The sequence below is a fragment of the Arvicola amphibius genome, chromosome 17, assembly GCF_903992535.2.
Source record: "Arvicola amphibius chromosome 17, mArvAmp1.2, whole genome shotgun sequence".
Taxonomy (NCBI): Eukaryota; Metazoa; Chordata; class Mammalia; order Rodentia; family Cricetidae; genus Arvicola; species Arvicola amphibius.
The window spans coordinates 30,386,287-30,458,375 of record NC_052063.2 but is presented as its reverse complement, the minus strand read 5'-3'; the positions used below and the strand labels follow the sequence as shown (position 1 = coordinate 30,458,375).

Genomic DNA, 72,089 nt, shown 5'->3' with positions numbered 1-72,089 from the left:
TTTTTCTGTTGAGGGACATCTAGGATGTTTCCAATTCCTGGCTATTATGAATAGAGTAGCAAAGAAACATGGTTGTACAAGTATCTCTGTGATAGGATGGAGCATCATCTGGGCATATGTCAAAGTGCTCTAACTGCATCTTAAAGTAGATTGAATCCCATTTCCTGAGATTCAAACTGGTTTCCATAGTCACAATACAAATTTTAAGCATCACCATCAAATGATAAATGTTCCCCTTTCTCCATATCTTCACCAGAATGAACTGTCACTTTTTTAATTGATCTTAGCCATTCTAGTGTATTTAAAATAAACTCTCAAAGAAGTTTAGATTTTTATTTCTCCAATGCTTAAGGAAATTCAACATTTCTTTAAATGTTTGTCAGACATTTGAGCTTCCCCTTTTGAGACTTCTCTCAAAAAGAATGTTTAGATATGCATCCAATATTTTATTGACTCATTTATTTTCTTGATATCTATGTTTTTGAGATTTTTATATATTGTGGATATTAGCCCTCTGTTATGTAGTGGATAAAAATCTTTTCCCATTCTGTAGGCAGTAACTTTGTTTGAATGATGGTGACTTTTGCTGGGCAAAAGCTTCTCAGTTCATGAGGTATCATTTATTAATTGTTTGATTTTAGTGTCTTACTGTCTGTGTTTTGTTCAGGAAATTGTCCCCTGTCCATTGCATTCAAGGCTATTATCCACTTTCTCTTCTATAAGGTTCAGTATATCTGATTTTATGTTGAGATCTTTGATGCATTTAGAATTAAGTTGTGTGCAAGGTGATACACATAGATCTGTTTGGATTCTTCTATATGCAACTGTCCAGTTTGGCAAGAACCATTTGTTGATGATGCTGTATTTTTTCAGTGTTTAATTGGTTACCTTGTGAAATATTGAATGTCCACAGGTATGTAGATTCACTTTTGGCTCATCAGTTTGATTCCATTGACCAATGTGACAGTTTATGTCCCAATACTATGCTGTTTATAGTTCCATAGCTCTGTGGTAGAACTTGATATCAGGTGTTATAAGAAGCCACTTGTTTGTTCCCAGCTTCTCAGCCCCAAAATAATTACACAAAACCATATTATTTGCAATATTATTTGGCCAATAGCTTAAGCATATTTCTGGATAACTCATATCTTAAATTAACCCATCTCCATTAGTCTGCATACCACCATGAGGCTATGGCTTACTGGGTAAAGTTCCTGCAAACTTTATAAGGAGCCTCTTTGATGCCCATCATCCTCTTGAAGTAGATTGGTGCTGCCAGAAGAATATGTGTTTCACTGTTATGAAAAGTCTTAAGCTCTTAAAACATTTTAAATGCCATATTCTGGAGGTCTCTGAAAGATTTAAAGAATGCCTATCTAACTGAAATATCTCTATATATCCAGAAAACCTAACCGACAATACACTTGACTATGATAGATAATTATCTATTAAGCTATATTTGTTAATTATATATTACATTTCTTAAATGAGCTGCATAAACACAGCACCTTAATCAAGAACAGAAAGATAAATAACAAAATTGACCTTAAGTTTGCATCAATAGACCAAGACCCATACCAATGCAAAGTATTTATCTCTATATAAGATCCTCCTTTAAATGTAAAGAAACATTTATAAACAATATTTGGGAATTTGGATGAAGTTCTCTCTAAAGTGCCTGCTGCTTTTTGTTGGGCAAAATATTTTTGTGGGTATTCATGGTGACCTTTCATGGGGTCTTGGTCCATCAAACCACATTAGTCTGGAAGGATTCCACAGGTTCTCATCTTCTGTGGAAACAAAAGAACCTCTTTTCCAAAGCAACATATTGTTAGACTCAAATTTTGAAGTCAAGAAACCTTTAAAACATTTGTGTTGGTTTAGCTTAGTAGCCCATACAATGAAATATCTCTTTATATTTAGTTCCTTCATAGTCAAAAAAGTCAAAGAAAACACAATAATATACATAATCCAGACTCTGTATTTATGTTCCGTCTTTACATGCCTTATTTTTCTTTATTCCTATTGCTTTTTCTACAAGTTTATTCTGACTCTTTAAAGATTTTGTTTTATTTTAGGAATCTGCCCCATCTTACAATTCACCCTCTCACCTTCTCTTTGTTACCTGCTGGCCAGCCTTTCAGAGGGCATCCCTCAGAGGTGTCCCTAGTTTCTGATCTCATCAGGGCCTCTACCTGTGGCACCTGCAACACCAATAACTATGGTCGGACAAGAGTCTAGGGAGTAAAGAACACACAGAGACATGGTTCACTCTTGAAGCAAGAATGCCAATTTTATTATGTTTCCAGGCAGCTTATTTAGTAGTTATTGACTAGTAGCCATGCTCTAGCTCTTGGGATTTTTCACTGCAAGCCCACCAGAAACCACTTCCTTGTTATCAGGAACTCATGACAGCTCTGTGCTCAGAGCAGCTGCAAGCATAGAAAAACAAGTTGTTTACTCCAGCAGTCAAGGGGTCATAGAAGGTTACAGGTCTAAGGGTCTGCAGCTCCCAACAATCAGGGATTTTTTTTTTTTTACCTCCAGAAGGTCTTTTATTGAAGCAGCAAAACAATCCCACACCAGTTAAAAATTAGGGATGATAAAAAGGTTATTTATTGGAGGGGAAAAACTTACAAATCACCATCCCAAACAACAGTCCTCTCATCGCAAACAGGAAACAGAGTCTAGTCACCAGAAAGGGAGCCAGAAATAAGAGAGAAGGCACCCAGATCCTGTTGCTTTTTAAAGTATGAGACCACACCCCAGTGGGCCGGTATCTTAAAGGCCATTGGCTGAAGGGGCAGAAAAAGCTCCCGTAGCACCTCCCCCTTTTTGTTTAAGTAAGAGAGTTCCAAACCCAATACAAAACAATATGCACTAGGAGCAGATGTCAAGTATAAGATTAGACTTACAACCAGCATAAACAATATTAAGCAAGGAGCATATGCTAAATGTTTTAATAAACATTCTATCCTATGGAGTGTAAGTCTTGTACAGGAAATGGCTTAGCTAGATCAAAAGAGGACAGTAACTATGACTATCTAATCTTCAACCCCATTGAAGAAGACCTGAAAAGGGAGATAATATTACTTGAGCAGGCAGGAAGTACAATCAAGTACCTTCCAAAGTGAACAATATTAGCTACCCAAGCATGCACCCAAAGTCTCATTTTGCAACGTTGAAACAACCAACTTTGGCTAAGACCTAGTGTAACTGACAGACCATTTTCATAGGCAGGAAATTCTTCAAAGCCATTTTACCCTATCTTGACAAGATTTGACAGTCCTGATTATCCATTTCCAGATACTATGTAACTTGTCAGTGGTTGAGGCATTGTCAGTTCCTTGCCCAAAGGCCAGTTTTGCCAAGAAGTAAACAAGCTACAAGTGGAATGTCTTTGGTGCTCAACATTCTCTCGGGAATAGATTGGTGCTGTCAGGAGCAATCATGTCTCATGTCAACAGAACCCTAAGTTATTTAAATGCCATGTTCTACAGATCCTTGAAGTGGTTGAAGATTACCTATCTAGACAGAATACAGTCTCTATTTATCTAAAGAACCTAATTGATCTGACTGCATGCACAACAAACATGAACAACTATTGACCTATAATAATTAACACCTGTATAACTTAGAGAGTAAAACTTCATGTCAGAATATTAAATAATCTGTAAACAAATGTGAAACAAATGAGGACATTGACCTCAAAATGTAAACTATAAGTATCTTGATCAGAGGTAGGAGTATATATAATGAAACATGAGAATATATCCTAAAAGTTATATCAATATACAAAATTCCCTAAACAGAGATAAGAACATACATATATACAATCTGAAAGAATAACTTTGCATAGCTGTACAAATAATGTAAACTAGTTCCAGGACAGGCTCCAAAGCTACAGAGAAACCCTGTCTCGAAAAACCAAAAAAAAAAAAAAACAAATAATGTAAACAAATTAAAAATATAACTTGAACTTGTATCAATATACAAAAATCATACCAATGTAAATTATTCAAAATAATAGCTCACAAGTATTCACTCTATTACCCACTATAACTATCCCCTCTTTTTTTAATAAACATAGTTTTCACACCAACCCTCTATCTAATACAAGTAATAACAACCGCTAAACAGTGTTCCCAACCTTATGGGCAAACAATTTTGGGATAGGGATGTCATCTTCGAGAATTGTTTCCCACTGTCGTGGGGGTGATGTTCTCTTAATGGGATCCTGCAAAATTAAAATGATGGTTAAGTTTCAAAATTACTGTCTAGTATAGTTACAAACAATTTCAAAGCAGTTGATAGATAGGGGTTTTGGGTTTTTTTGTTTCAAAGTTCTTATTTGGAGTTCTGGCCAGAATGTCATGGGAAGGTACAACATTTCAGCAGCTGGTACCCAAAAAAAGAAGCAGTCTTATAGTAGCACTGTCTGCATCATGATGCCATCTCAACTAGGTAGAGTTGCTGCTATAGGGCCGCATCTTCTTCCTGGAAACTTCAAAGATTACTGCAGGAAAAGTATCTGTAGGAAAAGCTATTGATCATCATGAAACACTTAAACATCATTCATATAAACATATATTCAATAAGAAATATTATATAGATAAAAAAGTCACAGAGAAAGTAAAGTTTTTCCTAAAGTCTTTCTTCTGTCCCATACCAGATGGCTCCTGATATGAGAGAGAAACTCTGAATGTTCCTTTTAACAACACGCTTGGATTTAGAAAAGTACAGAGCCGTTGTCCAACTCCAAAACCAGCTGAATATATTAATGTGTGTGTGTGCTTACGAATTATTTCCAATGGCTGGCTGACAAAGTATTGGCATTTAACCCATCATTCAGACCAGTATTGCTTTTTACAGCAGGCATTGGATTTTTTAATTTTCTTGGTGACACACGTTCTCCACTGTAACTGGGAATGATTGGATCACATTTATTATGGGGGCCTGTGAGTGGCCCCCACAGTGTTTCCCAATGGTATTAGGTTGTCTTGTCTATCTTTCATTGACCTACATTCATTATCAATGTTGGCTTTTGCCACACCTCCTACATACAACTGAAGGCTGAGTTCTCCTATTTCTGCCATTCCCAGAGGAGGTATTATTCCTAGGAATCTGTTGTCTACAATCCTTTCTCATACGTCCCATTCTACCATAATTAAAACATTTGATATTTTGATGTCTCCTCTTACCATTGGAAATTGCTTCTCCTACCCACGCTTCAGTACCATAGTCAAGTGTCTCGACATTCATTGTATGCAAGACCCATTCATCCATGGGTGCTGATCTAATCATTAAGGGCCCAAGGATCCATTTGCATTTAATATTGACATTCTCATAAGTCAAAGATTCAATTATTATATGTCTAGCTGCTGGGTCAGTTACCCCTATTTGTACAGCCCTAGTTAGTCTTAGCAAAAAGTCACTAAAAGGTTCTCTCTGACCCTGTTTAACCCTAAGATATGATTCAACACCCTTCTTAGTTCCTGAATCCTGTCCCAACCTGCTGTGCATAGGGACAAGGTGTGGTCATAATAAAGAGCTTGATCCTTAGGATCAGTGTAAGGTCCTTCGCCTAGAATTTGATCTAGGGAAATCTCAAGTCCATTTGCTTTTTCTTGTTGCTCTAAAATTCTTGCCTTTTCTGGGGAAAAAAACCTCAAAAGTAATTGCTATCCACTTTCTAGGACCGCTGAGATTAACTGAGCTCAATCTAGAGGCATTTCTTTGTTACTGACAGCCCAGGTTTTGACCATCTCCATAACAAAGGATGAATGTAGTCCTAAGCTACAATTGCTTGTTTAATTTTTTTTAGATCAGTCATATGTATGGGTTCCCATGTATATTCTTTGACAACCTTAGGGTACTTGGAGCCAGATACTTTTTCTGTTGTTATTACTGGAAAGGCAGGCTGAACTATGAGGAAACTATCCCCGAGATTTTTATGTGCTGACAAGGTTAAATTTTGCCTTTGTACCTTTTGTTCCTGGTCATCAAATTTGATAATTTCCTCAATTTTTTCAAATATGTTTACCATTGCCTCTTGTTATGTCTGGATTTCCTGTCCAGTGTCCTGCTCTAATGACTTCATTGAGGATTCCAAGGTATGAAGTCTATTCAGTAGATAATGGCTCATCCTTGGACATAATTTTATAGCATACATATTACCTTCCTGTAGAGACATTCTATTTGTCAATATGTTATACCCTTTTGACAGAGTCTGACTAATACATTCAACAGTGTGAATTCTCTCAAATAATGTTTTAGCACCCATTGTCATTGATTGGGATTTATGTGCCAAATCATCTGTTTCCTTCTCCAAAGTGCTTAATCTTCCATTAAATGAAGACATATCCTTCTTCAGATTTCCAAACTCTTTCTTGAGAAACGTGGTTTCAGTATGTAAAGACTGTTTATTTCTAAAAATGCTTCATTCTTAGTTCTATTGTCAAACCAATTTTTTAAGAAAAAAATATTGAGGTCAAAACCAGTCCCCAAAATTAAGATTAATGATGTAGAAGGGACATCATATAAGTCTTGTAAAACCTCACACATGCTGTAAGTAAAGAGGCTATTGAAACCTTGGATGGTTAGGTTGTCTAACATATTGCCATTTTAAATTAGCAATTTATGATCTATATTTAAGATATTAAATCTTTCCCTTGGTTTAATTAGCTGGATTAGGTGCAATAACTGTAATTGCCAGTAGGTGTTGTAGGCCACCTACAAAACTAACCCAGCTGGGCCCGGTGATGCAGTTTGAGTCATGTGACTGATATGAATCTGATTTTAGTGTGAAATACTAAAAGATATGCTTAGATGAAAAAAAATAGCTATTAATAGAAATCACAAACTGTGTGTACCATGGTCAACAGCCACAGGAGCACAGGGATAACAAGATAACAGCAGGCACCCAGTAAAGCCCATATCCCATCTGAATTTCCATGCAGTGTACAGTGGTGAGAAGACTGGAAGCTGCTCTGCGGTAATGAGATAATATAAAGAACCATGGCCAATCTGCAGCAAGAAAAGCCACCACTTTGTGAGAGTTCTATATCCAAATGAACATGCATAGGTTATGGCCAGCTGAGGTAGGGCCTAGCCAGGCACACTCCAAGCTGGCTGCAGGTCGTAGAGCTGGGAGTTTCTAAAACCAAACATTCGTTGGGCGCCAGATGAAGGCATAAGTCACAAAACAATCCCACACCAGTTTGGAATTGTGATTAATAAAAGAGTTATTTATTTAAGGGGAAAACTTACTGTCCTAATCACTGTCCTAGACAACAGCCCTCTGAGTGAACAGGAACAGAGTCTAGCAGCCAGAAGTGGGAGCCAGAAGCAAGAGAGCGAGAGCAGGACTACTGCTGCTTTTTAAAGTGAAAGAGACCACACCCAAGTGGGCTGGTGTCTTAAAGTCTATTGGCTGAAGGAACGGAAGGAGCTTCCACAGCACACCCTCCATGTTTAATCCATTATCCAGAACAGTATTGTTTTTTACAGCAGGCACTGAAATTTTTAATTTTCCTGGTGAGACAAGTCCTTCATAGTGACTGGGAATTACTGGACCACGTTTGACCTAGGGGCCTACAAGAGCTGGCCTACGGAGGAGTTTCCCAATGGTTTCAGGTTGCCTTGTTTGTTTGTTTTTTTTTTTAATCAATATTCATTGGTCCACTGTCAGCCTTTGCCACTTCTTCATACTATAGAAAGTTGAGATCTTCTATATTTGTAATGCCCAGAAGAGACATTATTCCTAGGATTGCCTTGTCTACAATCTCTTCTCAGATGTCCTCTTCTACCTCATGTAAAATATTTGGTATTTTGATGTTTCCTACCCAAGCCTCAGTATTATCAAATGTTTCAACATTTATTATATGCAGGATCCATTCATTCATGGGTGCTGGTTTAACCACTAAAGGTCCAAATATCATTTGCATTCTAAGTTGATTCAATAAGTACTCATCTAGCTTCTCAGTTAGTTACTCCTATTTGTACAGCCTTAGTTAATCTTTGTAAAAGGGCACTAAAGGGTTTTCTTTGTCCTTGTTTAACACAAGTATATGACTCAATTCTTTTTTCCTAGTTCCTGAATCCTGTCCCAAGCATTTAAGGCTGCTGTGTGGCATAGGAACAAGATGTGTTCATCATAAAGAGCTTGGTCCTGTTTGTCAGCATAAGTGCTCTCACCAGAATTTGGTCTTAGGAAGCCTCAGATCCTTTTGCTCTTCCCTGTTGTCCGAAAATCTTTGCCTATTCTCACTAGGAGCATTTCCACAGTAGTTGGGGCCTATCTTCCAGGACTGCTGAAACTAACTGAAGCATATCATGTGGGGTAGTCTTATTAAGTTCCTTTAAATCATTCATACCTATAGGATGCCATTCACATTCTTTGAATCCTCTCAGGTATTTAGTACTAGATGGCTTTTCAGAGATTTAGTACTGGATGACTTGTCAGAGGAGATCTAGGTAGCTAGAACCCTTTGAAAGTCATCTCTGACTCTGACACATACTGGCAAGGCTAAATCCTGTCTTTGTACCTCCACCCCCTATTCATCAGTTCTGATAATTTCCTCAACCATTTCTAATCTTTTTACCACTATCTTTTGTAAAGCCTGAATCTCTTGACCTGTGAATTTTTCTAATGTTTTCATTTACTCAAATAACCTCTGGTCCTCATTCTGCATATATGATTCTGTGGTATGAAATTTTTCCATTAATAATAACTTCTCATCCTTGGATATTATTTGGATGGCATGCCAAATGCCTTCCTGGAGAGAGACTCTACCTGCTGACTTATCATAACTTTTAAACAGATTTTGATTGTCAAATTCAACAGTATGAATCCTTTCAGATAATTTTTCAGTACCCTTTGACACTGATTGAATTCTGTTAAAGTAATGTTATCCTTTTCTATTGTATTAATGTTTTCAGTTAACTTCTGATTTTCAGTGGTATAAATCCTGTCAGCTAGCTGTTCATTATTAGTCCATAAAGACTGTATCATTTCTAAAAGTGCCTCATTCTTAGTCTGTTATAAAGCCATTATTTTAAAGATATAATATGAAAAACAAAGCTAAGTCCCAATATCAAATAAATGGATGCATAAAAAAATATGAGTCTTGTAGAATATCATCCGTAATATAAACAAAAATGTTATTATATTTCTGGATGGTGATAATGGTCTGCCATTATATAACTTTTAAATTTATTGATTAATTTTTAATCAAGTGAACTTTCCTCCATTATGAGAATTCAGTAAATTGTTATCTGGAAACACAAACTAGAAGCTGCCCAAGTTGCAGTGTGCCAGGGAAGCAGCAGGGGAAAAAGTGAGCATGAGCTGGAGAAATTGCCAAGTCGCTTCATGGTGAGCCTACCAAAGGGCTACCTCTGCTGTGGTGGGGTTTTGACAGAAAATCACATAGGTGAAATCAAGCCAGGTGGGCCAGGGTGGGAAGCTTTTGACCACAAACATTTTGAGCTGGTTCCAGTAGGTGTGGAATCAGTATCCATGTGAATTTTTACCCTAAAACTCTGGGCACCAAATAAAGCACTATTAATAAAAGCCTTTTATGTGTATTTATTTTCACATAAGGCTGGTACCTTTTATAAATTTTGAACAACATATATTCTATGCAGTTGATTTAATTTTATAAATTCTATAGAAAGAGCCGGGCGGTGGTGGTGCATTCCTTTAATCCCAGCACTCGGGAGGCAGAGGCAGGCGGATGTCTGTGAGTTCGAGGCCAGCCTGGTCTACAAGAGCTAGTTCCAGGCCAGGCTCTAAAAAAGCTGCAGAGAAACCCTGTCTCGAAAAACCAAAAAAAAAGAAAAAATTCTATAGAAAGATCATATATATCTTAATAAGCTATTCCTAAATTTCTGTGAACTTTGAATTAAAATAGGAATTTTCCTCTAAATTTAAAAAATTATTTTTATAAAATATTTTCTCTTTGTTAGTTGACCCTTTCAATATCTGCAAATATACATACTTTCTCATTATATTCTGATAATTTTACTATATTTTCTCCCTTAGACATGCAAATGATTTTACTGTTAACTTCATTTTGAGTTTTATTTTGATTTTTTAAGTATCTTATAGTAGTGTGTCATAAAATCATAAAATGTTTTTACTCAGGCTTACTTTAAATCATTTGAGAAAAATTTCATATTACTCTGAAATTTCTAATATTAAATCATCAGTGTTTTCCATATTAAAAAAAAATATTCCCCGAAGCACCACTCCAGCCTAAGGGCACAAGACACATCAATACTGCCCTGGTCTCTCAGACCAGGGTGGACATGTGCCTCTACAATAAAGAAGTGATAGAAAGTGGGGATAGAAAAACGGAGATGATGAGCTCAGGAGAGAGGTGGAACTGCAGAAATGATAGTTTTGATAGATGAGAGAGGTGAGGTCTACATGCTGTTATTGCCAAGTAGGGTCAACAGATGGTGTATACCAGCCTGGAGCTTACACAGATGCACACTCATCCCTGGACCTTCTATCCAGCTTCAGGTTCACCCTGACTCTGGGCAATGATGGAGGGCCAAGTTGAGGAAAGATTCACTTTCAGGATAAGACCTTGTCAAAGGACCACCTTGATCAGTGATGCTACCAGAGGCCATGTTGATGTCAGTGGTCCATGAAGTTGTCCCAGGATGTGATAAAGCCTGAGATCTATGTGGAGAAATGCAGTCTGTGCTGCTGCCTATTACCTTGGTGATGTCATCGGGATTTGCTCCCTCAGGAAGCCATACTGATGTGAGTATGTAGCCACCTCAGTAAATGCTGAAACTTGTGGTCCATGCAGTCACTGAGGGCTATGAATGGGTCAATGGTCCTGATGTGGCCAAGGACCATGTTGATATCTGTGGCCTGGTCATGGCTGTCACCTGAATCCATGTTAATATCGGTGACAGTGGGAGAGCTGGATCTACACCCCATGGAAGAGCTTCCCCCCTCAAAGGATCACGGCACTGCAATGCAGGGGGTAGTGTGTAGGAAGCTAGCCCTGCCCCATTCCTGCCACTATACAAATTAATTAAAAATAGGAATTTTTCCAAGATCATTTTAAGTTTTAGTGTTTTTGAATGCAATAATAAAACTAGAAAAAAATTAATATGGCATGAGTCAAGTAAATTTCTGTCCTAAAGTAAGAAATCCATTTAAATACTTCCATAGTAAAAGAGACACTACACACTACAGAACAAGAACATATGAAAAATAAAAATATACATCTATATTGATGATTGTGCAACTCTTCAACACAATTCATGAAACTAAGGAAACAGCATTCACTATTTAAAACTCACAAAAAGAAAGTTAATAAAAATTAGAAAATGAAACAATTATATGGCATGAATATATATACATATATACATATATATACACACTAATCAGTAAATGCATTAATTTTGGGTACTTTGCAATTTTGAATATACCAGCAAATAAAACAAAGCAAAGATATGTATAACAACTTGGTATAGTACCAGAAAATATTGAAAAAAATCGATATGAATCTCAAAAAAGAATTTCAAAGTAAATCCTGTGGCAAGCCTAATGGAAATGAAAGTACCAGGATATTTGAGAAAGTGTTCGTTTGCAGACACTGAAAGACTCAAATTATTATGAGAAAATATTTTATGTCATTTCATGGAAATAACTTTTCAAAATTAGAGGAAAATGTATAATTTAATTTAGATATAAAATTTTGAAACAAGACACATAAATATGAACTAGACAAGCATAAATGACACTGACCATCAAAATTTGTTAGATAAACTGTATAAAGATAGTTTTTAATCAATGTAATATATATATAATTTGGTAGTAATGAATTTAATTATAGTTTTTAAATTATTTAATAACTAACTATGATACTATTGCTTTATAGAAGAAACAATGAAAATCTATGACATTACCAATAGTAAAAATAAAATTTAGTATCCAAAACTTTGAGATACTTTTGATTGAGCTATGCCATAAATTATTGATAATGTTGCTTTTAGTTGATTCCCCAGTTTTGAGGGAAACTTGAACTCAGTGCCAAGGTATTTTTCTTAGTAATGTCTTCTTCAAAGCATTTTTTACCTCTGTATTTCTTAAGCTATAAATCAGAGGGTTCAGCATGGGTATTATAAGTGTATAGAACACAGCCACGATCTTATTTTTCTCTGGGGAGGAGATGGACCCAGGCTGGGCATACATGAAGAACACAGTTCCATAGAATAAACTCACCACAATGATGTGAGAGCTACAGGTGGAGAAGGTCTTACTCCTGCCGTGGGTGGAGGGGATCTTCAGGACAGTGGAAAGAATGTACCCATAGGAAACCAGAATGATGGTTGTGGTGGAGACGATGATGAGAGCAGAAAGGATAAACAGCACAATCTCATTCACAAAGGGTGTCACACAGGAGATCTTAATCAGAGCTGGGACATCGCAGAAAAAGTGGTCCAGCCGGTTTTCTCCACAGAAACGCAAGCTGAAGGTGAAACCTGTTTGTACCATGGAGTTGATACATCCACAGATATAGGAGCCAGCCACCAAACGAATGCAAGCTGACTGAGACATGCGTACTGTGTACAGGAAAGGTGAGCAGATGGCTGAGAAGCGGTCATATGCCATCACGGCCAGGAGGAAACCTTCTGTCCCAACAAAAAGAGCAAAGAAAAAGAACTGTGTTGCACACTCATTGTATGAAATTTTCTTGTCCTTGGAGAAAAAAGTAGCTAGAGTTTTGGGTGCAATGACTGTGGAATAGCAGAGATCTAAATACGATAAATTTTGGAGAAAGAAATACATAGGTGTATGAAGTCTGGAGTCTATTTTAATGACAATTAACATGCTGATATTGCCCAATACAATGATCAAATAGATAAGCAGAAAGAGTAAGAATAAGGGAACTCGTGCTTTTGGAGATACCGAGAATCCCAGCAGAATAAACTCTGTCAGCTCGGTGTCATTCCTGTTCAGCTCCAGTCTCATAACTGGGACCTATCTGAGAAAAGAGATCACAGAGCACTGTGGTCAACTTGTGGTTCCTTTTGGGGAAAATGCTAATATAAATTCATTCATTTTTAATAACTCATTTGACAAGATAGTTTTCAATTTAGATTAGCCAGTGTCGTGTCAAAGATGACGCCACCCATTAACTCTAACATAATAAGCCCTGATATAAATTGAGAAGTATGGATAGAGGTAGGCACACTTCTGGATTGGATGCTACCCTGCCAAGTCATGACACTTAATAGTTTTCAATCAAAGTAACTCTAAGATGACTTCTAAACTCCCAGTACATCAAAGTCCTCTTCTGTAGGATGGGAACTGCTAATAATACCTACTGTACAAGGTTGTTTCGAGGATTGCATAAAATGGAGAATGAAGCAGTAGTATTTATAACAACCCAAACACATAAAATTAGATAGTAGTCAAATGCTTAAACACATATAAATACAATTCTTTGAAATTTAAAAATGAGAAATTTGTTGATTCTACTTCCCCACCAAAAGACGTAGTGAACCTGGGTTTTTTTAACATAATAATTTATAAAGAAAAGAAACTATAAATGTGAAAGAGAGCAAGGAGGGGTATCTGGGATATGTTGGAGGAAGAAAACATAAGTGGGGAATGATGGTTTTACATTTTAATATAAAAAATTAAATAAAAAATTTCATGTATACGTAAAGACATTAGGACACAGGAGGTTGCAGTTTCACATGGTGAAGTAAAGCACCAGCCTGGAAGAATGTCATCCCAGTGAGAAATCAGCCCCATGTCCCCTGTACCTGCCTGACATAGCTAACGTCTCTTTTCTACATCACTTATCGCTCATCTCTAAATGTCAGTGGCTTCTTTTTCGGAAGCCAAGTCCCAGCACTTCTTTTCTTTGTCCCAGATTTAAACATATAAATTATTTGGTTATGTAAAATGTCATGGTTGCCACTTATTATTAACTTCCTCAATAAGAATTATTTTTCTCTGTGAATATTCAAAAACACAAAATAAATAAATCTGGTTTACTTCGTTAATAAATATAAATGCTTACTATTAAATAACAAAAAATACATGAATAAAAAATAATGACAAAAATATCTGAAAAGCTAAATCTGAGTAGGAGAATAGATTTTATGATCCTGGGGACCTAAACTGTCATATTTAATTTCAGATTAGCAAAAGCAGTTCCTTCTCTTTGAGGAACTTTTAATGAACTTTTGAAGTTGCACATTTTTATTTCAAAATCCTATAAGAAGAAGTGAAAGTGACTTAACTTCTGTCATATTTTATGAAGAATGAAAGTATTTGTTTTTAAAATCATGATATTTGGTTCATATAAATTTGGGTTATGCCAGGTAGTGGTGGCACACGCCTTTAATCCTAGAACTCTGGAGGTAGAGGAAGGTGAAGCTCTGTGAGTTCGAGACCAGCCTGGTCTGCAAGAGCTAGTACCAGCACAGGCTCCAAGCAACAGAGAAACCCCTGTCCTGAAAAAAACAAAAATAACAAAAAAAAGAATAATCCCTGAACTTTCTGCCTCTGGCTGCTTTATCTCAGCAATTCAGTTAAATGTTTAATCCCGTGTCTTTATTTTATTATCAGTAACTTGTGTAATAGAAAATTGATTCAATAGATTGTCATAAGGATTGGCCAAAGTTATATATTAAAAGTAAATAAAATATGTAGCCCTTGGAAAATGCAAAGTCCTGAATAAATAATTTATACCTGAGAGAATGAACAGAAAAACAAGAATTATTTGCTAAAGTAGAATGAGATCTACATAAAAACTAATTTTTCAACTTTTGATCTGGCTACCCGAAAAGCCTCACTAATGAATTTAAGAGCTTATTGTTTTTTAAGTCATATTGAGAAAAGTATAACAATTAACAAAAGTATTGTCTTTCACATACATTCTTCAAGTATCAAACCACACGCACCAAGCAGACCTGTTTGTTTCCATGTATCACATCTCCTCACCTCATCACCCTCAGAAAATCCCGACACTGGGTTTTCAGCTCAAACGTCAGAACACCTTCTTATATGAGCAAATGTGAAAGTGAAAACGTCATAATAAGCAGCTGCATCATACTTTCAAACCAGGAGAGCAAATCAGAAATTTCTTGGCATCTACACATATATTTCTATGAAAAATAAAATAAGTCCCAGAGGTCAATTAGGTCAGCATTTGGTGTATTTTCTGACTCACTGGAATCACCTGGGAAGTTGTTTTGTTTTTCTTTTTAAATCTGATTCTTGGGGAACATCCGATTATTAATAATATGAAATTGTGAAATGTCTACATGGGACAACGGTGAGTTTAGGATAGGAATTCTTCATTGTCTGATTCCTAATGACTCTTATAATTTCAGTTTCGATGAAAAACTTCAAAGATAAGTAGAGTAGGCTACAGTGCTTCCAAGCAGAATAGTTATTTTCTCACTCAAAATTCACCATTGATTATAAGAATCTTGAAAGAATATTATATTATTCCACAAAAAAAAAAACTGCTTCTAGGAGTCCCTGCCTTTATGTAACAAAAATGAAATATTAATGCATTTCTCTTATTTTTGATGTCAGTACATGCTGAGAAGTGCATACCTAGTGCTGTTTATTGATAAATACTAATTTCATAATATTGATGCTTGACATAGAAGATTAGAACTAATCTCTTAAAATTTACTCCTTAAGTGTTTTTATGATTTTTTGGTAATTTCTACTTTATTTATGCAGCTTTTTCTTGGCATTGAAAGGTTACTGAAAATAATAATGAAAATATAGAGTAAAGAAATAAGAGGAGACATACAGATGTCTCTAGCAAAGGGAAATAGAATAAATCATTTTAGGCATATTGGGGGGAGACTGTACAAGAGGATCAAGTGGAGAGGGGGAGGGGAAGACAGAGATTTGGGAGGAAAGAGTGTTAAATATGGGAAAAGACAGTTAAAAGAGTAGTATGGAAACCTAAGACAGTAGAAGATTACTAAAATATATGCATATATGAAGATAATCTAAAAATTGCCCAATAATAGGGCAGACAGAACCCCAACTGGACATCTCGTTGTCACCAAATGAATCTTCTCGCATCAGGATTGGGTTACCTCTAACTGAATTGTTGGCCATAGAAATCCCATGGGAATACTCATATACCTAGACTGTAGACCAGTCTGTAGATTTCTCCTCCACAAAATTAAGACAAACCCACAAATGAAGCAATACCTTCACAACTATTGAACCTTGAAAAGGGGGCTGGGAGAGATGTGTTCAGAGGTTAAAAGCACTAACTGCCCTTCTAGAGGTTCTGAGTTCAATTTCAGCAACCACATGTGGTTCCTAACCATCTGTAATAAGATCTGGTGCCCTCTTCTGGCCTACAGGAACACATGCAGGCAGAAATGCCCCTATGCCCCCTATGCATAATTAATAAATAATCTTAAAAAAAAAAAAAAAAAAAAAAAAAAAAAAACCTTGAGAAGCCAAGCTGGTTCCTAAAGAGAATGCTTTTACTCTGCAGATGTGGAAGCCCACAGTGACTATTTTCAATCTTGACTTAAGGTTAGAGAGTTCAAGCTTGTCAAGGCCAAATAACAGGATGTCTGGCCAAAGATGTGTTCACTTGATATATTTGCTGCTCAAGGCCAAATAACCAATGTTTTGACGTAGGCATGGCCATTAAATGTTTTACCTTCCTCAAAGCCAAATAACAGGATGTTTGATCAAAGGAGTGGTTACTAGATGTTTTGAGAATTAAGGATGTTTATGCTTGTTTGTTCCTTGACCATGGTAAGGAACAAAGACTTTTTCTCTTGATTCTTCCTTTTTCCTTTGGGTATAAAAGGGCTATAAATATTAACTCAAGTCTGCTACATTATTTGGTCAGGGTCCTCCTAATTCTTCTGTCTTTGTCTCTTTCTTCTGAAACCACTCCTCATGCCCCATTTTAAGTATTGTTCAATAGTCAGCTGGTCCCAACCACAACAGATACCGAAAGAGAAACATAAACATCAACCAGCCAAAAGCCTTTGCTCTAGAAGACTGTCCTTCTGCAAGATATGATAGGACAGCGATTGCACAAAGCTTGGGGAGTTACCAGCCAATATCTGACTTGATGTAAGGCCCACTCCACAAGATGGAACACATATCCAACACTGCTTGTGTTATCAAGACTAGATAGTCCAGGTACCTAGGGTAAAACCAAATACTACCATCTAAAAAAATAGCAATAAAATTACTCTTTATGACATTCTACTATACTCATAGGTCAGTGCCTTGCTTAGCCATCATAAGAGAAGCTTCAAAACCCAGCAGTAGAGGAGGCAGAGTATAAGAGCCAGAAGTAATGGAGGACTTCCCAAGAAAAAGAAGGCCCTTTGGATACACAAGATTGATGCACATATAAACTAAAAGCAGCTGAAACAGGCATGCACAAGGCCTCCATGGGTCTAACTAGTTGGGTCCTACGGCTGAAAGAAGTGGACACAAGGCAGTATCCCTAACCACTACGAACAAACTCCTCTTAGGAGTAGGCTGCATGCTCAGCACTAAATGGACAACACAAAACAAACTCAATGACATCTTTGGAGGTTTCTTTTCTCCTAGTGCTCTGTTAGAACTTTAACTTTTTTTAATTATTTTTTATTTTTATTTTATTTAATCTATATTTTTCTTTTCTCTTTTTTTTAACTCTACATGTGCTTTGTGTATCTAATATGGCATAATTTAGCATTTTATGGGTTTCCTGATTATGCAGATGAGTGTGTCTCAAGCGTTGTGCCTTCTCTGGGTTCCTTTCCTTTGATCGTTCATTTTGTCCAACTCCTTTGTGGTAGTTTTTATTTTATCTTATATAATTTTTTGTTATTCCTTAGAGCCTGTTTATTTCCTAATGAGAAACAGAAACAGGGTGCATCTGGGTTGAAGGAGAGAGAGATAGAGATGAGCTCTAGGTGTATAAACATAGGAAACTATACTTAGAATATGTGAGAAAAAATCTGTTTTCATTAAAAGGAAAAAAGAAAAATATACACATTATAGTATTGAATGTATGTTTCATGCCCATATTTTACATTCTTAAACAAATATGTTTTAAAATATGTAGTCAATAGTAACTACATACTAGTTGAGGGGTATAGCAAGCTTTTCATCAGCTGTCACCACAGAAATATGACATGGAAATTATTGATATTTCCATAATAATAATAATAAATAATTATTAATTATGAAAGCTTGGCCTTTAGGTTAGGCTTGTCTCAACTAGCTCATAACTTAAACCATTTATATTAATCTACATTCTGTCACGTGACCTTACCTCTCATCTTGAACTTTCTGTTTTTCCTCATCTGGCGGACAACTCCACCCTTCTTCCCAGAGTCCTCTCTGTCCCTGGAAATGCTGCCTAACCTCTTCTTGCCTTGCTACTGGCCATTCTGCTTTTTATTAAACCAATCAGAAAGCACCTGGATAAATACACATCTTCACAGTGTAAACAAATATTCTGTAACAGGGGAAGAGACTGGGAAGAGAGGAGGGAGGGAGGGGAAACTGATTGGGTTGGGGAAAAATCAATTAATAATAAATAAATAAATAAATCAATACTAATAATTTAAAGAACAAGCAAAAACTATTATTTCATGATATACCATAAAACATGAAAACCTGTGATGGAGGGTTTTCTATATCAAACAATTCCCTAAAAGAAATTACCTTAGTTTATTTGTTTTTGTCAAATTACAGTTTCACGGGTTTAGTCCACGTGGTGCCACACTGGCAGACATGCTGCTGGAGAAGTAGCTGAGAGTCCTCCATCTGGATCCACAGAAAACACGAAGAGAAAGCCACTGGGCCTGGCTTCTCTAACCTCAAAGCCCACACCCAGTGGTACATGCCTCTAACAAGTCTATTCCTACTCCAACAAGGTTGCACTTCCTAATCCTCCCAAGTAGTGCCAACTCCCTGATGACCACGTTTTCAAATATATGAGCCTATGAGAGCCGTTTTTATTCAAATCATCACATCATCCTTGTAGTAATATGCAAACAAAACTCAAATCAACATAAAAAGCACAAATTAAAACCAAAGTATTAATATGCAATTTTTAGGTGCCAGAATTAAAAATGTGTCATGACTGAAATCATCTTTTTGTAGGTTATTAATAACCTTGAGTCCTATTACTGCTGCTCATCTTCATATGGATGTAACTATCTGCTTGGACATGGGCTGTAGCACGAGGGGCCTGCTTGTTGGAGTTTCCATCCTGCCCAGTTCCCACAGCCGGAAAGTCCCAAAGAAATCACACAGAGGTCTCCATAAGCCTATCAGCTGCCATGTTCTCAAAAAAGAGTGAATCATCCTTTGGTAGGCATCAATTTCCAATGTCTGGTCCACCAAAGGAATGGCAATCAGGACTTAGCCCCTGGTCACATAAGAATATGATTGTTTGATCTTGTCTAGATCTTGTGCATGTAACCACAAACTGATGTGTGTATTAGCCATGCTATGTCAACATGTCATAATTTTTGAGATTTTTACCCCATCTTTTTCACTCTGTCTTGTCTGTCTTCAACAAAGACTTTTCCAGAGCTAGGATGTGAGAGAAGGGCTGATGAGAATGATTTATCCAGAATGGTTACTCATTTACTTGTACACGGTGCTTCGACTTGCTGTATACCTGCATTACCTACTGCACAAAGAAGTTTCTCTGACAAAGGTTGAAGAGCACAAATCTTCAGGAATAAACATAGCTATTTAGAAGGCAGTTTGACCCCATGACCAATTAGCAAACCAATAGCAATAACTTTCCTTTTAGTGTCTGTGAGTTCCCCGGTCATGGGTTTTGGCCAATTTACAGTATAAGACATTAAATTCCTCATGTGAGGCAGACTTCATATCAAATCATAAAATGGTTGATTCCCCTCCTACCAGTTATGCCAATGGGCACATCTTACCATGTAGGTCAGCGTTCTAGCACGTAATGGTAAGCACTTAGAGACACATTTGATCTCTTTTCTCTCTCAGAGGGCTGCGTAATGCCTTTTGGAACTATATAAGCTAGCCAGAGGGGAGAATTCACCATCTGCAGTTAAAGTTAGCTTCTCTATGTCTTACATGCAAAGGGAGTAGTGTCTTCAGTAATAACATCATTCCACCTAGCTATGATGAGGGAACAAGAGCAATTGCAACAATATGTTCTATTTCGAGTGCCTCTGGAGGCAAAGAGGTGTTACATTTGTTTATAATACATTATATTACTTAACTGTGTAAAGGTGTGTTACTTTTGTCTATGCTGTATTTGTTTAATGATGCAAGGATATGTGATTAATTATATAAAGATGAGTTGCTTCTGTTTTAAAACCTGGCCTGCCGAAGGCACCTGATTGGTCTAATAAAAAACTGAATGACCAGCAGTTAAGCAGGAGAGGGATAGTTGGGGCTGGTAGGCAGAGAGAATAGATAGGAGGAGAAATCTAGGCTCAGGGACAGAGAAGTAGAAGGAAAGAATGGGGGAGAAAGGGAGGCACACACCCAAGGCCAGAAGCCACTCAGCTACCACCCAGATCCAAACAACAGTAAAAGTATAATATACAGAAGGAAGAAAGGTAAAACAGACCCAAGGTAAAAGGTAAATAAAGAGAGGAAGGCTTATTAAAGTTAGAAGAGCTAGCCAAAATCAAGCCTAAGCTAGGATTCACAGCTAATAAGGCTCTGTGTCATGACTTGGAAGCCGGTTGGTGCCCCCCCCCACAAAAAAGCCTTGCACACCTCCTCATTCGTGAACAACAGTCTAAATAAGTATCTAATGGTTTGATTTCTGATACCCTTAACCACCAGGATGAGATTATTTTTACTCTGATAGAATCCTATGTTGGGGATTTGTTAGTGAAAGTAAGCAATTGGTGCCCATAGAATGTTTTATAGTCAATTATAAATAACAAAAATCTACAGATGGAATGAAAATTGAGTCAGTCTTGTCTGGAGGCCATTTTTATATTTTCACTCTGTCTGTCCTGTGTGTGGTGCTGAAATGATGAAAATCTAGGACCCTGTAGAACAACAGAGAAATTCTCTTTTGTTTAGATGGTCTTAACCCAGGAAGTGAAAGGTAACATGCTCAATGGAAACTATTCATCAAGTGAATTTGATGAATGAAAGTCACCAAGCACAGAAAGGTGAGTTGCAGAAATAAGTTTTATTATTTGCAGGTGGGAGCTGCAAAGACAGAGGGTAGAGCTGCAGGAAAGCAGAAATGGGAACCAGGGTATGGAGTTAAGGGTCTACTGAATAGAGGAACTTGGGGTCTTTGTGGGTAATCAACTGTGTTTAATAAAACATTTATACATAAGTCGGTTTTTGTGTGATTATTGTTTAAAATCAACTCTACTTTCAGTAAAGAATTTTAAATGTTTGTTATTACTATAAAATAATTTTGTAGAACAGATCTCTCTCATAAATCCTAGAATAAGAAAATTTCTGCCTCAGTTTCCAAAATTTATATTTAAAAACACGTACCCAAACCATTGTAACAAAAAAATTCAACATGAACATTTTAATTAGTTAACATTTTAGTTAGGTATGAATGAGATAAATATGTGAACAACCAATTTATTCTTGATCTTGCTCTCAGATTTTATACTACACATTTTTAGTGAAGCTCCTGTATATTGATGTAGGTAAAAAAAAAAAATTATCCTAAAGCAATCACAGAGAGAGAGAGACAGAGACAGAGACAGAAACAGAGAGAGAAATTAGGTCTGTGTCTTAATTTCTTTTGTGGTGGTTATGATTAAACACTCTAACAAAATCATCTTAGGAGAGAAAAGATTTATTTGAGCCCATATTTCCAGGTAACAACCCATCATTTTTGGTAAACCACAGTGGCAGCTACTTGAAACAGCTGGTTATATTTTATTCATAGTCAAAAGGCAGAGAGCAATGAATCGTTATTTTTAGACCTCTTTCTCCTTTCAGTCAGTCCAAGACCCAGCCAATGAAATGGTGTCACCCCTTTTGAGTGCTGGTCCGCCCATTTAAATTAACCCAGTGAAGAAAATCACACACAGACATGTCCACAGGCCAATAGAATCTGTACAAGGAGGGCACTGAGAGTGCCTTCCCAGGTGACTTCAGGTCCTACCAAGATGACAATTGAAAATAACCATGAAAGGATGACAGGAACAATTTTAATGTATGAAAAGTTTTTTAAAAACATACTGTTTCATAAAAGTTACAACTATGCAGCATTCTGGTTGATGTGTGGCCAGCTCTACTAAAGGGAGTCTTATCTCCACAGCAGTTTTTACTGTTTTATATCCTTGAAATTCTGAACTCCAAAGCCTATTAAGTTTCATGAACTTTCTGAGTCATTTAAGTTTCATTTAGCTTATAGAGTCCTATGAACTACTCTCCTTCCCACAAGAAGACATGTTTAAAAGAAAATATCTAAAGAGTATCTTATCAAATATAATACTTTATATTAAAAGGGGGATGGGAAATACAGTTTAACAAAATACTATTGCCACATATTTGTGTGAAGAAATGCTTCACATAAACTGTTTTATCTAAGAAAGATAGTTACTAGAATATAAATGTGGCCACTTGGACCACAATAAGTTTTCATCCAAATTGTATGCATGATCATGCTTTCATTAGCCACCACCACAGAACCTTTGAACTTATAATAAATAAAGAGTGTAACCTCTTCTCTACTGCCCAAGGATCTAGCATGGGACATCCCCGTGGACACCTGGGAACCCCTCTAGAGCCAAATCTCTTGCCAACCCTAAAATGGCTCCCTTAATTAAGATATCTTCTTCCTTGCCCTTCCTCCATCTCAACCATCCCATTCCCCCAAGCTCTTCCCAATCCTCCCCTTCTCCCTTCTCTCTCCTTCTCTCACCTTCACCCCACCACACCCCCACCCCCATGCTTCCAACTTTTGCCTGGCAATCTTGTCTGCTTCCAATCCAGGAGGATCAATATATGTTCTTATTTGGGTTCAACTTATTATTTAGCTTCTCTAGGAGCATGAACTATAGGCTCAATGTTCTTTGTTTATGGCTAGATTTCTTCACATAGAAAGAGGGCAAATAGTAAAGATAAAATTTTGCTTGGAAGATAATTTAGAAAATTTCTTTTGATTCCACAAAACATATTCTTTAGAACATATGATCTAATGGTGTAAAAAGTAAATAAGAGAGTAGATTGATAAAAACACATTGCTTATAGTATAATTTGTATGTAATTACAGTTAATTACAAACTGTATATTTTGTGAGATAAGGATATGAAAATTAAGTCATTGGTTGACATAAAAACTGTAATATACATATATGGCAAAATTTTAACAATTACATGATAATAATTTTTTATATTTGCTACCTAGTCAGTTGTAATTTCATTATAAAGTGAGAAGCTATATGCTTTCATATATTCAATACAAAAAAAATAATGTTCTATGCATTACTCTATGAAACTTACAAAATTGCATTTGTGGTCATATACAGCTTAGAAAAGAAATTTTGTTCACTAAATAAAGGTTTTATAAATATCACTGAGAACATTTACCACCTAATATTTTTTGTACAACATCTTTCACATCTTTGTTTCTTAGACTATATATTAGAGGGTTCAGCATGGGTATTATAAGTGTGTAGAACACAGCTACAATCTTGTTTTTCTTTGGGGAGGAGATGGACCCAGGCTGGGCATACATGAAGAACACAGTTCCATAGAATAAACTCACCGCTGCTATATGAGAGCCACAGGTGGAGAAGGTCTTACTCCTGCCGTGGGTGGAGGGGATCTTCAGGACAGTGGAAAGAATGTACCCATAGGAAACCAGAATGATAGTTGTACTGGAGACGATGATGAGACCAGAGAGAATAAACATTACATTCTCATTCACAAAGGTATCAACACAGGAGATCTTAATCAAAGCTGGGACATCACAGAAAAAGTGGTCCAGCCTGTTTTCTCCACAGAAATGCAAGCTGAAGGTAAATCCTGTTTGTACCATGGAGTTGATGCATCCACAAACGTAAGAGCCAGTTACCAACTGAATACATACCTTCTGGGACATGTGCACAGGATAAAGAAGAGGAGAACAAATGGCTGAGAATCGATCAAATGCCATGACAGCGAGAAGAAAGCATTCAGTTGTAGCAAACAAAGCAAAGAAGAAGAATTGGGTGGCACAACCATTGTAGGAAATTTTCTTTTCACTTGTCAAGAAGTTGGCTAAGGTTTTGGGAGCAATGACTGTGGAATAGCAGAGATCCAAATAAGACAAGTTTCTAAGGAAGAAGTACATAGGTGTTTGGAGTCTGGAGTCCATCTTAATAATCATTATCATGCCGACATTCCCTACCACAGTGACCATGTAGATCATCAAGAACACCAAGAATAAAAAGACTTGAAACTTTGGAGGGGTTGTAAATCCCAAGAGAATGAACTCGGTTACCTCTGAGTAATTCCTCTTCTCCTCACTCTTCATAACTAATATGAAGATAAAACTTGAAATGGCAAAAAAATAAACATAAGAGTCAGGATTTTAGTAAAAATAACTGCCCAGTCAGCATGGAAGCACACTTACCTTGCTCATTTTACTTTATAAACATCAAGGACATAAAAAATATCCCCATTGAGTTGTTTAATCCAGTGAGGGTTTTTCATTATACTCAACCTGTGATAAATACAAATTGGACCTCTAAATTCTATTGGGAAAACAGAAATTCCAGACAAATGTCTGGAATCAGGAAGTTTTGTTTTGAATTTGTCCCTTGATTCTATCACCTGTTTACTGCCATTAAATTTTGTGACCATAAAAGGTTGAGATTTATTAGATACATCATAATCTTTCTAGAATATATAACATGTGAAGAATTGCAATTATATTTGAATAAATTTTGAGCACATATTAAATTGTTATTTGATTTAGCTAGTTTTATCGACAAAATAAAAAGTAACATATATCATAACACACATGTGTATACATACACAGTTTTATAGATGAGAGGGAGTCTCTCCAGTTTAGACAATTTTATCCTTACACAATAATTTCATGTTATTATTTCCTTTGTTGTTCATTCATAAGATGATTTAAATGCTTGAAGGCACAACTTAACTGCCAAAGACATTCACCATTTTTCTTATATTTCCTAAATGCAATAAAACAAGACTCTCATTTTGCACTCCCATCTCTCCCTCCCTCTTTCTTCTGTTTTTTATTTTCTTTATGCATTAATTCACTTTTTATTTCCTATTATATCCTTAATTCTTTCTTTTTTCAAACTATCCTTCCTCCTTTCAATCTTTATTAATAAATAAATGCAAGTAGAGTTTTCTTAACTCTTTAGCAAAGAAATTCTCCTTTTAGAAAGAACCCTAATTATATGTACAATGATACATACACTTGTAAAATGAGAAGATAACACAAGACACTTAAAATATAGCTGCTATTTAAATAGTAAAAGTAAGGATTTAGGCAAGCTTCAGTTATCTTCATTTAAACATATACTGTTACCATTACAGCATATTATTAAGTAAAATAAAGCGTAGACATAAAGAAAGGAAGAAAAGTTTTTTCCAATCTATTATTTAGAAAATTAAAATATTAAGAATAGTTTTAAGTGACTTAGGGCCACTAGAGTGAGAAACATGTTTGTCTACTATTCAATAATCTATCACAGAGTAGAAAAGAATGTGTGTAAACAATAGTTCAGTCACATGCTGACATGCTGTGAAGCTGACTTTTAAATAGCATAATCATGTGCATTAACTTACAACATCTTTACTTATGCCAAAAATGTCTCAGAATTACTCCTCTTGGTACTACAATCACATTATGAAATTTTCATATGCTAGCACATTTTGAACCTTTGGGGTATATATATCCAGAAAGAAATTCCCCATGAGGATGGAAATCAAGGAGCTGGGCAGGCAGTGCCTCTATATAATATCCCATGGAGATCAAAAGGCTCTATCATCATTAAAATATTTGTGCCATGATGCAAAAACAGAAAAGAAACAAAAGGAAAAGAGAATGAAGGAAACAAGGAAAGGAGAAGGTTATCAATTGGTGAATTCATCAGACCTTTGGGAAATTAAAAGCGCTCTCTGGAGAACATGATAACTGACTTTCTTCACAGAAGAAACTAATGACAGAGATACAATGTGACAAAAGGCACACTTGGACTATATTTTTTATAGTCCTGATTAACACAGAGAAGTTCAATAATATCTGGAGCGATTATAGATTTATATTTATAGAGCCACTTCTTGTGTGTTTGTGTGTTATATTCAAGTGTGTAAAAAAGTGGGGTGGAATGATAACAGAGCCAACGGGAACTTGTTAGGGTAGGATTAGTTGCATTTTAAAGGGGCGTGGTCGGTTGGCAATTGGAATTAACCAAAATAAATGTTTTATTATAAAACATTCAGCTTTAATAAAAGGAGGAAAAGGGAAAAAACATACAAAGCCAGAGTTCCAGCGAAGCGCAGGAAACAAAGAGGAGGCAGGCCGCACACCGGCAAGATTTTAGAAGTAAATATTAGCCTAAGGGGGACACGCCTTACAAACAAGGTGATTGGCTGGGCTTCCCCTTCAGCATTTAGCGCTAAAAAGGTTTGCTTAATTATTTTTAAAACAAAATTATAGTTGCCAGGGTCATAACGAGATAAAACAGGAGATGCAAAATAATTAGAGTGATTCTGGGTGATGGAGTTGCCCAAAAGTCATTAGACAATGGCCGTTGTTCATTAAACGATGGCCGCCCTTCTTCAGAAGGACCAAGAGCACAACTGGGTCCCATACATGTGGGCGATATGGACCCTGGGACCTGTTTGGATAGTTTAATTGTAAAAATGACTCCATCCTCATCTTTTTCCTTATAGAGCCTTAAGCCCCAGGAGTACCCAGACAACCAGGAGGTGGCCTGCTTTCCCTTAGAGGTAAATTGAATCTTAAGAGCATGGCACCATCCCTTGGTCTTCGGGTTGGTAGCTTTGCAGGCATCCGGGGTGGAGAGTTGTGTGGAGGGGTGCGAGTAATTTGCCTGAAGAGAGACAGAATCCCAGGAGGAATACGGCTTCCAGTAAGTATCACCAGTAGTCTCACACCCCCAAGATTGACAGTAAAAATCTCCCTTCCCTCCACACTGGTGGAATAATGAACGATCTCTATGGTATCCTGGGCATACATACATAGGGTAAGCCGTAAGGACAGATCTAGCAATTTAGTTGGAGCACTTGGGCTTGCCTGATCTTAGGACAAGTATCCCTAATTCTATGGCTCCAGCTGAGCCTCCCCCCAGGGTTTGACCGGAGGAAGGCATGCCTACCTCTGGAGCTGCGCTCTGATTGAAAACGTGCTCTATTCCCCAGGGGACCCCAGATCCCAGGCCTAGTTTGCAGAGTTCTGGGTATAAGATAGGCCACCAGTCCTCGTGTGGAACCTGGGAGGTACTCCAAATGATGTCGCTTCATTCATTGATTACCATCCAGGTATGATTAAGCGGCTGATGGAGTTGGAAGGGAGAGCGTTTGGGTTTTTTTTTTTTTTTCTGTTTTTGTTTTTTGTTTTGTTTTGTTTTGTTTTTCTCCTTTCCTGGACTAGACTAGGATGTTATATTAACCTGCCTTATCAGCCTTTCAGGAAGCCAATGAGGGTCTTCTCCTGTCTGACCATAGACACACGCAGATCCTCGACCCCAGATTAGGACTGGGTCGGGTCCTTTCCATTGTGCTGTTAAAGGGTCAGGCCACTTTACCATGGCTTGACATTTTTGCGTCTCAGGGTGCCACAGACAATCTGCTGTAGATCTTTCATTTTTGTCCAAAGAAAATTAAGGACAAAAAGAGCATGATGTAAAAGATTTCGAGGAGCCCCTCGTGGGTCATAGAGGTCCCTCTCCTTAATTTATGAAGCATAGACTTTAAGGTCTGATGGGTGTGAGGGCCACCAGATAATCTAAGTCTGGGCAGGTCACCCAAAGGAAGTTCTTTACTTCCTCCAACCATTATCACCTGGGACTCTGGCCATTGATGAATTTCAATAGAGGCTGGAGTCTCAGTTGTTTACCCTGAGACCATGCCAGGCTGCAGGAGAAACCACAAGCTGAGATCACCCGACCCCCACCCAAGAACAGACCATTCAAAGGAAATTCCCTCAATTCCAAGCACTGTAGATAGAAACACCTGCCAGCCCACAGTCACCAGGAAACCCTAGACGAATGTCAGCCAATCAGGGGTCTTAAAACCTCAGAAACCCCTCACCCCCACCTTTACTACTATAAAACTCTATTCTAATTGAGCTCGGGGCTCTCCAGTTATTCCAATACATTAGACTTGCAGAGAGACCGAGTTTGCATACTTTGCTTTTACATATGGGACTCTAGGTTTCCTTGTTGGCTTGCAGGGATTGCGGATTTGGGCATAAAAGTGGGCATGTTCAACAATGCCTTGACCTTGAGGATTATAGGGTATACCAGTAATGTACTTTATATGAAGGTGTTGGCAAAAGGACTGGAAGTTTTTTTCAGTGTATCCTGGACTATTGTCAGTTTTGATTACCTTAGGCTTGCACAAGACAGAAAAACACTGCAGGGTGTGAGCAATAACATTTCTTGAGGCTTCCCCTGCCTGGAGTGAGGCAAATATGAAGCCACTTAAAGGTATCAATTGTGACATGTATGTATTTGAGTTTGCCAAATTCATTTAAATGGGTGACATCCATTTGCCAAACCTCATTGGGGACTAGTCCCCGTGGATTAATCCCTAGATGTGGAAGGGAGATCGAGCAGTCAGGACAATTTTAAACAATTTCTCGAGCTTGATACCTGGTAATTTTAAACATTAGGCAGAGGGTATGAGCATTAAGATGATGAAGAGAATGGGTCTAAGCTGCCTGGGGAACAGAACCTAGAAGAACAGGAAAAAACTAGCTGAGTAGCTGTGTCAGCCAAGGCATTACCTGCAGATAGGGGACCAGGAAAGTTTAAATGAGCCTGGAGGTGGCCAATAAAAAGGGGGTGTGACCTTGTAACAATCAGGGAGCACAACTGGGAAAATAGGGGAGATGAATTGTTAGTGGGTTTTATAAAAGGAACTGTTTCCAAAATTGGAACAGAGTGGGCAACATAAGTCCTATTAGTATACAAATTAAAAGGCTCGAACGGAATGCCTGGAAAACCTTAACAACAACGACAGAGTTCAACAAGTTGTGCTGAAGTATATGGGGAGGGGTGAGGGGTGGCAATCCCATCTATCACATAGGCAGCAGTTCCATTTGCCGAGCCATCAGTAAACACTAAGGGGGCCCCTTTTATGGGCTGCGAGGCTGTTACTTTTGGAAACACAAAAGAATGTATCCTAACAAATTGTAACAGAGGGTCACTGGGGAAATGATTGTCAATTGTGCCAAGGAAGGAGGAGCAAGGGACAGGCCAATTGTCATCAGTTTGGAGCAGCCAATTAAGCTGATCCCATGTATAAGGTATAACCAGGGAATCAGGGTTTTTTCCAAAGTATTGGTGACTCATTTCCCTTCCTTTTATGATCATCTGAGCAACTAGAGATGGATAAGTGGCTAACACCTTTGGAGGAGAAGCAGGCAAATGGACCCAAAGCAATGAATGGCATCTTTATATATATTTAGAGGACTCGTGCTGCCAAAAAACACCTGTAGGGGCATGGGGTGTGGCACAGATGACAAACAGCAAGGGCTGAGAATAGAAGACCTGGAAAAGAATTTGGCTTTGAATTGCCTTGTTAATTAAGGCAAGAGAAGTCTGAGCTTCAGGGGTGAGCTTCCTGGGGGATAAAGGGTCTGAGTCCCCCTTTAGGATAACATTGAGGGGAAGTAATTCATGAGTGGTAAGCCTTAGGTATGGTCTGAGCTGAAAGACCTGGATAAATCCAGACACCCCCCCCCCCCCAGCAGAAAAAAATAGAGCCAAAAATCTAAGCAGGGAGAGAAGAATCAGAAATCTAGGATTAACCGGTTCAGTTTCAGGAACTAGCTGAAGATAAAGTTAGATTGTAATCTTGAGTATAATCTTGAGAAACAGGGAGTTGCCCCCTTGTGGTCATCACTGGTATTTTCGGAATTTTCTGTGACGCCCTCTCTACCCCTTTCAGATTACTGGGCTGTGGTTTCTTCCTTTACTCAGGGTAACCCCTTCTTCCTGTTACTCAGGGTCGAACTCCTCCCCTGCGTGGGTTATGAGTCTTGGCCCCAGTGCACTGGTTCCTGTCTCATGGAATAAACCTTGTGTGATGGCAGCAAGGACGGTCTCTTGTAAGTTACTGGGGGGAGGGGTCGTGTTATCCTGAGACTTGAGTGAGAGTCTCCCCACACTGGGGGTCTTTCATTTGGGGGCTCATCCCAGGATTGGAGACCACCCTCATCTCCGAAGACCCACTTGGAGGTGAGACATTGTCTGTGTGTCTATATCTTTGTGTGCTGGTTGAATTCAGGTTCAGGTTCTGTACTTTCGGGTTTACAGTCGCTCGTGTCTCAGAAGGAGATGGAGGGAGTGATCAGCAGACATGCTAGATCACCAACTGCCTCCCTGGGAGATGTTCCGGGAGGTGAGAAGGGACCCAGGGACACCTGGGAGATTCCCATCTGGGTGCTGATGAGGATACGGAAGTTCTCCTGGATTGGAGGAATTATGTCCTCTCAGCCGTCTGTATTTCTGGAATGGTTTTGTCTGTCTCGGTGGAGGCAGACATTTGTTTGCATGTCTTGCGTGTCTTCAGTCTTTTGTTTTGTCTTTCTTGTGAGTTTGACGATTGGGACAGACTGTTACGTTGACTCTGGATCAGTGGTTCTGTCTTTCTAAGTTTTGTTAGCCTTTGTCTATCTTTGGTCTCTGTTTTGTCTCACACGCAGGTAGCGTGTTCAGTTCTCTGGTGAGATATGCAGGTGGCGTTTCTCAGTTCTGTGGTATAACATGTGAGTGGCGTAGTCAGTTCTCTGTAGAGACAATGCGTGGATAGCCGTCTCATTTAGAAAGCGGGGTGGGTCACACCCACGAAGCAGCTTGAAGCTGTGTCTTTGGTTTGTTTGGCGCCTTTGTCCTGTATGTCTGTATAATGTGTGTTGTGCTTTTGTCCTGACTTAGACTGATGCTGACGTACTCAAATCATGACTTTTTTGACTTTGATATTGTGACCACTTACAAGACTTTAGAGATAGGGCCATAAGCATAGGGGTATATTTCATTAAAAAAAAAAAAAAAAAAAAAAAAGTCAGCCTCGGCCCCAAGCACATAGCTGCGAGGCAGTATGCTTATATGGATGGCTGGGCTATTCAGCCTTGCTGTTACAAGGTATAGAGGCTGCCAGACACAGTCGTAGAAGGTGGATGTACCCCAATAGGATTTCAAACACTAAACAAAAAAATCTGAGGGTAATCCCTATGGCCTAAAGAGGTTAATAATCTTTTTTCCCCAGTGCTGCATACCACCCTGGTCCGCCAATGCTGATGGATGAGTTCCCTCCACCTGCCCTGGGAGCTGCATGTCTCAAACCTTTGGTCAAAGCTGACCAAGGCTTGGCTCCACCAGTGAAGAACTCTTTCAGATCCTATGGGTTATAAGTATTATAAGTATCTGTCATCATTTATAGGGGCTGGTTACAAATTATTGTTGGTTAATGGTAGAAAAAAAGCTATTGCTGGTCTCAAATGTTTCACACTGGTACAGGATTTTATATGCTGTTGTTTACAAATTATTGTTGGTTAATGTTAAATAAAAAACCCTATTGTTGGTCTCAAATGTTCCACACTGGTACAGGATTTTATGTGCTGTTCTTGTTTAAAATGTAGCCATACATCCCCACTGAGAAAAACCACAAGAAAGACTTTGGTAAGAGTTTTTATGTTCTCTAAAAGGCAAGAGAGATTTTTGGTATGTTGTCTAAAAAGCAAGAGAGATTTTGGATAAAAAATGTGTAAATAGATATGGGCCTTATCTAGTTCCCTGTGTATGTTTTCAAAGTCAAACTTAAAGCAGGTAGGGAGCAACTGACAGTCTATCACCGCAGGGCTCTGCCATCTGTGTTTCTTAAGCATTTAAAGGAGGTTTACAGGCGTTATACTCCCTTTGACCCAACCTCTGAGGGTCAGCGGTAGCTATGGCCTTCATAGGACAGTCAGCATCAGATATTAAGAAAAGTTACAGCGGTTAGAAGGGTTTCAGGATTATATCTTGCAGGATTTGGCTAAGGAGGCAGAGAAAGTGTTTCATGAGCGAGAGACCGAGGAAGAGAAAAGGGGGGGGGCAGGAGGCAGAAGAGAGAGAACCAGAGGGATCATAGACAAGAAAGAAATTTGATAGAATTTTGGCAGCATAGGTAGGAGAGAAGGGAAGACAGGACCTAGACAGATAGAACCTGGGCAACAGAAGACCAAAAATAAGTGAAGATGGACAGAGGCACCCCTTGGACAAAGAACGATGTGCTTATTACAAAGAAAAAGTACATTGGGCAAGAGAATGCCCAAAGAAGAAAGGAAGGGTCCCTAAGGTACTGGCTCTAGAAGAAGATGATTAGAGGGGACAGGGCTTGGACCCCCTCCCCCGCGCCTAGGGTAACCTTGACTGTGAAGGGGACCCCTATGGATTTTCTAGTGGACATAGGGGCTGAGCACTCTGTGCTGAAACAACCATTGGGGAAGCTAAAGAAAAAAAAGACTATAGTAATTGGAGCAACTGGACAGAAACAATATCTGTGGACCACCTTACGAACTGTAGATTTGGGGAGAGGACAAGTGACTCATTACTTCCTGGCTATCCCTGAGTGTCCCATGCCTTTATTAGAAAGAGACTTGTTAACAAAGTTGAAGGCCCAGATCAGGTTTACTCCAACTGGCTGAAGGTGATTAAAGCCTTTTGTTGACTGAACCAGTGGCCTTTGCTCCCACTGCTGTCCTCAATGCCACTACCCTACTGCCCGAGACTGATGACACCTCATCTACCCATCACTGCACTGACATTTTGGCAGAAGAAGTTGGTACCCAAAATGATCTGAAGGATCAGCCTTGGCCTGGAAGTCTGAGCTAGTATACAGATGGCAGCAGTCTCATGGTTGAAGGTAAGTGGAAGGTGGGAGCAGCAGCGGTGGATAGGAAGCAAGTAGTCTGGGCATAGCCTCCCTGAAGGATGTTGGTGCAGAAAGCCAAACTTGTGGCTTTGATACCAGCTCTACAAAGGCAGAGGGAAAAGTCTCAACATCTACGCTGACAGCAGGTATGCTTTTGCCACTGCCCATATACACAGATCAATATACAAAGAGAACTGTTGACATCTGCAGGAAAAGACATAATAAAATAAAGAAAAATATTTTGAGCCTCCTTGAGGCCATACATTTGCCAAAAAAGGTAGCCATCATACATTGTCCAGGACACCAAAAAGCTCGAGATGCTGTGGCTAAAGGAAACCAGATGGCAGACCTAACTGCTAAACAGGCGGCCCAGGGAACAATGATCCTGGCAGTCAAAGAACATAAAGATTATCATGATATCAGTGAAACCAACTTTAGATACACCCCCGAGGACTATCAAGTTATGGGCAAATTAGGACTGGTAAAGAAAACCCGATACGGGGCAGTAGAGACAGAAGGAGGAAAACCAGTCCTCCCACAAAAAGAAGGGCACAAGAATTTTACCAACTTACATTACCTGACCCACTTGGGGGCCAAGAAACTAAAAGATGTGGTTAGGTCCTCTGACTATTATGTTATAGGACTCTCTGACTTGGCAGAAGAAGTAGTCAAAAGCTTCAAGGCCTGTGCTATAACGAATGCAGGACACTCCATATAGACTTCGGGGAAGAGGCTCAGGGGCAAACGGCCTGGGGCCTACTGGGAAATAGATTTTACAGAAATTAAGCCAGCCAGATATGGTAACAAATACTTATTAGTTTTTATAGATACCTTTTCAGGCTGGGTAGAAGCTTTTCCTACCAGGACTGAGACAGCCAATGTGGTGGCAAAGAAGATCATATAAGAAATCTTCCCAAGATTTGGGATACCCAAGTTAATTGGGTCTGATAATGGACCTACCTTTGTTGCCCAGGTAAGTCAGGGACTGGCCACCCAACTGGAGATCAATTAAAAATTACGTTGTGCTTATTGACCCCAGAGTGAGGTCAGGTAGAAAGGATAAATATAAATTCTAAAAGAGATCTTTACAAAATTGGCACTAGAGACCTGCGGGAATGACTGGACAGCCCTCCTTCCCTTTCCCCTGTTCCTGGTTTGGAACACCCCAGGGCAATTTAAACTCACCCCTTATGAGATTCTATGCAGAGAACTGCCACCGTTCACTGAGTCAGGTGGAATGTATAATCCTGATACTATTCTTTCTAGACCTTTATTTTTCCCACCTAAACGCCCTTGAAATGGTAAGATGCCAGATCTGGAAACAACTGAAAGAAGTATGCATCTCTGTCTGGATCCACGCCTCCCACGTGAAGCAAGCTCCTGATTGCAGTATCTGGGGCTTTTGACAACATTACCAGTCAAGAGGCATATGTTTGGGGGACTAATCATAGGTTGACTCTTACTGAGGTTATGTAATGAGACTCTTAAGAGCCCTAAGACTCCTGACATCAGGTATTCGGTTCCCAGTTTAGATAAATGGTGGGCTTGTAATATAGGCCTGACACCTTGCATGTCGACATGGGTTTTTAATAACACCAAAGATTACTTACTGTGTGTTTGTACAACTAGTATCTAGGGTCTTTTATCATCCAGCTAACAAGCTTGAAGATGAGTTTGACAAGCACCCAATTCACTTTTGACGAGAACCTATTTCTCTGACATTAGCAGTAATCCTGGGCCTCGGGGCAGCTGCCCTAATACGGGCCCCTCAGTACTTTAATGAATTAAAATAATTACCTTCATTAGAGAAGGAATAAGTGCTGTTCAGATTTTGATGTTATGCCACCAATATAGTGCTTTACAAGGTCAATAAGATACTGAAAATTAGTTCTATGATTAGAACTAGGTACTTAAAGAAGTGGGGAGATGAAAGACCTGGATAAATCCAGACCCCCACCACCATCAGCAGGAAAAAATAGAGCCAAAAATCTAAGCAGGGAGAGAAAAATCAGAAATCTAGGATTAGCCGGTTCAGTTTCAGGAACTAGCTGAAGATAAAGTTAGATTGTAATCTTGAGTATAATCTTGAGAAACAGGGAGTTGCCACTTGTGATCATCACTGGTATTTTTGGAATTTTCTGATGCCCTCTCTACCCCTTTCAGATTACTGGGTGTGGTTTCTTCCTTTAAAAACCGCTTCTCCCAGTTACTCGGGGTCAAACTCCTCCCCTGCATGGGTTATGAGTCTTGGCCCCAGTGCCAAGTTCCTTTCTTGTGGAATAAACCTTGTGTGATTGCAGCAAGGACGGTCTCTTGTAGGGTTACTGGGGGCAGGGTGTTATCCTGAGACTTGAGTGAGAGTCTCCCCATACTGGGGGTCTTTCAGAGTCACTGAATATGTCCCAGCAGCTTTTGAAAATCATTTAAAGTATGCAGGTGGGAGGTGCATAATTGAATCCGTGGCATCAAGACGTGCTGCTGATAAAGCTCATATCCCAGATATGTAAAGGAATCAGCAATCTGGACTTTATCAGGTGCTATCTGAAGCCTTCTTTGTGATAGGCTATGGGCCAAGCCTTGAAGACAATTAAAAAGTCAGTCTTGACAAGTGTCAGCCAAAAAATGTCATCTATATAATGAAGAATATAAACAGAAGGCCACTTGGTTCTTATGGGGTCAATGACCTATGCTACAAACTTTTGACATAAGGTAGGACTATTTGATATGCCCTGTGGCAATGTCCTCCATTGACAATGGGGCATAGGTCCCTAAAAATTAATCTGAGAGACACTAAATGCAAAGTGAGGTTTATCCTCAGGATGCAGGGGGATGATAAAAAAGCAGTCCTTAAAGTCTATGACAATTTTAAAATGTCCAAAAGAAATAGCTACTGGGGATGGGAGGCCTGGTTGAAGAACTCCCTTAGGGAGCATAGCTTTATTTATTGCTCTTAAATCCTGTAGCAGCAGCCATTTGCCAGATTTTTTTTCTTAATAACGAAAATGGGTGAATTCCATGGGGAACTAGTGGGCTGTAAAAGTCCTGCAGCAAGCTGTTACTGCACTAACTCCATTGCTGCCATTGTTTTTGCTCTGGTTAAGGGCCACTGATCAACCCAGAGGGGATCGCTCATTATCCAGGTGATCTTATCTGCATGGGGTGCAGGAATATCAATGACCCTTAGGAAAAAGACAAAGGAGGGGGAGCACCCAGTCCCGCTTTATCTATTTTCTGTGGCACAGAAATTTGTTCCTCAATACCCTGGGAATGTTTGCCCAGTCCCTTTCCTGGGACAAAAACCTGTTTAAGCATCTGTTTAGTAACTACCTCATTGGGGCTGCACTTTATAACATTCATCTGTGTAAGTATATCATGACCCCAAAGATTAACAGGTAGTCCAGGGACCACAAAGGGAGTCACTGAGTGGGAATTTCCTTCTTCATCAGTCCATGTTAGGACCTGGGAACTAAGTTTAGGGTTGGAAGTCTGACCAATTCCTTTGAGGTGAGTATGGGAGACCATTAGGGGCCAAGAGGGGGGCAATCTTTCTCAGAGATGACTAGCATCTGCCCCTGTATCTAGGATCCCAGAAAATAATCTACCATTTAAATAAAGTTTAAGTGAGGGGCGATTAAGTGAAATCTGTTGAATCCAATAAGCATCAGAGGACCCAGGGGAATCATCTGAGCTATTCTTTTTATAGTATCTGTCATTAAAGTGTTGGAGCGGGAGGAGAAGGAATTGGACCAGACTCTCGCTGGCTGGGATAGTCATAACACCGGATCTTACAGAGGCAATGATTTTTAATCTCTCCAGTGAAATTATTATCAGTGACCCCAGAAGCGATCTAAAGCCCTCCTAAAACAGCACTAGCTCTTCCTAATATGAGCCCAAATGTCTCAGCAGGCAGGGGGCCATAAATTCCAGTCCCTAGCACCTGAGCACCTGTCTCAGGGGTTAGTACTGCATGGGAGGTGGAACAGAGGTCCAGCCGTGCGCTGTTGGCAGTTGCTAGTCAGAGGTCTGAAACGGTTCTACTGTTGGCTGAGCGGCACATGGACTGGTCTGGTGAGGGGGGTTGCTTGATGGACAAACCTGACAGCCCCATGGATTGTCCTTTGAGTGCTGTCCTGGAGCTGGCCCCTTTGGGAGTTTCCCTGCAGCTTGGATGGCAGGCACTGGCCTTGAACACCTGTCTTAGATCTGATTTCTGAAGCCCAGTGCTTTTCTTTACAGCATCGTGGGCAGAGAGAGGTAGGAGGAGGGCGGTCTGCCACACTGGAGCGGGGAGCAGTGCATTCCCTAGAAAACTGGCCAGGCTGTTTACAGTTAAAACATGCTTTGGGCTGAGAGCCTATTCCAGCACAGTGAAGAGCCGCTCCTGTGGCCAGGCCACATGCATGAGAAGAGACAATGCCAGAACGAGTTTAACATAGAAAGACTGCCTCTCTTATGGGAGCGTATAGCTTCCTGGCAGACGGGGTTGGCATTTTTAAAGGCTAGATGTTTTATGAAAGGACTTTCGTTTTCTCCACTTCAAAAGAGCCTCTCTGTGGCCTCACTTAGCTGACTGGCAAAATCACTCTAGGGTTCTTCCAGGCCTTGTCTAATCTTTTCCAGGAAGGTTGTAGCAGACGCCTTAGTGGGTAGTTGTTGCCACGCCCTCAGACCTGTTTGTTGAATCTGAGTTAATAGACCTGGGCAAACCACAGGCTTGAAACTCATTTGTATTATAAGGATTTTCCCCAAAAAAATTTTTGCAAGGTCCAACTAGATGATCTTTTTCTCTGATTATGGAGTACTAGCTGCCTGCAATTCTCTGTAAATTCAGTCCTCCATAAAAATATAATCTCCTTCTGTAAGTGTGGCTCGTGTTAAACGATTCCAATCATTGGGGGTTAACCATTTGTCGCTGCAACTCTCTAATAATATTAAGGTGAAAGGCACAATGGGTCCATAATTTGCGACAACAGCCAGTCTACCCAGTTTTTCACTGATTTCAGAAACACTCAGGCAAAGTATGTACATTGCCCCTGACATAAGACAAGATGATGCCATTGATTTTGAAAATCTTCTTAATAACAAGCATTCTGCAATTCTATGTTCTCCCCTTACCTCCAGATTTATAAAACTCAAGCTACATGCTTTTCCCCAAGTGTGCTGCTGCAATTTTACTGAATTCATGTTTTCATTATATAGTATTCAAACAAAGAACAAATCAGAAGGTCATGTGTCATCAGTTGGCACAGTATGAGAACTTCTCTTAGTCACATTATCAGGGGCGGGTGTTAGACACAAAACATCCTTGGAAAAAGAAATCTTGTCCTTGGGAACTTAAGCTTCAGACAAGTGGGGCACTCTATGCTGCTTTTCGGACCTTGAGTCTCTAAGATTAGCACTCAGTGTTTCAACTAACTTTGAGTTATGTCTCACGGTTAATACTTCAAGGCCTTGAGAAAATGAAGAGGCCTGAAATGTCATGATTCCACTCCAAGGCCCCGTGGGAAAGAAGAGGCCTGATATGTCACGATTTTACTTCATAATTTACTCATCTTCTCCTATCATGAGCTCTTTCTGTTTTAGGGTATCCATAAGTTCCCCCAGAGAGCGAGCCAGAGTCCAATATGTCCTCAGTAGTTTGGTTATTATCGGTAATGTCCTAAAACATCTTGATCTGCTGGCAAGATAAAAGAACTACACAGAATACAGAAACAAAGAACAGAAAGCTCAGTACGGTGCCAGGGCCAGCGATGGCGAGTTTGCTGATTCAGAATCATGACTGTGGCTGATTGCCAGGGAACCGCCTGGGGCTCAGCTCCTGGGAGCACAGACCCCAACCCTTCAGCGTTGTTCCACCTTAGCGGCATTTGTCTGCTACACAGGCGTGACAGCCGTAGGCGTAGCAATATGTGGTATTTACATAGGGACATTTATTATTGGTTAACCATTCTCTCCTGGGAAGACTTGAGCAAATGTCTGTTCATACCAGATACGGCACTGGGGAGAGACCAATGAAAAGTTTCCACCTAAATCTGGCTTGGGTGAAGAGTGTTTTCATTAGAATTAATTACAACATCATGGATAACTGAAAGGCAGATGCAGGCCTAAAAAGTCACCCTTCATAGTGACAAATCATGAGACCATATCAGAACGTCCTTACCCAGTAACCCCCACCAGAGACTCACTCCTTGTCAAGGACTCTCACTAGTTTTATACCCTCCAGGAGGGTCTTATGAATTTTGTAACTTTCTACACTTGGTGAATGTTGGGGGAAGTTACTTGTTCATTTCCTGAACACCTAGACTCTTGAAATAATCACACAGAAATCTGTATTAATTGCAATACTGTTTGGGTAATAGTTTTAGCATATTTCTGGCTAATCTTATATCTTAAGTGAACCCACTCCTATTAATCGCTGCATTGCTAAGTGGCTGTGGCTTACTGGCAAGTTTTCAGTGTCTGTCTCCTGCAGGCAGCTACATGGCTTCTCTTGACTCTGCCTTCCTGTTCCCAGCATTCAGTTTAGTTTTCCATGCCTAGCTCTACTCTGCCCTGTCACAGGTCAAAGCAGCTTCTTTATTCATTAATCAATAAAAGAAACACATATACAGAAAGACTTCCTACACCAGGTGAACATAGTAAATTTTGTGAAATTTCAGAGCATTGGAAATTTTCTTTAGCTTCCTTTGATGATGCTCCTTCCTCCATCCATAGGGAAATGTTTCATTTCAAAGGAAGTACCCACCCACAATCTGCCTTTTCCTCTATCTCTTTCATTCTTTTTTGCACACTTCTTGAGCATGAAGGTCCCTGAGCCCTGAAAATGTGATATGAGATAATAAATTGGCTTCTTCCATTAATGCTTGGACATTAGGCCACTGTCACAGAGTCACTTATTTCCAAGAGCTTGAACAGTTATGAGTCGTTGCCCTGAATAAGTAGTTTATCAAGACTAAAAATAACAGGGATCTATAGGTACAAACACAAATGCTTACAGTGCAGTTTGTCGAGCATACCATATCAATTTTTAAAAAAATAGCTATGTTCTTGTCTCTGTGGTATGACTTTTTCTCCATAGGTTTTTGTCCTCTCCTGCAGAATCTGTAAAGCAGGCTTTAAGTCTAATCATAAAGCAGTTTGCTGAATCCATACTAGTTTGTCAATACTGTACCATTGATCTCTCATGCATGATATGTTGGCAGTGTAGCATGCAGGGTCCATAGCCATTCAAGACTGTGAGTGAACATTAACACAATGAACCAAAGTATACTCTGGAACTAAGAAAGTTAGCTAGCAGATACCACCCACTTCCATCAGCTTGATTTCTTTACACCCTGCAACCAACTTACAGTATCCTAAACAATATTGACTTACTCTATAGTTTTGACATGGCAGCAGTGACAATAGCCTTATGGTTTAGGAGGCCTCCCTAATCAGAAATCATAGGGAGGTAGCTTATCCTAACATTGAGATTTCAATCTAACAGCATTATGGCTCCTTGAAGTGCTTTTTCCCCCACACATATATGGTGCCTTTGTTAAAATTCTTCAACTATTTATTGTCCTTCCTGAACTTCCAAATTTATATGACACTAAAAGGATAACATATAATGAAAATAAAATTTAAAAGAGAACAACAGAATCCTTAAAAATTCTCCATCTTCCATTGCAAGCAAGTTCCAATTAGTTTTGTTATTCAGTAGGTGATAAAATAATAAGATAAAGCACTAGCATGGTTCTATATAGCATGAAAGATTCCATGACTTGAATGAAACATTACTCAAAAGATCGATGTTGGGGGTCATCAGTATACATGGGTATATTACCACATCTAGCATTCCCTGATTTGTTCTTTTTCATGGGCCCTCATTCTGGGATTTAGCTATTGCTGTAGGATTGCTACATATCTTTTTATTCCTAGTACTCTTAACTGGGCCAGTTTCACTATTCAGTCAAACTTAAGCTCAGAGAGGAGTGGGGCTACAGTCTTACATCTCCATTAGCCACATGTAGCTGCTATGTGCAAAGGTGCTTCAGGCTAGGTGAACATTCTTAGCCACCAATATGTAAGATATATTACTTAGAAGATATGCACACAATGTGCTTTTTGGAGGATAATTGCTTAATCTTTGTAGACTGAATTGTTATGCCTGTGTTTCTTTTGTGAACAGTTGATGGGCTTCATTCAGAAGTTTTGTGGCACATCACTTTGCTCTCTGCCAGTACTTTCCTTAAGACACCTTGTTAAATTAAAATCTCTCCATATTTACTTTCAAGAGATCTAGATGAGCACTGTTGTTATCTCTTTTGCCCCATGTTCTTTCTCTACAGACTTCTTTTTTTTTTAAATTTTTTGGTTTTTTTTTTTTTTCGAGACAGGGTTTCTCTGCAGCTTTAGAGCCTGTCCTGGAGCTAGCTCTTGTAGACCAGGCTGGTCTCGAACTCACAGAGATCCGCCTGCCTCTGCCTCCCGAGTGCTGGGATTAAAGGTGTACGCCACCACCGCCCGGCTTTCTCTGCAGACTTCTTTATGAAACCAATTTAAATGAGGGCCCAATTCAGCCAGATCTTTAGAACCTCTTCTGCTTCATAAACATCATACTCAGTTGTGGGATTCTGCAAATCTAGTAACACACAATGCCAATCCCCAGGTCTCTTCTACATCAACAACTCCATGAAAACTCCTCTGTGAATGGAGCATCGACTGCTACAGCATATATATCGAGTTACCTCAGTATGATGTTTCTTCTTCTATTGTCCTCCAATTTCTTCTATTCATGGACTCAGAGAGAAATAGCCAAATGCTCCTTGACTACTATACCCAGTCTGTCAGGGAATGAGTTCCCTTTCACTGCTTCAGGTTATGGATCCTGTCTCAGGCAGGGAAGTGCAGGCTTATTACTCTGTTTCTCTGCTGCCATAGCACTCCGAGCCCCTTTTAATCCTAGGTCTCTCCAACCTCATAATACGGGCTTCAAAGCATTGTTTCATTATTTGCTTATTTCTTGCATAATTAAAGCAGTCCAGATACGGAGTATTCAATGATTACCACAGTTTTCTATCCGTGTTAGACCTAAATGGTGTACTCTATCATTTCAGTTCTGCCTTCAATGTCTGGTGCTTCCAATGAGTTCCAAGTGTTTGGATCCCAGGAAGGAGGACTTAACACATTTCTAATTTGTAGAATCTTGCCCTTGCTTTATGATAGCTATCTATAATAAACAACAACCAATACTCCCTTTTCATTATTCTTTCTTACAACATTCCCTGACAACTTCCTGGATAAGGATGAAGCATCCCCATGCATTTTTCCTATGTAATTCATCTCTTGCATAGCTAAGTTTTTCAGTTTAGGATTCTCTGCCTCAGGGCCATGTCTTAATGTCCATGGTAAAGGTCATGAAACAATTGCCAGAATTTGATTGCATTCCCATCCCTTACATACTTTCACTAGCCACAATAGACTGTGATTCACACTCATTGGGTGCTATCCCTGCACTAAAGAAATGGTCCCCATGCAGCTACCATGTTCTTCATAGAGCAAGATAGTATGGGACTTCCCTGAAAATACAGTGGATCTTTCTTTGTTGCATTGCATATCACCCATCACAAAGAGTATCTAATTTCCACCATAGCAAGAAGGCACACCATTTCATAGCATATGGGGAACTGTAGACATATACAGACTGCCCCACTGAACACTTTGCTCTCAAATGGATCAATCTCAATCATGTTTTGTCAGCTCACTCAGGATCCAAAGAATTGGTCCTTGAAATTTAACCTTGGGTCAAAATGTTGGTCCCTCTTTGGGTACCAAATGTGTTTTGGGACTTCTCCTGTGGAGACATGAATAAATGTCGACTTATCCCAGTGATTCCACGAAAATCTAGTTTTTAGACGAATTAATTTATTTGAGGATATTTATAGAGTAGATACCACAAAAGGTTTTTAAATCATCTTAAATTCACCCTACTCTCATTGACAGCTCATAAAAATTACAACGATGCAGCATTCTGGTTGATGTGTGGCCAGCTCTACTAAAGGGAGTCTTATCTCCACAGCAGTTTTTACTGTTTCATGTCTTTGGAATTCTGAACTCCAAAGCCTATTAAGTTTCCTGAACTTTCTGGGTCATTTAAGTTTCATTTAATTTATAGAGTCCTATGAACTGCTCTCCTTCCCACAAGAAGACATCTTTAAATTAAAAGAAAATAGCTATAGAGTATCTTATCTAATATAATACTTTATATTAAAAGGGGGAGTGGGAGAAAATACAGTTTGACAAAATACTATTGCTACATATTTGTGTGAAGAAATGCTTCACATAAACTGTTTTATCTAAGAAAGATAGTTCCTAGAATATAAATGTGGCCACTTGGGCCACAATAAGTTTTTCATCCAAATTGTATGCATGATCATGCTTTCATTTAGCCACCACCACAGAACCTTTGAACTTATAATAAAAAAGAGTATCATATACACATATGAAATAATTTTAACAGTTACATAAGAATAAATTTTTCTATATGCTGCCCAATCAATTGAAATTTCATTATAAAGTGAGAAGTTATATGTTTTCTTATATTCAATATAAACAAAATAATGTTCTTTGCATCTGTACTAGAATTATTACTCTGAAACTTACAAAATTGCATTTGTGGTCATATACAGCTTAGAAAAGAAATTTTGTTCACTAAATAAAGGTTTCATAAAAATCACTGAGACCGTTTACCACCTAATATTTTTTCTACAACATCTTTCACATCTCTGTTTCTTAGACTATATATTAGAGGGTTCAGCATGGGTATTATAAGTGTGTAGAACACAGCTACAATCTTGCTTTTCTTTGGGGAGGAGATGGACCCAGGCTGGGCATACATGAAGAACACAGTTCCATAGAATAAACTCACCGCTGCTATATGAGAGCCACAGGTGGAGAAGGTCTTACTCCTGCCGTGGGTGGAGGGGATCTTCAGGACAGTGGAAAGAATGTACCCATAGGAAACCAGAATGATAGTTGTACTGGAGATGATGATGAGACCAGAGAGAATAAACAGTACAATCTCATTCACAAAGGTGTCAACACAGGAGATCTTAATCAAAGCTGGGACATCACAGAAAAAGTGGTCCAGCCTGTTTTCTCCACAGAAATGCAAGCTGAAGGTAAATCCTGTTTGTACCATGGAGTTGATGCATCCACAAATGTAGGAGCCAGTTACCAACTGAATACATACCTTTTGGGACATGTGCACAGGATAAAGGAGAGGAGAACAAATGGCTGAGAATCGATCAAATGCCATGACAGCGAGAAGGAAGCCTTCAGTTGTAACAAACAAAGCAAAGAAGAAGAATTGGGTGGCACAACCATTGTAGGAAATTTTCTTTTCACTTGTCAAGAAGTTGGCTAAGGTTTTGGGAGCAATGACTGTGGAATAGCAGAGATCCAAATAAGACAAGTTTCTAAGGAAGAAGTACATAGGTGTTTGGAGTCTGGAGTCCATCTTAATAATCATTATCATGCCGACATTCCCTACCACAGTGACCATGTAGATCATCAAGAACACCAAGAATAAAAAGACTTGAAATTTTGGAGGGGTTGTAAATCCCAAGAGAATGAACTCGGTTACCTCTGAATAATTCCTTTTCTGCTCACTCTTCATAGCTAATAAGAAGATAAAACTTGAAATGGCAAAAATAAAAAAAATAAGTGAAGAGTCAGAATTTTAGTAAAAACTCCTGCTGATTCAGCATGGAAGCACACTTACCTTGTTCATTTTACTTTACAAAACATCATGAACATAAACAATCTGTTGTTTTATTAAAGTCTTCTCATTGAGTTGTTTAATCCAGTGAGGGTTTTTTTTATTATACTTACCTGTAATAAATGCAAATTGGACCTCTAAATTCTATTGGGAAAATAGAAATTCCAGGAAAATGTCTGGAATCAGGAAGTTTTGTTTTGAATTTTCCCATAGATTCTATCACCTGTTTACTGCCATTAAGTTGTGTGACTATAAAAGGTTGATATTTATTGTATACATCATAATCTTTCTAGAATATATAATATATGAAGTATTATAATGTAAATATATTTGAATAAATTTTGAGCACAAATTAAAATGTTATTTGGCTTGGTTAGTTTCAAGAAAATAAAATGTAACATATCATTACACACATATGTATATATATGTGTGTGTGTGTGTGTGTGTGTGTATATATATATATATATATATATAGAGAGAGAGAGAGAGAGAGAGAGTTTTATAGAATAGAGGGAGTCTCTCCAGTTTAGGCAATTTTATTTTTACACAATAACTTCATGCCATTAGTTCCTTTGTTGTTCAGCCATAAGATGATTTAAATGCTTGAAGGCACAACTTAACTGCCAAAGACACTCACCATTTTACTTATATTCCTTAAAAGCAACACGACAAGACTCTTGCTTTGCACCCCATCTCTCCCTTCCTTCTTCTTCTGTTTCTTATTTTTTTATTTATTAATTCACTTTTTTCCTATTTTATCCTTCATTCTTTTTTTTCAAATTATCCTTCCTCCTTTCAATTTTTACCCTCCTTTTAGAAAAAGCCCTAATATACCCTTGTAAAATGAAAAGAAAACACAAAACAATTTAAATATAGTTATTTAAATAGTAAAAGTAAGATTTTAGGCAAGCCTCAGTTATCTTTATTTAAACATATACTGTTACAATTGCAGCATATTCTTAAGTAAAATACAGCATAGACATAGAGAAGAGTTTTTTTCAACTCTATGATTTAGAAAATTAAAATATTAACAATAGATTTAAGTGACTTGGTGTCACTAGAGTGAGAAACACGCTTGTCTACTACTCAACAATTTATCACGGAGTATAAAAGAATTTGTGTAATCAATAGTTCAATCACATGCTATGAAGCTGACTTTTAAATCACGTAATCATGTGCATTTACCTACAACATGTGTATTTATGCCCAAAAATGTCTCACAATTGCTCCTGTTGGTACTGGAATCACACTATGAAATTTTCATATGTACGCACGTTTTGAACCTTTGGTGTATACGTAATAGCTGACCCTCTTGAATACAAAGGTTGACAACTATATAACTGATCAATGTTCACAGTAGAGAAGTGATAAAAATCACCTCTAGCAAGGACTATTAATTAAAAAGCTAAGTTTTCTTTAAATCCATAGTTTACACTAACGAGTTCCTAATTTTAGCAGAATTTTCAAAACATGGGTTAGAATTGAAAGCTAAGTCAGGGTGCAGATAGGAGAATTTTTCTTATTCTCTTGGTAAACACTAAGTATGCTTAAGAAAGCACCAAACGTGGATATAAACAAACCTTTCATTAACCAGAAGCTTTTCCACAACACTGATTGTCATTCCTCAATGTTCAGTTCCTGGTTCAGATTTGCTGGCGTTAGCAAACAGTAGCAACATTTTTAGATAATATCCTAAGGTCATGTTGGATGAACGTACAATTGTCTTGTATTATTTCACCAATTCAGTGGCAAGTAGGCCTGGAATGAATCCAGAAAGAAATTTCCCCATGAGGATGGAAACCAAGGAGCTGGGCAGGCAATGCCTCCATAAAATATTCCACGGAGATCAAAAGGCTCTGTCATCAGTAAAATATTTGTGCCATGAGGCAGAAAAAGAGAAATAAATGAAAAGAAATAGAATGAAGAAAACAAGGAAAGGAGAGAGAAAATTATTAATTGGTGAACTCATCAAACTTTTGGAAAATTAAAAGAGCTCTCTAGAGAACGTAACTGATTTTGTTTAAAAATTTTCTGTGCCTTTTACCTAAATATCTTCTCCTTCCATTATACCTATTATTATAGCTTTGAGATTTTCAATGGCTTATATCTCCTGGATACTTTTTACCTGGTTGTTTCTAGGTTTAACAATTTCTTTGACTGTATGATTCATTTCTTCTGCCTTTGTTTTCAAGGCCTAAAATTTCCTTTTCCATTTTATTCATCAGTTGGTGAGGTTTCCTTCTGAAGTTTTTTTTATTCGACTTCCTGATATTTTTATTTTGAATTCTTTTTCTGGTTAGCTTTTTTGGTCTTTTTATTTATTGTTCTGTCGTTCAATACATATCCAAAGCATCCTCCTCTTCCTCCCTCCTCCCAGCTCTCCCCAACAACTTGCCTCTCCCCTAGATATACTGCTCCTCTGTTTCCCTTCAGAAAAGTTTCGGTGTCCAATGCCCCAACATAAACTATTTCTCTCTGGACCAGCATGGAGGCATGGGAACAATTGAGACACAGTTCACACAGCAATATTGGAAAGAAATCTCAGGGTTTATTCAAATCCTGAAGATCACCCAAGTTTATTATTTAAACACCTTTTATCCCCCAAGGTAAACTAAGGGTGAAATTCATTAGCATTGTGTTTCCAGGGTAGCAGGACTAAAGTCATGTCCTTGACACCTCTTCTCAGGCTATCTACATAATTGCAAAGAAAGGAGCAGCCTTCTGAAGACTCTTTTAGCTTCTCTGTTGCTATTGTGACTGATTACTGATATAATGCAGAAAATAAGTGGCCTGTATAATATTGCCCCACAGAAAAGAACAGGCTTCAACAGAACATGGCATAACAAGATGCAATAAGACTAGGCACAAACCTCATATCAAGGCTGGACAAGGCAATCTAGTAGGGCAAAAGGGATCCCAAAGTCAGAGGAAAAAAAGAGCAGAAATAACGTCATCCCCACAAAACACAAAAAAATAACGACCATAACATATATGCAGAGGTCCTAGCTCAGGCCCATCATGGTTGTGTGACTGTCACTTCAGTTTCTGTGTGCCCATAGGAGCCCTGCTTAGTTTATTCTGTGGGCCATGTTCTTTTGGTGTCCTTGACCTCTCTGGCATCTATAATCCTTCCCCTTCTGAGGGGCTCCATGAGGTCCACCTAGTGTTTGCCTGTTGATGGAGGAGTGTCTATGTGTTACTTTCATTATTAATAAAGAAACTGCCTTGGCCCTTTAAGAGACAGAAAATTAGGTAGGCGGAGTAGACAGAACAGAATTGTGGGAGAAAGGAAGCAGAGTTGGGGAGACGCTTCAGGCAGTCGCCATAGTCAGTCGCCATGCCTCTCCTCTCTGAGATGGATGCAGGTTAAGATCTCTCCTGGTAAGCGACCACCTCGTGGTGCTACACAGATTACTAAATATGGGTTAAAGGAAGATGTGAGAATTAGACATTAAGAGGCTGAAACTAATGGGCCAGGGAGTGTTTAAAAGAATACAGTTTCCATGTAATTATTTTGGGTAAAGCTAGCTGGGTGGCGGGACACAGCCCGCCGCTCCATGTACAGCTTGGAGCTTTTCATTTGCTTTCATCAGCTGCCAGAGGAAGCCTCTCTGAAGACCATTGGGTTAGGCACTGATCTTTGAGTATTACATTACCATTAGGTAATGGTAGACTACCATTAAGAATTGTGTCTTTGATTTTTTTTTCTAGTTGTGTTTGGTTCTACCCTAGGCTCTCAGGTTAGACAAGTCACTCTCACAAGCTCTGGGCCACCACTGCTCCAGTATGTTGTGCAGAAAGGACAGGTTGTAGCCTGGTTTGTATCTGGGTTAGTGTTCCAGGCCTACCACTGAAAGTCTTGCGGGTTTCAGAAATGACCAGGCTCCAAATCCTCCATTACTAGGAGTTCTTTCTAGGGTTACACACATAGAATAGTGTCCACTAACTAGGTTTCCATATCATCCCACAAATGCCCCCCAGTTCCAATTGTTTATCCCCTACTCTCTCCCTTAGTCTTCCCTGTCCAACCTGATCTCTCCATTCCCACCCACCCCAAGTCAACTCACAAAACCTATTCTGTTTCCCCTTCCCAGGGAGATCCATGCATTCCTCCTAGAACTCTCTATTGTTTTTCTATCAGCACAGTGGCTGCACCTGAATCTGCTGCTGTTTCAGTCAATAATCGAAGCTCCATAGTTACTGGCTCACTTCTCACCCTGGAGGGACAAAAAAGTTCCACCAGATCTGCCTCCTGCTACTGCCACCAAATTTTTTTGTAATTAAATCTCTATAGTTCTATTCATCAATAAGACTTGGGAGTCTGAAGTTGAGGTAAAAACAGGCCATCTCATAGAGATTGAGGAGCAAGTAGCTAACCTTCTCTCTTCATCCGGCATCTCAAAAAGGGAGCATCATTCCTCTCTACCAAGCCAAAAAAGACCATCACCGTACTCCAAGTCCCTCCCTACTATTTCCTGTGCTTCTCTCTTTTTCAGACTAACTCTGACTCTTTATGATTACTTTAGTTTTTTGGGGGGGTGTTTTTTTTTATTTTTTAAAAATTTCTGCCTCCTCCCCTCCTCCCATTTACCTCCCCTCCCCCCTCCACTCTCCCTCCCTCTCCTGTCTGAAGAGCAGTAAGGGTTACCTGCCCTGTGGGAGGTCCAAGGTCCTCCTCCCTCCATCCAGGTCTAGGAAGGTGAGCATCCAAACAGGCTAGGCCCCCCCAAAGGCAGTATAGGTAGTAGGATCCAAATCCAGTGCCATTGTCCTTGGCTTCTCAGCAGCCCTCATTGTCCACCATATTTAGGGAGTCCAGTTTTATCCCAGTCCAGCTGGCCTTGGTGAGCTCCGATTAGATCAGCCCCACCATCTCAGTGGGTGGGAGCACCCCTCGCAGTCCATTATTATGATTACTTTATATCAACAAGTTGCTGGTTCTGCCTCCTGAACCAAGGCTGACTTTATTTAATTAACACAAATGCAAACTTGGGGTTCACAGTGTGATTAAATATATCACAACATTTCCCCTTTTTGTTTAGACAAAAAAGAAATGTTTTAAATCTAACACAGTAAAGTATATACAATAAGAACAATTATCAGGTAAGAATTACATTCACAATATCCAGTCTATTTGTATTTGGCAAATTCAGGATAAGTACTCTGTTATCTATCCTATCTTGGTGAGTCTAAAGCTTTGTACCTATACCACTTTCTATCATAACTTATATGATCAACCTAAAATTATCATTTTAGACCTGAAAACATTTTCTTAGATAAACAACTTAAGCTTTTATGCTTCTCAACCTTATAAGCTTTATATCTCTTTTGTAAGTTTCTTTTCTAAATTTGGTAACAAGGAAAGCTGTAAAACTATAACTATGCAGTCTCCAGCCCCATCAGAAATCTGAGAACCATAAATATTACCTGAGTCAACAGGAAATGCAGAGCAAGCAATGTCCAAGACCACAGAAATGACAGAAACAGCTGTCTGCCTGAACAGTCACCCAAAGTTCCTCTGCAATGTTTGGGCATCCATATTTAGCCTACAGGTCTAGAATATCTGGCAAACATTTCTGTGAAGCAGGAATTTTGAGGGACTGGCCTACCATGATTTGGAAAAGTTCACCAGTTGACTTCTTTTGTGTCCTGCCTGTCCAATTTGAGCAGTATTGTAGGAGAGTACATTTGTTTGTTCCTGGCTACTCAGCCCCGAAATAACCACACAGAAACCATATTACTTGAATACTGTTTGGCCAATAGCTTACTTGTACTTCTGGACAACTCATCTCTTAAATTAACCCATCTCCATTACTTTGTGTATTGCCATGAGGCTGTGGCTTACCAGGTAAAGTTCTAGCATCTGTCTCTGGCCAGGCTACATGGCTTTTCTATGACTTCACCTTCTTTCTGTCAACATTCAATTTGTTTTCCCTGCCTAGCTCTACTTTGTCACAGGCCCCAAACAGCTTATTTATTAATCAATGGTCTTCACAGCAACAGAGGAGAATCCCACACTACAGTATACGTTCAGTGGTAGAGGCAAGGACAATTTCTTGGAGTGATGTTACATATTGGTGCTGGGAAACTGGCAGACCAGGAACTGTGTGTCAGTGATAATCTTTTGAGAGTTATTTATCTATAACAAGTTCCTTTTCTTTTGCTTCTTTCAAAGATTATTTCTTTGATTTTGACAATTTTACTGCGTCTAAATGATGATGGATAGATTTCTTTGTGGTTACCTGATTTAGAGTATGGTCAAATCCTTGAATTTAAATATCTGGTTTCCTCTTCCAAGTTGATACATTTTCAAATATTTTTTTATTTAAATAAGTTTCTTCCTACTTTTTTATGTTCTTCAACTTCAAAAATACATACATTTTTCAAAAGTATATAAGCTTGAAATATATTTTTACTTTTAAATTATTTTTAAATGGTTCTTCTTACAAAATAATTTCAAAAGAATCTTACAATTTTATTTTAACATCTTAACTCCAGTTAAAGTCTATTTCACTCCTTTAGTGATTTTTTTCATTTCAGTTATTTAGTTTTTGTTTCTAAATTTCTTGTTTTGTTCCTTTTTATAGCTTCATTTTAGTTTCATTTTCCTTCACGTTTGTTGCTTGTTTCTCTGTTTCTTTTTGTGCTTCATAATTTTGTGTGGAAATTACATAGTACTTTCTCTTTGGGACTGCCAACTTGCAATTAATGGCATGGAAACTAATTATTAATTATAAAAGCTCAGCATTAGCTCAGGCTTGTTCCTAACTATATCTTATAACTTAAATTACCCCATATTTTTAATCTATGTCCTTCTATCAGGCTTGTTACCTCATCTCTGTACAGCCCATCCTGCTTCCTCCACATCTGGCTGGCGACTCTGCCTTTCCTCCCAGACTTTATTCTGTCCCCAGAAGTCCCACCTAACCTCTTCCTGCCTAGTTATTGGCCATTCAGTTCCTATTAAACCAATCAGGAGGCACCTCGGCAAAGACATGGCTTCTTTTACATCCCCTAGCATATGTACACTGGCTTTGTAAAAGGAACAGACCTCCCACTCAGTCCAACTGGTTCCTGATAGTATGTGAAATATTTTTAGGGGACTATGGAATCTCTACACCTTTGTACATAATATCACCAAGAGGCATGCCACATTATTTCTCTGTCTTCTGTTAGTAACACATAACAATGTGCTATTGACAATGTCTGAAATAATGGAAGTTCTCTAATTCTACAACATCAACCTCTCCAGTTTTTCACTGATTTAAAAGACATTCAGGCAAAGTATGTACATTGCCCCTAACATGCGACAAGATGATGCCATTGCTTTTGAAAGTCTTCTAAACCGGCATTCTGCAATTTTATCCCCTTACTTCCAGATTTATAAAACTCAAGCTATTAGCTTTTCCCCAACTGTGCCCAGTTATGATGTAAAAAGTCACCCCTATTGTTATCTCTGTATTCTCAGAAATTCCTTAACATACAAACTATGTTGGTTTCATTTGAGCATCAAATGATTCACAGAAAAAAAAATCTTATTTAATCTCCTAAAAAGTCAGTGTGCTGGTTCTGGCATCCAATCCAATATTTCCCTGCAAAATAGAAAGCATGAATAAAGGTATTCTCTAGATACTTAGCTGAGTCATCTTTTTCTGAGTATATTTTACCCATTTTGATGAAGGTACCCTTGCCTTCTTAGTTTCTTAGGGGTTTTACAACATTTTAACTGTATTCTGGAATTCTTACAGATGTATTTTGTTCTGTACATTATTGTTAAATTTGTATTTATATGAAGAATAGAAATAGAAATTTTTATTCTTTTATCTTGATGTTTTCACTTCCCCAACATGTTTTACATTACTTTTTTATTAAAATGTTTTAATTTATTTTATATACCAACCACAGTTTCTCCTCCCTCCTCTTCTACTGTTCTCTTCCCCCACCTCCCTTTGCCCACCCATCCCCCATCCACTCCTCAGAAAGGGTAAGACCTCCCATGGGAGTCAACAAAACATGGCATATCAAGTTGAGGCAGGACCAAGCTGCTGGGATGTTTTACATTGACCTTTGTATATTAGCCATGTTTCAGGAAACCTACTATAACTAATTAATCATTGCAGGAAGTTTTATTGCTGCTACTGCTGAGACATGTGAATTTTCTCCATATGTCACCATTTTGTATGCAAACACCTGCAGTGTGTATTTATCATCAATCATCTAATCACACGAGTTTTCTCAGTCTTTCATAACGAAATATGACTAACTGGGTATAGTTATCACAGAAATATTTTCTTATAGCCTTGGAGGCTAATGCCTAAGATGAAGCTACTATCAGAGTGAACTCATCTTAGATCTTTTTCTTGGTTTGTAAGTGACAATTTTCTTGGTTTCTCTGCCTAGATTCAACTCTATGCACATGAAACTGAAAATCCATGTTTTTATAATTTCTTCCAACAAATATCCTGATATACTATGAATTGTGATCCACTTGCTGTCCAACTTTAACTTTATTTCATCTTCGAGGACACTATCCAAATTATAGTCTTATTCTGAGGCACTGGAGATTTGGGCACTGTCTTAGTCGCTGTTCTCTTGCTGTGAAAAGCCACCATGACCAAGGCTACTCTTATGAAAGGAACATTTAGCTGGGGGCTTTCTTATAGTTTTTAAAGGTGAGTCCATGATCATCATGGTCAAAAACAGAAAAGCATCACAATGAGTCAGTAGCTAAAAAGATACATCCTCATCCACAGGCAGCAGGCACAGAGAAACTGAGACTGGTGTAGGATTTTGAAACCTCAAAGCACACTCCCAATGACACTGTTCATTGTGCAACAAGGCCACATCTCCTCCCTCAGGGCTATACCTCCTAATCCGTCCCTAAACAGGTTCTACTCCCGGGTGACTAAGCATTCAAATATGGCCTATGGGGTCATGCACATTCAAACTACCACAAGCCTCAACATAAAAATTTTGTTATACAATTAAGATACAAAACATTTGTTTCCAGTTATCTCATTATATAATCTAGAATTTTGTTACAAACTTAAATATATATGTTATAATATGACATTGTTGCATTGTTAATAATTGCATCAGGGAAGCTTCAAGTTTTTATCATTAAGGACAATGTTGGCTATAGATCTTCCTAAGCATGACAATTATAAAACTGGGGTGCTCTCTTCCATTAAGCCCTTTAATTTATTTTTATTATTGATGTTGAGAGATCTGATGGATTGGGCAGGTACATCCTTAACTTAGTTCTTCTCATTGACTTTTCTGCTTAGACAAGCACCATAAACATTGATTCTAGTTTAAAAATGGCAGAACATCTCTTTTCACATAGTCTTAACTCACTAGTTCTTTAACTTTTGTTTTTATTTGCTAATCAGGGTTTTAAAAATGTGCCTTTTCCTCAGTAACATAAGTAAACTTTAAGCTCACACCACCAGCATTAGCCAGAGTATCAGTCTCCCTGCTTTCAACTTTATACCTTTAAAATCCATTTTCCTCAGAGCCCAAAAAAAGTACCCATGCTTACCAACCACCATCTCTCATTCACCTCACAGTGTGATCTCAGAGAGTATCTTTGGCACACAGCCTTTGATTTTGAATTGATTTCCCAAAAATTTGACTCATATACTATATTGTGAACTTCTTAAAGAATAAAGTGATTTATTATTATGGTTATCATGATACCAAAATGTGGTAAAATGTATTGAATAAAGTTTATGAAACAAACAAATATAGAAAGAGAGCTAAAGAAGTACATTTTAGAAAACATTCTATTTTGGTGGTTCCGCTACTTTTACATATTTATTAAATACCCCCCAAAATAATTAACACCAGATAAATTGAGGTAATCAGTAATCAAAACTTGACATTGCTTCATCTTCCAAGTTAGTTCTTTGTATTCAGATTTGTGTTTTGTGTGGCTCAAAGGACTCCACAATGCCTGGCATTCTCAGAGAAAATTTCAAGTTAGTGTATGTAGTGAGGTTACGTACAGCTTCTTTGCTATAATTATTAATTCTATGTAGAATACATGTAAAGTACATATCACACTGAAGTTTGATAATCACTCAACATTAATAACAATGAAAAACAAAAAGCCAATGTATTGTCAAAAATAAAATCTGTCACTTTGTGGATTATCCAGATTGTGTGTAGGAGGGAAATAAAAATTTTAGGTAAGGTCAATATTAGATCAAAAGCTACTTAATAAACACAGTAAAAATTAAAGCACTTTAAACACTCTGAAACACATAATTATTGTGCGAAATAAAATGTTAGATATGGGGGAAAGGGATGATGGATAAAAAGCTTCTGTTATTTCCAGGACGTTCACATGTCCAAAAATTTAAGGATTACTAGAGGGACAAAGATGTCACGAAGATGCATTGTATACATCAGGGTACTGATAGCATTGTTGTTACAGATAGGAGAAAAACTCATCATTGGCAACAAGAAGTATGAAATCAATATTCAAAACACTACTAGTGGAATAGGAGAAAATCAAAGAATGGACATTTTCTTGTCTAGAAGTTTGCTTAGAGCATCTTTCACATCTCTGTTCCTCAGAGAGTAAATCAGAGGGTTCAGCATTGGTGTGACTAGGGAGTAGCACAAGGAAGCCAACTTACTCAGTTCAGGGAATCTGTCAGGGGTGAGATACATGAAGAAAACAGCACCATAGAGCACACTCACAACACCCAGGTGAGAGCTGCAAGTGGAGAAGGCCTTCTTCCTTCCCTCTGTGGAACGTATCTTTAGCACGGTGGACACAATATACATGTAAGAAACAACAATGACTATGACCGTTGGTAAGATAATGATGCCAGCTAAGGAAAAAGATACTATTCTGTGTATGAAAAGGTCAGAACAGGAGAGTCTCTGAAGTGGACGACTATCGCAGTAAAAGTGGTCAACAGCCCGAGAAGCACAAAACGATAAAGTAAATGTCATGCTGGTCTGGAGAACAGAGCTGATGCAGCCACAGAAGTACGAGCCTGCCACCAGCTGAGCACAGAGGCGTGTGGACATGTGAACAGAGTAGAGGAGTGGGTTGCAGATGGCAATGAAACGATCATAGGCCATGGCTGCCAGGAGAAATCCTTCCGCCACAATAAAGAGTGCAAAGAGAAAGATCTGGGCCACGCAGCCTGCAAACGAGATGGACTTGCTCTCGGTCCAAAAGTTGCTCATAGCCTTCGGTGCAATAACAGATGAATAGAAGAGGTCAATGAAGGAGAGGTTGCCTAGGAAGAAATACATTGGTGTGTTCAGCCGGGGATCAGTCAAAATAATGGTCATCATCCCAATGTTTCCTAGAAGGATCATGGCATACACAAGCAGAAAGAGCAGGAAGAGGAGAAGATGGAGCTCAGGGCCGACCCTGAAACCTACAAGGATGAAGTCAGTCACTCCTGAGTGATTGCTTGCTCCCCTGTCACCCATGGAAGAGATCTGATGAGAGGCATAAGGCAAAATAAATGAACTCTTAGCTTGATCTTAGTGTTACGAGCAGCTGCTACAGTACAGGAGTTTACACTACTGTTATATCAGCATTTTTTAATTTGTGCTTCATAGGAATACAATGACAAGCTGAATTCACACAATGTTACTTTTATTTCCAGTTCCCAGAGTTGCAGAATTAGGGCTCTACTCTGTGCATTTGATGACTCTGCTCTTTTCGTTGTCACTATCCTACGTATTTCTCTTTCTGTTTACATGATGACTTCAATATTATGAAGTGATATTAAAATGGAAGTACCCATATTTTAAGAAATGGCATTCAGGAAGGTGTTTAAGTGCTGTTTTAGGGATATTGTAGGCTTTGGTATTCAAGTTTCACAAGGCTTCAAGTTTTAACTTAGAGTTTCAATAGATATCAAAATGGATTTTTTTTTTAAAAATAGTGTCTTCTTTTTGTGAAGCTGCAAAGACTGAATCCAGGGCCTTGCACTTGCTAGTCCTAAAACTAATATATAACTAAGTGTAGAAACAATTAATACATATCCTAGGGTTTGTCTACCAGATGAAAGATCAGTACTTTATTTCGATGGTACTGGAAAATGAACTTAGCATCTCACGTGTGACCATATGCATTCTATCAGCAAGCCTGATGACTTCCCATTTATTTGCCTGTTAGATTGAAATCTTGCTCATTCTTCAGTCTTCTCTTCAACCTGCTGTAGGTTTTATAAGCCTTGAACTTGTCTTACCTCTGCTTTTTGATTTGTGTCCCCAGGCTCAGGAAATATTTTAATTATGATTTTTCCCTGAATTTTGTGATTTCAAGAGAAAAGGGAGCCTATAGCATATTTACATAGTAGTTTAGAATTAAAAATAAGAAAGTGACACATAAGTGTGAAATATTATTTGCCTTCTTTATTTCCCCATACATGATTTTATAACCAATGCTACATCATTTCTTAGAGACCTCAAATAGACTTTTTTATATTCTTCTATTAAAAAAGCAATCTACTCTTTTTTCTTCCCAGTTTGAACCTTGTATTTTTGAGTATAGGTAAGAAAAATTATTACAAAGATTAAGGTAACCTTTTATTATGCCAAACATTTCCTAAATGCTTCAGTCATATTCATTTAATCTATAAGATAATAAAATAAGGAGATAATGTTATATTTCATGTTTATAAATGCGGTACAAAATGTATTGAGTCTTAAAATTCATCTACCGTGGTCAGAATTGTAATTTGACAGGAAGAAATGCAGCTGTAGAACCCATGTTATTGGTCATTCTTAGGACTTAGTACTTGACGTGTGCTCTGGTAAATCCTTCCTAGTAATCACCTGGCTCACTTTTCCAAGTTCCTGAGTGTTAAATTAAACTTAATTATCTTAACTACAAATTCCCAACTCTCTATTTCGTGTCAAATGTGTTTTCTAAAATTATCTTCATATTTTCCTCACATAGCAGTGACTTCCATAAAATCCTCTATGTTTTAACATTAAAAATGAATGTACTTTATTCCCCCTTTGGCAATAGCTTTGCGATCAAGTCCAAGTGTTCTCTGTATATTCACTAGCACCATAGCATTCTGAGTCTAGCAATAGAAATTAATAATTATAACACATATCTACTATGGCTACTATGTAACAGCTGAATGATAGGAGGATTCAGAATGAGGGTATTAGTCAATAAACTTATGTTATGAATTCGATAGTTTATAACATCAAAAACATAAATTTATGACTGAATACTTCCTACCTTGTGAAGGGCACCCTTCCTAGAGTGCCTAGCATACAAGGGTCAGCTTGGGCATTTATAATTTGTCAAATGCAGATGTTGTAAAAGTTACTTTTACCTTTTGTTGTATGGTAGATTGTCAGGTTCTGTTAAAGATGAAACCGAATTATGATGCTTCCCTTTCTGATGTTGTTTGTTTTAGTTCTCCAAATGGCAAGCATAAAGTTCATTATCTGTGAAAAATTACTTTGAGATTAAGATGAATACACCCTACATGTACATGTTCATTATCCCACTTTTTAGGGTAGAGCCTTCTCAGAGAAAAAGTGTTATGTATATCTCTTGTGGCTTTATGGACTAAGCTACTCTTCAGCTGTTGAATTCTTGAAAAGATTCTGAGATCTTTTTCAGAAGAGAATAAAGGTGAATTTCTCGGTGATGCTCTGTCAAAGTTGAGCTAGTTTGGGGGAACTGTGGCACGAAGCCACTCAAAAGAAACTGCAGAAGGCAGTGCAGCTTCCCCTCTGCACACTTATAAGAAAGGGAGATTGGTTGTCAGGTGTATATAAGACCTTGACCACATGGTATTTCCCATAAGTCTGCCAAAGTATAAAGCACAGTTACGCATGAGGGCTTTGGACTTGGAATAACAAGGCAATGCTTTCAAACAGTTACAATAGTAAGATTCCTCTCACCTTTTGGGAGACAGCTCTCCAGAGAGAGAAGGAATTAGGTCAATTATTTAAACTTTATCTGTGTTTCAGAACAAAAAAAAGTCCAAAAGGAGTTCAGAGGATATAGATTTAGTGATACAAAACTGGATCATGTGTAAAATACATAATTTTGTCCTTCCTTTTGTGAATCGTTTAGGTTGACAAATAGGATCTTCTGGTAGTAAATTCTACACATAAAAGGAAACATTTTCAGTTTACCCTTATGAGTTTTTATAAGGGAGTGGAAACAAACATAAAGGAACAAAATCTTAGTAAGATGCACAAAACTAATTTCTGTCTTATTCCAGAATTCCATTCACTAAAATGTCTTTCTGTTTTCAATTATATCTTGTAATATAACTGGTAATAAAGTGTATTTAAAAAGAGAATAATGTATAGGCAATGTCTCTCAAAGGCCATCTAGTTCATCAGTGAAATTTAATAATGACTGACTATATTTAAACTTAGGTTTACTTCTAAGTTGAGTTCCCTGGAAGTTGTTTAGCCAGGTACCATGTTGTTATATATTAATTTAATACATTGTTTATATTTTTGAATAATTTTAAGATGTCTAGTATTGGCAAAAAATCATAATTTGTAGAAGAGAAGGGATATGAAGCAGACATTCTCTACATTTCTTCAAGCTCTTCTCTGAATTTACAGTGTGCTAAACCATAGCCTTCCTTACGTTTTAAAATCTCTCAACATTTCTCACTTTAAAAAAGAAAAAAGCTAGTCTTTTTTATTACTATTATTTAGTGGTGTTTTACTCATTTTGAAGCTCTGAAGGTCATCCCTTCAATTAGACTCATCACAGGCGTTGACTGCATGCAGATTTATGAAATAATTTATAACTTAATTTTAGGACATGAAAAATATATGAGAATTGGTGTTTGCCAACGCCTTACTGCAGTAGATCCACTTAAGGAGTCTTTTGGCTTCTACTAATGCATACCACAGCTATGAGACCATAAATCACTTATTTATTTCTCTGGAAGCAATAATGTTATGGTGATTACTGGTGAGGAAAGCACTTCCTGCTGAGAATAGCAGACTTTTTCTTCCTTCAATGTTTAGTAAAGACCTGCATTACAAATGAAATCACTTAGGCCATTTTTTCCACAATGTGAAATATTATAATAGGAGGTATAATCACTTGTGTAATGTATCTAGGACACCTTGTTTTTTTTAAAAAAAAAAAAGAATCAAGATTTCTGATTTTGTAGAATTATTTTAAGAGTTATTTATCTAATAGAATGAGAGCATTAATAGCTTTATTTGACTTTATACAAATACATCTTCTGGCCAAGCTCATCTAGCAAAAATATTACTCCAGGGGATCCAGAGAGATAGGAGAGCTTATCCGAGCACCTGTAGAAAGGTCACTTAGGACAAGAAGTAAATCCCAAGCCTATATTCTTCATGGGATCCTGTAAACATTTATAAACAGTTGGCAGCCAAAGACGTTGTATTGACTTTATGTTTTATAGACTAATTCATCTTGTTCATTACCCAGAAACAATTCAGTCTATTTGACTCTAACCATTGCTTTTTATAGATAAATGAAGAACAAATTAATGTTAACACAAAGGGTTAGATGAGTTACTACATGAACCATTTCAATAAATTATCGTTATGCTGTTTTAGATATTTATCTCAAACATAGCTCAATAAAGTATCTACCATGTTTATTGATTTTAAAGTAAATTTCTCTAGTGAACCTAAATACAATGTATTTTTCTTCTCAACTTCTTAAATTAAAGAACAAACTACATGCTATACACATATCACATGTAAGCCAGGAAAGCGAATAAGCAAACTGGAGAACATATTGGTACTCGGGAAGCCCTAATATGTGCAGTTATTCAAAAGTTTATTCATTTATGGAGGCCATAAATTGACATCTAGTATCTTCTGTCACTCTCTGAGTTATTTATTGAGACAGGATAAACCCTAATACAAGGCATTGTTATTACATATTTGTTTTCTTGTCTGAATAGTGTAAGATGGAATCTCTTGCATTTTGCATTTCTCTGATGGATATTGTATTAAAATCTTTATTGCTGTGATAAACAACAAAAGTAAAGCTAGAAAAGATTGGTTTAGTTTGACTCACGTTTCAATGATAAAATTTCACCTTGAAAAAGAAAGGATGACAGCAGGAGAGAGATTATCCCTACTAACATCGCATCTGCAGACAAGGGTCAATAATAGGAGCGAGATATCATTAGTAACATCGCATCTGCAGACAAGGAACGAGATATCATTAGTAATATCACATTTGCTGATGAGCAGGAAGGATTGTTGCTGCTAGCACCCTGCTTTTCCTTTCAGTTCAGAAAAGGATCTCAGGCCAAGGATCATGCTATTGCATGATGGTCATCCTATCTTATTGAATGTAATCTAAATAGTCTCTCTTCCATAGACTTCCTTAATCTAGATAATCCCTTACTGAAATACACATGACTTGTCTTCTAGATGATTATTGCTCTAAGCTGGGTATTCATTAAAAGCCATTACAAGGCCGGGTGGTGGTGGCGCACGCCTTTAATCCCAGCACTCAGGATGCAGAGGCAGGTGGATCTCTGTGAGTTCAAGGCCAGCCTGGTCTACAAGAGCTAGTTCCAGGACAGGCTCTAGAAACTACAGGGAAACCCTGTCTCAAAAAAAAAAAAAACCAAAAAAAAGCCATTACAGCTAGTGTGGTTAAATTTTTTCATGTGTTTACTGGCCAGATGCACTTCATATGTTGAGATGTCTGTACTTTTTACCATCCCACTTAGTGGTTATGCTTTTTGATTTCTTAAATGAGCTACTTATTTTTTTATTTTGCATAGACTAGATATAAACTGTCTCTAGATGTGTAGATACCAAGAATTTCTCACATTCTGTAAACTGTCTATTCATTTGATTGTTTTAGGCACTGTGTGTAAGCTTCTTAATTTTGTGAAGTATTATTTGCCAAATGTACCATTGCAACTGGTTTCGTTTTCCTAATACTAATTTATAGGTGTAACTGTAAACCGCTAGAACTTGTTTTAATACGGTGTTCATTTAGCAGAATAATTGTACCAGGTTCTTCCTTAGAACATATGAGTTTTTAAGGCACAGATTCTTGACCCGATCATGATGCCAGGTATAAATTTCATCTTGTGGGCCAGGTTTTAAATGTAATCCAAAAATATCACAGATGAGTAAGAGTGATAAATATCTTTACAGGGGGTCATATACTAGCAGGAATACTTCAATATGAAGAGAAGGAGAAACACATCCAAGAGGTCACAGGGCAACAGATAAACAAAATCAGGGCAGGTAATCAAAAGAATCTGAGTAAAACCAACAAAACCAACAAAATGAAAGGAAATTATATATATTTTCCCATAGTACCTCAAATATTAATAGTTTGCACTCCATATTTAAAAAGATACTAACAGATTATATTAGAAAATAGGATTCATGTTTCTGCTGTCTTCAGAAAAAAATCTCCATTAGTGCTAGGCACCACTTTAGGTTAAAGGAATAGGTAAATGGGATTCTATGCAATCTAGCTGAGAAACACGAGGGTATCACTATTCTTCCCCTCTTGTCTTATGGACTAGTTTGAGAAGCATTAGCATTATCTCTTTAAAGATCTGGTAAAATTCAGCAGTGAACCTTTTGGGGCCTAGCTTGCTTTTAGTCAAGAAGATTCTTATTATTATTTGAGACATTGCATTTTATGACTTTATTTTTCTCATCTTCATTTAACTTTGGTAGGTTATATATGTCTGGAAAGTCAATCAATTTTTAAGGTTGTCCAATCTTTTTTAATATAATATTTTAACATATGTCCTAATAATTTCCTGGGATTTCGTTACTATTACTTTATTAGTATCTGTTATAATGTTATCCTTTTCAAGTGTAATTTTAGTACTTTGGGTCTTCTTTTAAGTAGTTTGGTAAAGGGTTTCTTAATTTTTTTATCTTTTCAAAAAGCCAGTTCTTTTTTCCACGGTTCTTCCTATTATATTCATTTCCTCTTATTATTTCTATTCTCATTTCATTTCTGTCCATGTTCAGATTTGCATCTGGCATGTTCTTATTAATCTAACTTTCATCATTAAGTTATTTATTGAAGTTTCTCTGACTTCTAATAAAGGTCTTTGTGCAAATAAACTTCCATCTTTTGACCCCTTTAAATGAATCTTTAACAGGTATGAGATGTTGTATTTTTTATTTATAGACAAACTGTAAGAATTCCAAAATTCCATTATTGATTTCTTTTATGACTTACCCATCACTCAACAATGTATTATTCAAGCTCTATAAGCCTGTGCATATTTTGTGGTTTATTTCATTTATAGTTTTATAACTTTGATGTTATGTAGATTGTAAGAAATTGCGCCAGTTTTCTTTTATTTTTAATATTTTTCTCGGTGCCCTATAATATGGTCTACCGTAGAATATTCCTAAAGATGTTGAGATGAATAATATATAATCTATAATGACTTAATGCAATGTCCTACCATTCTAGTTGGGTCTACTTGATCTATGCCATTTAACTCATGGTTCTCTGGATGTGTCAGTATGATCATCATCAAAGAACTTTGTCTCTATGACGACATTGCCCGACACTGGCAGCCCTCATCGGGGACTAGGGTGCTGCTTCTGTCAAGGACTGCCAGGTATTTGTGGAGTTGGGGATGGCAAAGCCTAATTCAAAGAACTGCTCTTCTAGGCACTGCCCTTTGAAATAAACTTTTTGTTCCAGGCAGAACTTTTCCATTTGCTCTGCAGAAGAAAAGTTCAGTTCTCGAGACACCGCCTTGCACTTCAGGATTTTCTTGGACACACGGGCTTCCTGCTCCACATCAGAAACAGACAGGTCTTCTGTTCCTTGCCAGAGTATCTTTCCTGTTTCGGCAACCTGAGGATTCATCCAATAGTATGAAGCCTCTCAGTACATCCTAGGCCTGCTCATCCTTGGCTGACATGATGCAGCACCAGCAGCCGTTCCATGCTGGCTCAGTAGGGCCTAGCAGACTGTACCCAGGAACTGAGGACCTAGCCGCTGTCCAGCTGAACACTTCAGGCAAGCAGCAGCCAGATTCGAACCGGCTTCTCCTTCATGACAGCTCCCGATCCTTATGCCTTCTCCGTTTGCTAGTATGCTTTAATAAATTTATTTTTATCACTGTGTGAAAGTTCCAGTTCACCTACTTTGCCTTCAAGTCACGATATCCTATTCCTTCCTGCACTTGATTCGCTCAATTGATGAGGTTTTCTAGAGCTTGTACTTGACTTCTTTAACTTTTTTAAAAATGCATTTTCATTAAAATATAATTACATAATTTCTTCCCTTCCCTGTCCTTCTTCCATCCCTCCCTTGCTCCCTCCTTCCAATCCTTTCCATATCCCCTCCTTCCGGCCTATCCCAAGACCGTTTGACCCCTCCTACTTCCTCTCATATTAAAGGAATCTTTGTCTTGGAATATATGTGTGTGTACATTTACATATGCATATATGATATATATGTATATATGCACACAGATGTATAAGTACAACATGCAGAGTCCATTTTACGTGCATATGATTTTAGGGCTGACTTCTTTGCACTGGATAACCAGTTAGAGGGCTCATCTCTGAGACAGATTAGTTCTTGCTCTCTCAGCAATCCTCAGTTGCCTATAGTTCTTTGTCCAGTGTTTAGAACCTTTGAGATTTTTCTCCATTGCGTGGTATTGTGTCTACTGATATGGGCATTGTTCAGGGCTTGTATGAGTATCTATTTCTAGGAGACACTGTCTCACAGCAAATTTCCTGGTCCTCCGGCTCTTAAAAATCTTTCAGCTGGTGATGTTGGATTCCCCTCTGTATGCTGTGACTATGACTGGTGAATAAAGAAACTGCCTTGGCCTGTTGACAGGGTAGAACTTAAGTAGGCGGGGAAAACTAAACTGAATGCTGGGAGAAAGGAGGCAGAGGCAGAGAGAAGCCATGGAGCCACCACTAGATATGCTGAAACTTTGCTGGTAGGCCACAACCTTGTGGTGATGCACAGATCAATAGAGATGGGCTAAATTAAGATGTAAGAGTTAGCCAATAAGAAGCTAGAGCTAATGGACCAGGCAGTGATTTAAATAATATGGTTTCTGTGTGATTATTTTGGTTCTGGGCAGCCGGGACAAACAAGCGGCTTCCTTATAAAAAATCCTCTCTTCTTCAATTGTCTCATTTATTATAGCGATTTTGTTGTATATCTATCTATTTAGGCTGATGTTTTGACAATCCATTGGTCTCTGTTATGACCAGCAGGAGGTTTGTATAATGGATTAAATCTACTGTAAAGAGAAGCTTCATTGATGAGAAGTGAGAGCCACACTTGCCTATGGGTATTACAATAAGTTTAGACTGTGGTTAAGAATTATTCTGGTCTAGTGAAGTGGAAGTAGTGGGTTCTATTCTAAGATCCTAAGATCTATGACCTCACTGTGAGACCTAACAGTGACTCTTTTGCCTGTACTTGGGACTATTTTTCTCCTATTGGACTGCCTTGTTCAGGCTTGAAGACTTTTGTCTTGCCTTATTGTATCTTGTTTTGTCATATGGTAGTTGTCTCTTGGAGACCAGCTCCTTCCTGAATGGAAGCAGAGGGGAGGTAGACCTAAGGGAGAAGTGAGATGGGGAAGATGGAAGGAGCAGAGGGAGAGGAGAAAATGAAAGTCGTTGGTTAGAACCAAGATATTACACCCTTACAGATATTTTGGTGCCTTAGTTACTATTCCACTGCTGTGAATGGACATTGTGACCAAGGAAGCTCTTATTAAAGAAGACATTTAATTGGGGACTTGCCTACAGTTTTGGAGGGTTAGTCTGCAATTATGCCAAGAGGCACACAGGCATGGTGCTGGAACAGTAGCTGAGAGCTTTACATAGACAGAAAACAGAGAGATTGAGACTGAGACAGGCCTGGGCTTTTTAAGCCTGAAAGCCCACTCCCTGTGACACACCTCTTCCAACGCGGCCACAGATCTTAATCATTGCCAAACAGTTCCACTCCTTGGTGACTAAGCATTCAAATATACATGCATATGGAGGACATTTCCACCTCTCCTGGTTCAAGTGGATACCTACCCAACAACTAAAATCTGGTTTTTATAGAGCATATCTGCTTTTGTGTCTCACTTATTCACCCATGCGTCTCCTGTACAACCAGGGCAGTTCTCTGTCCCATTCTTCCTGGCAGTTAATCAACCTTCCCAAGGCTAGCCCAATTCATAGGACCAGTAGTAACAATCTATGTTTTTCTCCTAGCAATGTGCCTTTTCTTCTCCCTAAAGGAATAGATGCCTGAGGTCTCCAAGATGGCATTTAATCTGATGCCTCTCCAGTGACTCCTCCCGCTGAGTGTGAGCCTATCAACTCCCTAGTCTCCCCTCCCCTACATCGCCCCATGCCCTCCAGAAGGAGCCAGACTTGAGCCAGCACCCCTATACCCAAAGAGCCTGGGATGTTTGGTTGGAAGAGTTACCTCAGTCCCTGGAATCCATACATCCAAAGAGTCTGGAATGCTTGGGTGGAAGTTCCATCCCAAGCCCTCTCCCCTGGGAGTTGCCTTAGTCCAGACTCCACCTCTGAGAAAGCCGGCTGAATGATGACCCCACCCCAGAGATGGTCAAGACTACTCCCACAGGGTATTTAAATCATATCCCAGAGAACAAATACATGGTTTTCTGATCTTCCTTGCCCATTTTCTCTCTGGGGGGGCTGGAAGGCCACCCAGGAGCATTGGTATCCATTAAATCTGGATTTTCTCTAATTTGGTTTGATTTGGATTATTGTATTTGTGGAGAGGTTTATTGGGGTGCAAAATCTTTAACCAACCATCTGTTAATGGACATTGAGGCTTGTTCTATTTTCTTGCTATTGTAAAGAACAGCAAACACAATGATGAGTGTTCCAGGATAAAGAGTCCTCCTTTTCCTTTTGCTGTGGTAGTTATTGAAGCCCTCTCTAACATTTCCCTCAGAGTTCTATTTTAAAATTGGTTTTCTCTAAAATTCAAGTTCAGTAATTATGCATTTAATTTGATCTCCATTATTTATTGTTGCCTAGTATTACTGATCGCTTTGCCTTGTGATACATCACATTTCTTCCTGCAGCCATAAATCTGATGGATTGGAGACTCCTGGAAATAGAGAGTGTTTGGTATATGTAATATAACAGCTTCATTTGTCTCTGAATTAGTATATTTTGATGCTGTTCTCATACTCAATGATCTTCTATAGCTATTTACTTTGTAGTTACCAGGCATTTTCAAGGAATATCCTATATTAATAACCAATTTTAACTCAAGATAACTGAACACATACAAATAATTTATAATTCACTATTCCCTTACATATATACATTCTATATGCTGGTATAAATTGGATAATCTTATAATATATTTATTATTATATTTATAGTATATTTTATTGAATTTTTAAACTTTGGGTTTCTTAACTTCTGTCACAGTTTAGTTTTTGCAGCAGCAACTGTGGTATTTATAACATCCTATATTTTCCAAAATCAATTCTTTGAATGTGATCTCTACTCTTTCCTCTCATGTTAGAAGTCATGAACAAACATAACCTCTCAGAACTGAACTCAACCTATCTGGGGATGTATTACACCTAAAAAAAAATGAAACTATTCTTTTTACTTATTTGAATGAAGCTGTTCTTGACCATATGGTTGCCCTATCCTGATCTCAAAAACATACTGGTATACTTCATGGAGGCACATTTGGGGTATTGAAAGATGAATCTTCAGCATATACATTTGAAAATATCGCAATTTATTTATTTGTCATATGTTGTTACAGAAGATAGTGCTACAAATAAAAGATTAGAAAGGTATACCAAGGTGTAACATCCTTGCTTCGGTCCTAATTTCTCATTATTAAAGGTGATGTTAGGGTTGGGTACACGTACACGAACGCTCTCACTATTATTAATCACTATTACCCATCTTGTTCACTTACTCTGAGATCATTTGTGTTTAATATTGTTGTTAGGCTTTGTGTTTGCCTTGTGGTACAAGAGTTCAAGCTCAGAGCCTCATTCATGGCAGACAGACATTCTACCACTGAGCTGAGACCTCAGTTCTGCTCACTCTATCACCATTAACACTCATGCAACTTCAAAAACTAGAAGGCACGATTCTTTTTGGAGTCCTGTCTTATTAATCAGTTAATTTTTTAATATAAATTTTACGTTTTGAATACAGGTAAACATTGTTGACTCATGACAGAATTTCCCTGATAGGGTTAAATTCTTAGCCTTTTAAGTCCTAAGAGGACTTCCACTGGTCCTCAAGTACTTTACTTGGTGTTTTCTTAGAATATTGTTGGCACAGCCATATGATTATTAATTATCTGTCTAAAGATTTAATTCATTAATTAATTTACAAACTCTCTAAACAAGTAGAGTGGCTTACTCCTATGTCTAACATGTAAAAATATTACTATGGGTGGTCACCAAAGTTTGCCAAATAAACAAATACATCTATGTGGATAAAAGAGTGAATTTTAGAATGTGTTCTATTTTAATGCCTCGATTACATCTAAAACTCCATTAAGTATTCCCCAGTGATAATAAAAACAAAATTTAATTAAAAACAATAATAGGGAGAGAAGGGTCACTCAAAGGTGTTTTCAGCTTTCTGTCTTTTAATTTATTTCACTGAAATCAAATCGAGCAATGAGCACTGTATCAGAGCATTACACAATGCCTGCAATGCTTAAAGACAATTTCCCAAATAAATGTGCATAGACAAGGTGTTTATATTTTGCTTATCTTATTAGCAGTTCTTCCTCGAGTATAAACTATTTGATGAAGCTGAAATATAATAACTAATTAAAAGTACTAGTGAAAACTATAAAATAGAAAAAAGTTTTACTTAAAAATAACCACTATAATTATAAATTTTATACAGATGGAAGAACAATGAAAAATAAACACTAAATTCTTGCTGATGATTAGAATGAAACATTAAAATATTATTCAATACTATAATATGCATACTGATTCTGTGTAGTGCATTGTCATTGGAGATGTGAGAAGGGAGCATAATCAAGAATTATTCTCTGATGTCCAAGATGTCCAATATCCAAGATTTCAGAGAAGAAAAAAAGTCATATTTAATAAGGGGTTTTTGCATAAATGCTAATAATAGCACAAGAGAAGAAATATTGATTATAAGAGGTATGAAATAACACTCAAAACATTAGTGAAAGAGGAAGAACATTTAAAGAATGGATTTTTTTCTTGTCTAGAAGTTTGCTTAGAGCATCTTTAACATCTTTGTTCCTCAGAGAGTAAATCAGAGGGTTCAGCATTGGTGTGACTAGGGAGTAGCACAAGGAAGCCAACTTACTCAGTTCAGGGAATCTGTTAGGAGTGAGATACATGAAGAAGACAGCACCATAGAGCACACTCACAACACCCAGGTGAGAGCTGCAAGTGGAGAAGGCCTTCTTCCTTCCCTCTGTGGAGCGTATCTTTAGCACGGTGGACACAATATACATGTAAGAAACAACAATGACTATGACCGTTGGTAAGATAATGATACTAGATAAGGAAAAGGATACTATTTTATGAACAAAAAGGTCAGTACAAGATAATCTTTGAATTGGTCGAGTATCGCAGTAAAAGTGGTCAACAGCCCGAGAAGCACAAAACGATAAAGTAAATGTCATGCTGGTCTGGAGAACAGAGCTGATGCAGCCACAGAAGTACGAGCCTGCCACCAGCTGAGCACAGAGGCGTGTGGACATGTGAACAGAGTAGAGGAGTGGGTTGCAGATGGCAATGAAGCGATCATAGGCCATGGCTGCCAGGAGAAATCCTTCCGCCACAATAAAGAGTGTAAAGAGAAAAAACTGAGTCACGCAGCCTGCAAACGAGATGGACTTGCTCTCAGTCCAAAAGTTGCTCATAGCCTTCGGTGCAACAACAGATGAATAGAAGAGGTCGATGAAGGAGAGGTTGCCTAGGAAGAAATACATTGGTGTGTTCAGCCGGGGATCAGTCAAAATAATGGTCATCATCCCAATGTTTCCTAGAAGGATCATGGCATACACAAGCAGAAAGAGCAGGAAGAGGAGAAGATGGAGCTCAGGGCCGACCCTGAAGCCTACAAGGATGAAGTCAGTCACTCCTGAGTGATTGCTTGCTCCCCTGTCACCCATGGAGGAGACCTAATGAGAGGCATAAGGTACAATAAATGAACTCTTAGATTGATCTTAGAAATAGCTGATACAGGGCAGGAGTTTAAAAGGCTATCAGCAATTTTAGCTTCAAAATCCTTCAACTCAAACTGAATTCAATCAGCTAATATAGACTCTACACATTATTTTTAATATAAATTTCTAAAATTGGGATAATTTAGCATTTTTCTTAAATGCAAAGCCTTTCTCCTAAAATGTCATATTTACCGTACCATTGATTCATACATTCTTTTGCTATTGTATACATTAATTTTTAATATTATGAAGCAGTAACAGGAAGAACTAATCTTGTTAAAAATTTGCTAACTAGCATCAGAACTATAAATTACAGCAAAGAAATACGTCTCTAGTCTCTGCTCCTGATAAACCATGTTGTATGACTATCAGGCATCACTTATCAATAAAAACTTCCTGATACTTTAATTAACTTTCTTGGACTTATTTTTTTGTTTTTAATAAAAATTCCTTAATTCTTCATCATAGGCCAAACATATTTTCTAAGAAGAATAATGATTATTAACAAACATTAAGAGTAATATTGAATACTGATTATTTTTGTAATGATGGCTTTTTTAAGATCACAAAAAATTTCTTTCCATATGTGGTCAGCATATCATTTGTGCATTACAAATACCAATTAATCAATGTACACTTGTTCTAGAAATTAAAGAAACCTAATAATAAAACATGCAGACTCAGGGTCACACCTGAAGGCTGCATAGTTATGCATTTATGCAATACAACACAAGCTTTAAGTTGAAATAGATTTTTCCTTTCTAATTTAGACCTTGGATACAAGTCTGCAACTAATGTTATTAGTTTTATCACACTTTCCCGTAATTGGCCAATTAATTCATACACAGACAACCAATTTTAATTCTGTTGGAAATTTGTAATATATGCATATGGACTTTGTGATAAGTCAGTCTAAGTTGCAGTAAGAAGCCAGAGAAATTTTTAAAATCTAGGGAATGAAAACATCAGTGAGATACGCAATTATATTATGTCAGAAAACCAATGACTATGGTAACAGCAATAACCACTATTCAACAACACAGTTTTGAATATTAAAAGTAAAGTATTAACTAAATTCCTCAATTTAGTTACGTGTCCAAATATAAAAACACAAACTTCTGAATTAGGAAAAGACAGGGGGTGTTGGAATATGAGATACTAAAGCAATGAAAGAAAGCTGAAGGAGTCGTGTAATATTCGTAAACAGCATATTACCTTTACTTTAATATTGCTTAGAGCCAAAGACACCAATGTTTTCATATTTAGCCTTATTCCATTTCATCACCATATTTTGATACTGGTGGCAAATATCCATTACCCCTCCACAGCCCTAGCTCCGTTAAGGTGAAGCTCAACTTGTTCTCTGTGTATTTGTTAGCTTGCTGTTTTTGAATCTAGCCAGCGGTCTTTCGTGATTATGGTACACATATGTGGGTAATAATTGAGTGGTGAGGAGCATGCAGAGCCATAGCCACGTTTTTAAACATGTAATAAACGAAATAGAGTTTAACATATAAATATCAGAAAATTTAAAGCAAAATCATTCACATCTTAAGTAAAGAATTCTTCCCTCAGTACCAACCAAGAAACTAGTCATTTGATGATTTATTAGTTGCGGAATCTCAAATATTTTTTAAAGTTACTTTTACCTTCTACGATTGGGTGGTTGATTAGATTCTGTTTAAAATGAAGCAGCAGAATCCCAAGGTTCCTTCTTTTTGGCGTTATTATTTTAGTTCTGTGATGTGTAAATATAAACTTGGTTAATTATTCTATCACAAGCATATTTTAAAATTATTTCAAAATAAAATAAACTTAATCCTTCAAACATCCATCCACAATCTGTGTTTCAGGGTCTCTCACAGAGAAGCATAACCTAAACCCATCAATGCCTTCTATTTAAAAACTTCTGCTTTATTAGTTGCATTCTTGAAAAATTCAGGTCTTAGGAGAGTGAAGATAAACTTTATGAATGGTAAACTGATAAACCTTAAATAATGTTAGGAGCTAAAATTTGTAACCATGCAAGGTGAACCA

The 72,089-nt window shown here is 38.0% G+C and overlaps 5 protein-coding genes and 1 pseudogene across 5 annotated transcripts; all 6 read right to left on the bottom strand.

Moving 5' to 3' along the window:
• Positions 1 to 12,052: 12,052 nt before the first annotated feature.
• Positions 12,053 to 13,000, bottom strand: LOC119803680 (olfactory receptor 12-like). The gene has a single exon (XM_038315097.1). The coding sequence runs from the start codon at positions 12,998 to 13,000 to the stop codon at positions 12,053 to 12,055; it is 948 nt and encodes a 315-aa protein (XP_038171025.1).
• Positions 13,001 to 23,548: 10,548 nt separating this feature from the next.
• On the bottom strand, positions 23,549 to 24,493 carry LOC119803605 (olfactory receptor 12-like). The gene has a single exon (XM_038315029.1). It carries the CDS (start codon positions 24,491 to 24,493, stop codon positions 23,549 to 23,551), a length of 945 nt encoding a protein of 314 aa, XP_038170957.1.
• Positions 24,494 to 43,816: 19,323 nt separating this feature from the next.
• Positions 43,817 to 44,761, bottom strand: LOC119803625 (olfactory receptor 12-like). The gene has a single exon (XM_038315040.1). It carries the CDS (start codon positions 44,759 to 44,761, stop codon positions 43,817 to 43,819), a length of 945 nt encoding a protein of 314 aa, XP_038170968.1.
• Positions 44,762 to 55,378: 10,617 nt separating this feature from the next.
• On the bottom strand, positions 55,379 to 56,350 carry LOC119803713 (olfactory receptor 9K2). The gene has a single exon (XM_038315133.1). It carries the CDS (start codon positions 56,318 to 56,320, stop codon positions 55,379 to 55,381), a length of 942 nt encoding a protein of 313 aa, XP_038171061.1. The 5' UTR covers positions 56,321 to 56,350.
• A 6,795-nt stretch (positions 56,351 to 63,145) lies between these two features.
• Positions 63,146 to 63,759, bottom strand: LOC119803631 (annotated as a pseudogene).
• Positions 63,760 to 69,026: 5,267 nt separating this feature from the next.
• On the bottom strand, positions 69,027 to 70,028 carry LOC119803630 (olfactory receptor 9K2-like). Its single transcript, XM_038315045.1, has one exon. The coding sequence runs from the start codon at positions 69,996 to 69,998 to the stop codon at positions 69,027 to 69,029; it is 972 nt and encodes a 323-aa protein (XP_038170973.1). The 5' UTR covers positions 69,999 to 70,028.
• Positions 70,029 to 72,089: the final 2,061 nt, after the last annotated feature.

Bases quoted from the DNA above. Each gene is read 5' to 3' on its own strand.
- LOC119803625 (XM_038315040.1), bottom strand. From the start codon at position 44,761: ATGAAGAGTGAGCAGAAAAGGAATTATTCAGAGGTAACCGAGTTCATT.
- LOC119803713 (XM_038315133.1), bottom strand. From the start codon at position 56,320: ATGGGTGACAGGGGAGCAAGCAATCACTCAGGAGTGACTGACTTCATC.
- LOC119803605 (XM_038315029.1), bottom strand. From the start codon at position 24,493: ATGAAGAGTGAGGAGAAGAGGAATTACTCAGAGGTAACCGAGTTCATT.
- LOC119803680 (XM_038315097.1), bottom strand. From the start codon at position 13,000: ATGAGACTGGAGCTGAACAGGAATGACACCGAGCTGACAGAGTTTATT.
- LOC119803630 (XM_038315045.1), bottom strand. From the start codon at position 69,998: ATGGGTGACAGGGGAGCAAGCAATCACTCAGGAGTGACTGACTTCATC.